General features: G+C 37.7%; 1 long non-coding RNA gene across 1 annotated transcript; it reads left to right on the forward strand.

The window, feature by feature from the left end:
* Positions 1 to 13,795: 13,795 nt before the first annotated feature.
* LOC130014324 (uncharacterized) lies at positions 13,796 to 49,553 on the forward strand. Its single transcript, XR_008789283.1, has 3 exons — positions 13,796 to 13,930; positions 47,881 to 48,124; positions 48,773 to 49,553. It is a non-coding gene; the product is annotated as an uncharacterized LOC130014324 (long non-coding RNA).
* The last annotated feature ends 5,096 nt before the right edge of the window (positions 49,554 to 54,649 follow it).

The following is a 54,649-nucleotide window of genomic DNA, read 5'->3' on the forward strand; positions in this document are numbered from 1 at the left end:
GGGTTCAATTTGACGATTGATACACTACCATGGCCAGAATGATATTGAATATATTTGAGATATTTGTCTCAGCGTTCAACCAGTTCCTAATTTTGATCGGTCATTACACCAGGAAAGGAACAGACTTACGTGGGCTCATATACAACGTCTCATTCAGTCGATGAGAGGCGTGGGGGTGTCAACGGGGGATCAAAGGATTAAAACTCGCGGAGGTTTCACCGGATATCTTTCGCTAATTCGAACCTGGATAAAATGAGCTGAACTGTTGCATTTCAAAAGTTTCCTATTGACCCGTTCCCGCTATAGATTTTTGGACCTGGTTTCACCAATTTTTCGTCCAGAAGATTGAACTTAACAGAATCGCATTCAAATCACTATATATAAAACCTCTGGGTTTTTTTCTTTGTTGTTTCACTCTTTGCGTTGGGCATTTAAATACTAGCACTAAATTCTAACAGGGATGAAGCAATACTTTTGTGTGTGTGTGGGTGTGTGTGTGCGTGGATGTATATATACTAAACAACAAAAAAAACCGTCAGTACGATTTCAAAATAATCAAATCGTTCTAGAAAACGACTTACTAAATGGATCAAAGCAATTTTTGGGGGAACAGTATGTTGACACATTAGTGATTAATTCATCACAATTCCAAGACATTACGAGAAGGTTTAGAGACTGTACACAGTCTATACATATCTGGTGTGTCCACCGCGAGTGTCAATAACAGCGGCGCAGCGTCTGTACATGGAGTGAACCAGACGATTGATGAACGCCAAGATGTTCAATCGGGTTTAAGTCCGGACTAAGAGCTGACCAGTGCATAACGTTGACACCGTTCTGCTGAAGGTGCGGGGTGGAGGTGCGGGCACGGGCGTTGTCATGCTGTAAAACGTTGTTTCGATGACCTGCGAAATGTGGCATGAAATGAGGTCTGAGAGCTTGAGCAGTGGAAGTAAACCGGAGAACCTAAATTGTGTTGAAGTCGTATCTGTCATCAACAGACATCAAGGCCAATTTGATTACATTTCCATATCTGGCTAATTCTTGCGTCATTGGGCGTAATTTTATTTCAATAATGCGCTTGCGCGTACGCATAATTAACTATGGAAGAAAATCGGGGGACCTGGAGAAACTTGGTATAGAAAACACGCCAACTTGATTCAATGACAGACCTAGTGATCTCAAGTGAACACGTTACACCATTCGGCCACTCACCCTCATTGATCATAAATATAAACACGTACAATTTATATGGGAAACAATTACTTGTTTGTAAACAAATAGCACGACGTTTCGACAAGTGTCCTTTTATCGTTATCAATCATATGCTGTTTCTGTTTATGATCAAGTAGAAGAAATCGATTATGTCGGTGAATATGAAATCGATTTCATGGAAAGGGGTATTAAAAATGGATCATCTTTAATTGTCGTCTTCTCGTAGATAGATTCTGGAAGGTGTCAGACCACATATACTCTTAAAAATAGTTGAACAGGACAATTCAAGAGTTTCCGCCATTCCGCCAACCGTTCTGGATGCTAGTTGTAATTTACGAGACAGGGGGAAAACCTAATAATATTTTGTTTCTTGATAGCTATTGCATAATAACATGTAGTGCAGCTTAAAATACTCAAATCAAATATTTTTGTACATTAACATTTTCATTCCATTTTTTAAAAACATTTTAAATCTCAAGATGTTAAAATTGCTATCAGTTTTAACAGTTCAAACACTTTTTTGGTCTTACTAATATGATATAAATATGGATAATTCAACTGCTACATCGAGTGACACATGTGTAATATAGGAGCTATTAGCGTATAACTATATGTCTTGTTAATTTACGACACCAGTTTTATGATGTAAGGAGAGAAATTCTTATAGCAAAGTGTTTAATATATTTTAAAAGTTAACCCATTTCATTATGTTATATATGCACGCTAGTTAACGTCAGTATACTGTCAAAGGAAAATCTCCATTTTCAATTAGTTAATGTAACATTAGGACGTTAAGCCCCATTTCATTTCATTTCAATTAGTTAATTTTAAAAAATGCATATTTCTACAGCTAAGTGTAGTTTAATGGTCGAGTGCGAAACATTAAGCAATATACTGATAATGTACAAGTGCGATAGTACGAGGGGGACCACGTGGCTAAGTGGGTAAGGCGCTGGCTCGCTAGTCTGGAGGTCGGGTGTTCGATCCCTGCATTGGCCGAGAAAGTTCATCCCGATTTTCCGGCGTGGTTCCCCCTTGTCAGTGATGCAGGACGGAGGGCCTGACAAGGACAGCTGTCTAGTCCTTCGGATGAGACGAAAAACCGAGGTCCCGTGTATACATTGGAATGCACGTAAAAGATCCCTTGGCAGTTGGAATTCGATATAAGAGTAGGCGATAGTGCCGCTGCCCGGGCAAAATTTCCCTCATAGCACACTGTATGGCGTATGCCCGTCTTCATTAGCCCAGTATAGGAGCAGAACAGTAGGACGTTAAACCCCATTTCATTTCATTTGCGATAGTACGAGGGCAATATCTATATATTACGCAATGTCTTACACGAGACCATTACACAACTTAAAATACAGAGACTATCCAGCACGTGCATTGCAAAGGTTTGGAAAATTTCACGCGGGTCCAATATTGCAACAAGTATAAATAATGTACGCTTGGCAAATTATTAATAATGGTACACCAACATCAAAGGATGGCGTAACATCTGTATTTTAAATCTGTCTACAGCACACGCTTATTAGTTAGTCACATGGCAAGCCCGTAATCCACTCTCTAGACCATCGGGCTTTTGGGATATTGAATGGATTAGAACATCCGCGTCATTTAATTATTTAACGGTCAAATGGATAATCTAAACCTTGTTTATTAGCGTAGCAATGGTACTTGACAATCGATACCATTTAAGTTGTATCTTATCAAACATTCCAACACTCGTTTAAAATAAATTAATATCATTGCAATTTTCTCAGAAAATAACTCTCATTATTATTATGTCGCCAATATGAGTAATCTCGCCGAATTTTAAAAGATTCTGCATTGAGTTCACAATTAATTTCATAAGTCCGAATATATCATCAAATCTTATAGTTTGTACACGAGGAGCCATCTTTAAACTCCATGTCATTTTTATTGTAACTGTACATTGAACCTCATATATCAAAACAACCAAGAAGGCCTTTATATAATATATACTAATAATAGGTTCTTATGGGGACACACGCACACACCGGCCCACACACATTATCACTGAATATACAACACCATGTAATGGTTGCTAGCTCAACAATAACAGTGATAAGTCTACATGGACGTAATTGGTTAATTAGCGACATAATAATACGTAGTTCTATAGACGGGTTATATGACATTTGAGTACATAACAAGACAATAAATTGAAATGGGGTTTGAAGTCCCATGATTCCGCACCGAATGGGATAATGAAGACGGACATACATTTGAGTACATAACAAGACAATAAATTGAAATGGGGTTTGAAGTCCCATGTTTCCGCACCGAATGGGATAATGAAGACGGACATACGACATACAGGCGATACAGCCTACTCCTATATCGAATTTCAACTGCCAAGGGGTTTTTCACGTGCACGTCAATGTGTTTACGGTACCTCGATTTATCGTCCCGTCTTCGCCAGGCTCTCCACCCTGTATCAATCCCGGGGAATTTTATCGGTCAACACCGGGAGCGAACCAGAGACCTCAGCGATAGCTAGCCAGTGTCTTACTCGCTGATTCACCGCTACTAAATGAATAGGAAAATACAGTCAAACTACCATGAAAATGTATCTTTGGGAACACTATAATTAAACACCGTTTGACAATCTATAAATATATAAAACAATGACCAGGGATGATCTGAGAGAGGTTCTGTAAGTATGAATAAAATGGCGTGTGCCCGTCTTCATTAGCTAAGTTGTGACAGAACAGTAGAATGTTAAACCCCATTTCATTTCATTTCGGTTAGATTGTGACATGCTAAATTTGTTCATGGGCTAGAAGCCTCAGGATATCCCTTGCAGACATTGGGGGAGCGTAAAAGAACCCTTGACAGTTGGAATTCGAAATAAGAGTGTGACTTAACGGCGCTGTACAGGCACAATGTTAAATCCCATTTGATTTCGAATCAACTGATCATTTACAATCCATTTCCCGTAGCCTTGTGAGGTTTCTCTGAAATATGCTAATTAAAAGTCATCCTTTGTATCCACAGTGATATCGTTCCTTCCTACTCCACTATACCCTGGATTCATTCACGAGGTTTTCACAAACACAAATTATCTGCCCTTGATGCTAGGTTGATTCTACGAACCAATCAAAAACAATTTACATACCAGTCTTAGCGTCATTGTTCGCGTGCATCACAATAATCTTAGTTGCAATGAAATGCGAGTTAATGCACTTCGCCCACCCGATTGGTCGATAAGAATAGCGGTACCAAATAGTACCAAGTGCGGATAATTTGACTGTGTGTCTCCCCCGTGAATGAACCCAGTGTAGGGTACAGTTGGATAGAACGGAACGATACCCCTGAGGATACCGAGGATGATTAAAAGTATAAACAATAGTAGAAAGTAGAATTCTGACGATTAAAAGTGGAAAAGTTTGATGTTTATGCAAATTAAGTGCAGAAAGTTGTAGGTTTCCAACACATAAACCATATTACTGAAGCAATGTTCCGAGAAATCTCTCTCTGGTCATTCCTGGATTGGCTTCTGATACTTGAGCTTTTGAGGGAGTGTGTCTATTCGTCCCATTCAATCAAATCTATCCCAAGTACAGCAATATGGCAGCCCATCGTTTAATCTGGGGTCTCCCCTAAAACTTTGGACAGTGATTTAAGCTATTAAAAACGATGAAAGTATTGTCCGTCTCCAAACAGTATTGTTTACATTGTATCCCTGTTGATAGTCTCGTTTGTCAGGCATTTAGTTTTTCTCCAATATTCTGCTATGCACTGATTAATTGGGCGTAATAAAATCGTAAGCCATGACGTATCGTTATGTGAACATATTTGGTCCAATCTGGAGGTCTGTTTAAAGCGTATTAATATTGTTACGCAGTTAGCTATTGGTTGTTAATCTGACTATTGACCAGTCAGTGTTAAGTGGGATTGGCTGTTAACTCTAATCAAACGAAACACTGCGAGGAGTATGCACATAAATATACTCTTATTTAAGAATTTTACTTTTTACTTCTGATTTTCTACATTTTACTTTTGATTTTGTATTGTCATTTCTTGAGTTGAACTGTTCTCGACCAACGCGAGATCGGAAACTCAATTTAGGGGATGATAATCCACTTCTGGCCATTTTTGTTGGGGGCAGACCACCATTAAATTTCACCATTTCGGTACCCACAAACTCTAGTTCGTCTATTTATAGCAATTCTCTCTCTGTGTCTTTTATACCCTTTTGCATACCTATTTTTGTTGGGTTTTTTCTGCCAGGTTTTGGTAAATATTCATGTTTTTAGTATGCTTCTTCAAATTTGTGTATCTCAAAATTTTGCTGGTCAACCTTATACAAATTTTAGTGCAAAGACATGACCATTTGTTCCCCTGTCTGTAGTGAAAAGCATTCAGCTCAACGAAAGTTTGGGGAAAATTGGAGGTGGGCAAATAGGCCAGAATTAACATTGAAGTTATTGGGGAAATTAATGGTGGTCTGCATCCTGTTATTACAAAGAGTAAATTGAATGACTTTCCTTTAATGACGTGGTTTCTGCATGTCGGTGATACAGGATAGAGGATCTCCTGACAACCGCCCACTCACTGACCAAATATATTTTTTTCAATATCGTGTTTGAAGGGTGTTAATTTATTGTATAATAAGGCTTTTCTTTACAGGATAGAGGACCTCCTGACAACCGCCCACTCACTGACCAAATATATTTTTTTCAATATTGTGTTTGAAGGGTGTTAATTTATGGTATAATAAGGCTTTTCTTTACAGTTATCTTGTCACCAATTAGCGTTAAATTACGAATATCCCACAATCGTCATATGCCGTCACTTTCTTGTAATTTCTGACTTAAAGTTTAACAGTTTCTTCAAATATCGTTCTTTGTTCATTTCCCAAGGATGCAAACAGCTTTCACTTCCTCACAGTTTCAGCGTTTTCAAATAACAGAGAAGCAATTATGCATTTTTCTCAGAATCCATTATTGCTTCAGAATCAAATTTATCCCTTCTTCCCTAATGGGGTTGTTTCATGTCCATTCGACAAAAACTAGGTCCTTTCTCGACTACATATGGTTCAATTATATTTCAAATTTCAATAATTGGCTTGCACGTAGGGGTCTTTAACAGTGGGAGGAAGTCGGGGGACCCAGAGAAAACCCATGGGGTTGGACAGGCGACGCTACTCCTTGTCACGTACAACCTTGGAATCGAAACCACGCCAGTTGACTCAATGACATACCTTATGATACAGTGCGCTCACGCTAACCAATCGTCCCCTCCCCCCCACACGAATATACTATAGCGAACATAGGATATTACAGTCTTGGCAAGTTAAAAAGCGAGGGAGATAAACGGGCTTTAACGTCCCATCGACACAAACTAGGTCATTTCTAAAATATAGCGCTTAGGTGTCTTTAGCAATGGGGACAAACCGGAGACAAAAATCTTTTGAACATAATAAGTTCTATTTTTTTTTTTGGGGGGGGGGGGTGTTAATAAATTCTTTATTTAAGAATCAATAAAACGACATAGTACATAGATCACATTACATTCACAGTGTGTAACATCACATCTTAAAACGATAATCATACAAAACATTGATTTATTATTGAAAGCTATACTATATTTTATATAATTCATTTAGTAGAACAAAAAAAACACAAAGAAACTAAAACAAAACAAAAAAATAGCTAGAGGTATGAAAAAAAAATACATAATATGTTCTGGATGTGGGTAGTAGACATATAATCCAAAAAGTCGCATTATGTGAACTAGTGGCCCATACGGTTTACCATCCGACTCTTTATTTATTGATAAGCGGCATCAAATGATTGGATAGACTCTTTGTCAATAGAGAGCCGCGGTAGTTCGGCGAGCAAGACTCGGTAACTAGGAGGTCCCGTGTTCAAAGTCGGTGTTGGCCGAGAAAGTTCATCGGAGTTTTTTTTCGACGTCGATCCATCTTGAGAGTGGTGCAGGACGAAGGGCCTGACAAGGGCCATGGTTGAAACTAGCTATATTAGAGACTTTTGGCAAGCGGAATTTTTACCATCCGTATCACGTATCCGTATGTATACGTGATACGTTGCGCCAATGCAGTTTTTGAGTTTTGGCAGATTTTCGCGTCGCGTACGTTTGCATCGCTGATCCGAGCTTAGTTCTATTACAGCATGATGGCAGATATCTACCAAGGTCACCATCAGTGCTAGTCAAGTGCCTAGCCTACAATTTCTCGGTGGGAGTGAAGTCGCTCGATATTAAAAATAATTAATGTCGACTTTGGTTTCACTTATGTATCATTTCAGAAAGTTTAAATTTGTAAGGTCCCACCCCCCTAAATTGAGCACGTAGATCAACCAGCATGCAGAAAAGTATGAAAATCCCGAGAAAACCCCCCATCAAAAATAATGATTAAATTCCAGTCTTTATCATGGTTAAATCACATCAAATATACACCTTCGTGTTCTAGGATACACAGAGATTCATAAAAACGCTATGATACAACATTTCAGCGTATAAAAGTAGCAAAAAAAGACGACAATGTTATACGGACCTTTTCCGTATGAAAGCTGTTCGATACGTGCTGCCATATCCGTGTTCCGTATCACGTATGAGAAATACACACACATAGGTGACGTCACAGGCAAAATCCATACGGATACGCGATACGGACCAGGAATTTACGCTTGCCAAAAGTCTCTAATATTATACCGTCGACGTGGTCTCCGTTACAATCGGTAAATTCACTGATGCTTTTGAGCAAGTGCAAATAGCTATAAACCAATATTATCAACAAGGCTTGCTATGGAGGAGGACATCAGCGTAACTATTTATACGTAACTAATTGAGTGACCTTCAAAAGAAAATCAATGTCTTAGAAAAGTTTTGTGAGTACTCTGACCTGTCTGTAAATACTGATAAAACAAAAATTATTATTTTCCGAAATGGGGGTGGGGGGCATAATAAAGAGGAGTGAAATAAGTACCTTAAACATACATTATGCAAGAGCTAAATCTGTCTATTGCAGGTCTTTCTTTACGCCTGAAATTTTATCTAAATTATTAATTAGACATTAATTAACCTATTCAGACCATAATCAACTCTAGATGGCATCGCTAGCCTCCGATCTTGAGTGGATTATGAGCCGATTTACTGCATAACTTTCTTTCACGATTTAACGATTAAATGGATAATCGAGACTATGCTGTTGGTCGTACTGACTTTAGTAACGATGATCGAGGCTAGGCGGAAATTTCGATCGCTTAGTTCCCGGTTCATAGTGGATCAATTTGAATGAAATTTTCAGCAAATTGCCTTAACATTTTTTTAGTTTTTAACTATTATAGTGAGTACTGCCAACTCGTTATCGAATCCCCCATAATGTATCTTTAAAGGGATAAAGCTGATAATCCTTATAAGACGTATAGAAGTTGATTTCACAAATTAAAAACACTTATATGGATATACTACTTCTGATTATTTGCTTGATAACGATATCTGTATTTGCATCGAAACGTAGCATGTTAATACATTTTGAAGTTGTATATCCATATAAGTGTTTTTAATTTGCGATAAAGTTGATTGTGTCACATGTTACAGTTACTTAGGTCTCTTGTTTTCTCCCAGGTAGCACTAGGGTAAATGTCTTCTAAAGCCGATAAAGTTCTTATTCCTATTAAGTCTTTCCTTTTAAAAACAGGTCACCCATAAATCTTCCACCAGTGCAGGAGCTGTAAGAGAATACGGACGACATAGCCTAAGTGTTTATTACATATTGTCCTTTATTAAGTCTTTCCTTTTAAAAACAGGTCACCCATAAATCTTCCACCAGTGCAGGAGCTGTAGGAGAATACGGACGACATAGCCTAAGTGTTTATTACATATTGTCTTGTATAAAATATTGGTGCACTTCAATCAATATGAATATAATAAAGACCGTTATCAAAAACAGGTGTATTTAATGTTAAAAAATCTAGATTTTAATTTAGACCGGGAAACATGGGTTACTCATTTGAAAATGATGTTATTCTCACTTGGTTTTAGTTTTATATTCGGAGCAATTGTGGATAAGTGTGTAAGACGCTGGCTCGCTAGACTGGAGGTCGCGTGTTCGATCCCTGTGTTGGCCGCGGAGGTTCGTCGGGATTTTCCGACATGGTTTCACCCTTGTTAGTGGAACAGAACGGAGCACCTGACAAGAAAGCTGTCTAGTCTCTCGGATGGGACCATTACCTGAGGCCCCGTGTATACTATATGACGTGCATGTAAAATATCCCTTGGCAGTTGGAATTAGACATAAGAGTAGGCACAGTGCCGCTGCCCGGGCAAACTTTCCCTCGTAGCACACTGTATGGCGTATGCCCGTCTTCATTAGCCAAGTAGTTGCAGAACAGTAGGGCGCTAAACCCCATTTCTTTTCATTTCAGTTTTATATTCTACTCTGAAAGTATTGGTAATGTAACCAAATTTGTACAATCAGTGAAAATAAGGCTTAAGTATATAGACTGGTGAGCTAATTTAGTCTTCCTGAATACAGTAATTTTAAACTTGAGTTTAGACAAGAGTGCTATCTATCTTGTGATGTAGGAATAAAGTTGAGGCGTAATATTAAACGATTACGCTTACACTTGTTACCACTCTCAGCAAATTTATTTAAAGGGGGTATTCTTAAGAACCAAGTATCTCCTTTATCTAATGAAGGGCATGAAAACCTATACCATTTTATGTTTACTTGGTACGTGACAAGGAGTAGGATCGCCTGTCCATCCTCGTGGGTTTTCTCACACTGCTAAAGACCCTACGCGCAAGCGAATTATTGAAATATAATCGAACCATGTGCTAGTCCCGAAATGACCTTGTAGAGGGGGGGCCGAATAGTTAGCACGTGCGCGCTTTATCATAAGGCCCGTCATTGAGTCAACTGGCGTGGTTTCGAATCCTCGGTTGTACGTGGCAAGGAGTAGGGTCGCTTGTCCAACCTCGTGGTATTTTCTCCGGGTCCTCCGGTTTCCTCCCACTGCTAAAGACCCCTACGCGCAAGCGAATTATTGAAATAAAAAATGTTAGTCCCGAAATGACCTAGTTTGTGTCGAGTGGATGTTAAATCCCATTTCTCTCTCGCTCTACTTGTAGAGAGTTAAATATCTGCATTAGAGATTATTATGATGTAAATCTTCTATAGAAGTTATGCACTGTTAGAGATAGATCATTATTGATATCTATAGCACTGTATATAGAGGAAGCGTTGTGTTCTAGACAGGTATAGTTGTTATTCGTTATTAACTCCCATCGCAACCCATCTTGTTATTTAATAATATATACATGCGTATTACTCAATAACCTTTAATAATAATATTTATTATAGATATAATATGTATGTTATATTCGATGTATCTATAGGTATGTGACCGTGTATCTCGGAATAAGTCATGTTAACGAATGTTAAACATGTTAACGAATGAAGCGTGCTATAAATGACTTGTAACATTGACGCCTGCTCAACATGCTTCTTGTTATTGCACAGAAAACCCACCACACTTCTCTATATGATTTCTACTAAAACTAGTGTAAAACAGTAAAAGTGTGCAATAACATTGAACATGTCTAGTTATTGCACGGTTAAGCTCCACTCAATCTACTAGAGGGAAAACAATCTGCTTATTCAACGAAAAGAACAAACGAAGATTTCCCGTCCAAGTTACAAAGTATTGTTATGCAACTAATTGAAGAGACATACTGTCTCGGAGCTTCTGATTTTATAAAATTCTCAGGTAAATCTCACAAACCTCAAGCCGAACTTGGACCTTGTACCCCCCGCTGCTTAAAATCCCGAAAACGCCCGAGATTTGGGCTTTAAGTGTTTGGCCACATCTTGTTTTATTTGTATGTTTTCTTGATGATTATCTGGTTTGAGAGATTTTCATTGTATAAACGACACTATATGTATTTTGGCAAGATTGCTGTCCCGTCTGACAATCTGAGACCATCACACGAAGAGCCAATAGCACGTGTTAGCACAAATCCGATCGGGTTTATTCCCACGAAGGCGCAGTTATTAACCGTAACGGATTAAGGGAGGTCGTTTCTGACGACTTAGTGGGAATCCAGCTCCTAGGAATTAAAAACGTAACAATTGTGTTACAGATGGTATGATAAGAATTTACACTTTCATAATCCCAGTGTAACTAATTAACCAACATTTTAGCATCATTATTGGCATAAGAAATAAAAACATAACTACACTATAACATAAATTAATTTAATTTCGCCAAATAAGTCATCCTGTCTAAATACTCGACTAAAGTCAATTCCTCTTCCTCGTGTCTTCCTTTTAATTCCTGGAGCTGGCTTTGGATTTGAGCATATTTCTATATCTTCCTTGGTGGTTCCTGTCCCCCAGCATACTGAACGATTCTAATCTTATTAATATTTTGTTCTTGTTGTAAAAATGTGTTTATTTCAAAAACATTCGGATGGGCTTTTCCAACTAGCTACTTGATCCTTGAATGCCATCCTTCCAGAGTGTTGTTTGTTCTGTGCTCCTCTGTGTCGTAGTGGTTTCATTGATGAGTTGCAAATTCACGCTCGAACCCTGCAAATCTCCGTACCACCTTCTGTATTTCTTCATTCTCTCTATATTACACTTGTAGACCTATATTCTGTGTCCATCGCAAATACACTGGGTAAAATTAGTACATATAACCACCCTAGTAAAGACATCGTCCTCCGCGACTTGTAGGTACAAAGCTGAATTCAAGTTGTGCGTTTGCCATTGTAGAATATTATCTGATCATGAATGTCTGATGTTGTTGTTGTTTATATCAAATTTAACGTCCAATACATTATGCATGATATTATGGACAGGTTGATTTAATTAAGTTGTTTACATTTGAATGAGTAAAATATAGAAGATGGGTAAAAACACTAAATAATAATAAAAAAAAGTTCTTGTATATCTAAAAGTCACTTTAAAACAGATTTAAAATAATAAAAAGTTCTTGTATATCTAAAAATCACTTTAAAACACGGTTTTAAAAACGCTGTCGTGGGAAGAGAGGGTGTGTCATCTTCTCACTTCGTCATAATTAAAACAAGTTAAAATAGGAGATCCAGCTGTTTGATGCCATCGCTGCGGATTGAAAAAACCCTGTGGGAAAAACAATCCGCTGTTTAATGTAGAAAAGCGAAGTTCTCGCCGTAAAAACCAAATAGCTGTATCCGTGGAGTATTTACAAATAAAAATGTCCGTGTGGATCTTTCCATATAATAAAAGTTAGTTTAAAAAATTATTTAACACAGATGACATATGATAAAAGTTTGTTAAAAAAAAATCCTCTAAAACAGATCACAAAAAATGTCCTTTGATACAGATCACAACTTCGGTTTTTAAAATCCCTCTGGATTTTCCATGTCAGTGGTGCAGGACGGAAGGACTGGCAAGGAGTGTCTAGTAGTTCGGGTAGGTCGAAAAATCGAGATACTGTGTACAGATTGGCGTGCACGTAAAGAACTCTTGACAGTTGGAATTATAAATAAGAGTAGGTCGTAGTGTCGCTGTATGGGCAAAATGTTCCTCATAATAAACTGTATGACCTAAGACCGACTTCATTAGCCCTGTTACGGAGCCACGGTGGCTAAGTGGATAAGAGGCTGGCTCGCTGTCATTTCGGTCGCGTGTTCGATCCCTGCATTGGCCGAGAAAGTTCCGACGTGGTTTCCCATTATCAGTGATGCAGGACGGAGGGCCTGACAAGGACAGCTGTCTAGTCGTTAGGATGTTACGAAAAACTGAGATCCCGTTAGAATTCGGTTTAAGAGTAAGACGTATCGCCGCTCTGAGCCCAAAATTTCCCTCATTGTACACTGTATGGCGTATGCATATCATGAAAGACAAAACAGCTGTAATTAAAAATGATTGATTCAAAAACGACAAAACAATAAAAAAAAATTAAAAAAACGTGTAGAATGGACTAAGTAGGTGCAAACGACTATCGTTAAATTTGGGCTGGTCATGTATTTCACTGATTAGAAATTACAATAAGAATATTAAACTTTGAATATAAATCTCTTTGTATAGATTTATATTACATTAATATGTGCTTTTATACCCATTTTCGTCCATTTTAAAGTACTAAAGAATAGAGCTTTACGCCCTTTAACAAAGGGGTGGAGGTGCGAATGGCCGAATGATTAGCAAGTGCCCGCTGTATCATAAGGTCTGTCATTGAGTCAACTGTACGTGACAAGGAGTAGGGTCGTCTGACCGACCTCGTAGGCTTTCTCCGGGTCCTCCGGTTTCTTCCCACCGCTAAAGACTCCCACGCCCAAGCGAATCATTGAAATAAAATTGAATCATATGTTAGTCCCGAGATTACCTAGTTTGTGTCGAGTGGACGTTAAATCCCATCATTTCACCCCCCCCCCCCCCTTAACATAACTGACAGTCTAGAATATGCCCGCCACAGTCAGTGATAAAAACAGCGGTAATTAAATCAACAGATACGTCAGATTATTGTTATAGATGCCTCCACACTTTTGCTACCCAACCAATCACGACACAGCCAATTGAATTGATTTTACAAGCTGGAAGATAGAAAAACTGTAAAAATCTTGGAAGAGAGCGAGAGAAAGGAGGTGGGCGTAACGAGAAACATATCAAAGGCTTGGTTAGTTGTTAGCGACTAATAAACAGCTGACAAGGGGGCCATCAACATGTATGTGAAAGGTAAGCGCATCTTTATTATCATGACAATATTTATTTGTTGATAGTTTGGTTCGATGTTTTAATACAATATTATAATAAAACGGACCACAATAAATATGTAATCCCTTAAAGGGACACACTGCAAGTTGTTTTTCGGACGGCAAGTAATTTTTTGCAAAAGAATAAATGTAATTTTTCAATGTAGCTAGCCGAACGAATGTATGCCCAAATCTCGGCACCGTAATTTAAAATACTCTTGATACAGTCTCAATTTTTAAATCTGCCAGGTTTGAAGTATACATCGGCTTAAGCCTCTATATTTCGAAACAGCATTCCAAATTTCGGAATCAGTAACGCGTATGTTTCAGCTTCTGGAACAACGGATGCAAATTTTTGTTTAGATTTCGCAAAGCTAAAAGTTGATTTTAGTTGTATTTTAACCATTAGGAATTCTGTTGATTGTACTTTTTCAAAGTTTACTACATTGCAAGGAGACGCGGTGGCTTAGCGAGTAAGACGTTGGCTCGCTGAAGTGGAGGTTGCGTGTCCGACCCCGGTGTTGGCCGAGAAAGTTCAGTTGGAATTCGATATAAGAGTAGGCTGCAATGCCGCTGTCCGGTTATAATTTCCCTCATGACGCACGGTATGGTGGTGTATTCCCGTCTTAATTCGCCCTGACTATGTCTACTATTGCAAAAGTTTTGGCGTATCTGATCAGTACCCAATACCGTTCTTTTAACTACAGGCAGTGGCTGATGTAGTAAACCTAGTAGTGGTAAGGCATATAATTATCCTCTACCTGAGATCATTTCTCACGTAGCAAACACGTTTTGGTTGTACTTTCATTTTAATTAATAATATAAACGTAATAGTTGAGTTTCAAAGTGGCACGATTCTATACAATAGGTGACTAATAATCCACCAGTATGGTTTACGCCTATATAGAACGGTTATATTCTCTCGGTGTACTGTTTTACTTTCTGTACTGGGCATTTTTTTTAAAAAAAAAACCTCTCGAGCGGCAAACAATTAAAGTCGAGGAACAAGTATTACATAATGATACCTTTCAGTCAATGTTTATCATATGTTCATTTAAATTAAGGTGGGCATTTGTTACTGATTTCTGGTCGTTGGCTAACTTTGTTTAAAGTTGACACGATCGAATACTCCCGTAATTACATATAGCTAAATGTATCTCTTATGGAACTTCTGATGGCCAGATGCATTAAGCACACAGAGAACTATCTACTTTGAGAATGGATCTCTGCCCTGAAAGGCCACCATTATGTTTCATACACACAGAGACTAAATAAACTGTGTTTTGATTTTATTAAATGGAAGCAGAATAAACATATCTCGATATTCTCGAAGTATACTTTGTGTTCTCGACTTGATTAATGTCGGTCAATTATCTTCGTGTTTGTTCTCCGGCGGAGCTAATAGACAGCGTAACCTTCGTATGAATAAAATTATTTTCTTGCTAGTTTAAATATGCATGCTTTCGGCCTCACATTTGATATTTAATTTCGTTAGATCCTGTACGACTACCCTTGTTCAACAGATTGCCATTATGTTTACAACGTTGGTGGTCAGAAACTTGGCGTGATATAATTATTATTACACCATGAAACCATTGGAGTAGTTAGAACTACCGGTGATTAGTGACCATTGTACAAAAATCTTGTATGAAAATGGTTTATCATAATTGCTTACCCAAATAGAAGAAAGCTTACAGTGGTGCGAAGGGGTGTAGTGTGATACAATTGTGTCCTATGAATAGTGGCAGGAGTTGCGGCCCTTACTTAAAAATTCTTGTGACTTGTCCTATAGGAAGTAGTCCCGATCGATGTTTATTTCCATAATTTTACTCGTGTTTGCAAAACTTCTTTGAGTAGCTTCTGAAATTGAGATAAGATGATCACCACTAAGCGTGTATCCGTCAGTGGCCAAAAAAAAGGTCGTAAATATAATTTCCTATATATCGTTAAAGATACATTATGGAAGATTATATAAAAAGCTGACAGATCTCACTATAATAGTTACAAACTATATGATGTAAAGGGAATATGATGAAAACTTCAGTCTAATTGCTTCAATCTAACTCGAGAAAATCTTATTTTAAAATCTTTAAGGCCTCGATCGTCCATTTTTGCATTTAATCATCAAAAACTGATCGGATTCAAATTCATTGAAATTCGGACAGATAAGATGGCATCGAGAGTTGTTTATGGTCTTTTCAAGTTAATAAATGTCAATCGTGTTGATCGTATCGAAGCGTATACCAACGTATCTGCATGTAGCAGAGCGTAGACTCGGTAGAGGCACTCGTATCGTAACGCATCGTACGACAGTGGGTACCTAGCATAAACAACAAATACTTGTTATAAATGAAAATATACGACACTAATAGATCAAAGTCATCAGTTTATATACATAATGTTTATTTGTTCATTAAAATTGGTAGTAATCCAACGGTAGTCATTAAGTAGGTGTTTTGTCACTAAGGTGTTAAAATTGTGACTATTGAATGATATACACCTCTATTGTCCAGGTTTGTGTATTCAATAGTGATTGATGTTATAAATAGTAGTGTCATCTTTTAAAGTTTGCTTGTCTGCGATATCACCACGGTGGAAGCGGACGTAAAATACAACTAACTACTACTTTAAAGTTTGTGTTTTGTCTGCGATATCACCTCGGTGGAAGCGGGCGTAAAATACAACTAACTCACACATTTACAGTTTGTCTGCGATATCACCTCGGTGGAAGCGAACGTAAAATACAGCTATTTCACACACATTTACAGTTTGTCTGCGATATCACCTCGGTGGAAGCGGACGTAAAATACAACTAACTCACAGATTTACAGTTAGTTGCAAACCTGCTAAATTAATGAATTAATGACAACTGTATAATTTCTAACCACTTTCTATACATACTAAACATTAGTTTAGAATACTGACCACTTATATGATTTAATGACAAAAACTATGATTACTTAGAGGCCTAGATTCATTAGCCAACAGTATCAGTTTACCAGTGCATTAAGATATTGTTGCCTTATTATAGAAACAAGGGCCATCTCTTTACCCATATCTTACATAATGTACATGTATCTCTAAAGCATGTTCTCCCCCGAACTGGGCTAATGAAGGCGGGCATGTCATACAGTGTGCTATGAGGGAAATTTTGCCCGGATAGCGGCACTACTGTTAAATCGAACACATCTTTTACGTGCACGCCCATCTGTACACAGGGCCTCGGTTTTTCGTCCCACCCGAAGGACTAGACAGCTGTCCTTGTCATGCTCCCCGTCCTGCATCACTGACAAAGGGGAACCACGCCGGAACATCAGGATGAATTTTTTCTCGGCCAATGCAGGGATCGAACACTCGACCTCCAGGCTAGCGAGCCAGCGTTTTATCTTAACCACTTAGCCACCGTGACCCCCCCCCCCCACACACACACACACACACACACCCACACACACCCGCACACACGCACCCAAAAGCATGTTGCAAATGACAAGGACTCCTCGCTTTGGGTCAAAACAAAATTGATGGGTTTGATTTGATATTATACTAGTTTTAAAAAAATATGTATAGGATATTATACGACTAGTGGAAAGAAATGAAATGAAATGAAATGGGGTTTAACGTTCTACTGTTCTGCTCCTAACCTGGGCTAATGAAGACGGGCATACGCCATACAGTGTGCTATGAGGGAAATTTTGCCCGGACAGCGGCACTACGGCCTACTCTTATATCGAATTCCAACTGCCAAGGGATCTTTTACGTGCACGCCAATGTGTACACGGGACCTCGGTTTTTCGTCCCATCCGAACGACTAGACAGCTTTCCTTGTCAGCCCCTCCGTCCTGCATCACTGACAAGGGAGAACCACGCCGGAAAATCTGGATGAACTTTCTCGGCCAATGCAGGGATCGAACACCCGACCTCCAGGCTAGCGAGCTAGCGTCTTACCCACTTAGCCACGTGATCCCCTATAATGCAGGTTAATGAGATAGGTTACAGCAGTAATGGGAGTTAAACATGTCATCAATCTGAATAAATATACACATCTATATTTCGTTTCGTTTCTTTTATACTTTCGCTGGCCTCCACCGCATGAAAACTGGCGGCTTTGGGCCATTTGATGAACAAATCGGCCTCGATGTTTCAAGTGGGTATTTGGAAATAAAACTTTTGTTTTGCCTTCGCCGCGAATGTCTCTCACAGTTCCGTGCACAACAGACCGCTTCATTGGCAAATCATTTACATCAACCAGAATGTGGGTTATATATCAACTCTTCCAGATCCCAGTCTAGTAAAGAGAAGTAAAGCGAAATTTTGAACTATAAAAAACGAAACGAAATAGGATTGACTTGTCTTTGACAGGGAGGAATGAAGAAAACAAGTAATTAAATTGTCGGTTGATATCTGTTGTTGAAATACATCCTTTCATTTTGGCGTAGCATTATATCAAGTAATGGTAGGCTACCATTCGGTATAACTCGGTGACTTCGGTAGCGTACATCTAACCTCGGCTGTGTGACGAATTCCGCCATTGGAACAACTTTCAAGTTCCCGTATTAAAAATGGCGGTGCTTATGAAGACGCCTGTGAAGAGTGTTCTATCTCAAGAAACTGTATACATCATACAAAGCTTTCAATGTCTGAAGTTGTTTTTCTTTCAAGTTTATCCGATTTTATTTAAACAAAGGAGAACTTTGCAACGAAAACTCTAAACACTCTTCGAACGACGCCATTTTGAGAACTATTTTCTAAACGCGGCAAGTTTTCCTAATAAATAAACCGGTAGCCGCATCACAGTTTTATGGGTGTAGCTATATATCACTTACCGTCATACCGTTGGGGTTAGATGTAGGGTACCGGAGTCTGTTGAACTTTGCCGAATGATAATGGTACGTGCAATATGACAAACGTGCATTATATTGGACTAGCATGACGATTTTATGGAAATGCACAAGTGGGACAGTGTCTGTATTTTAAGATATTTAATGGTCCTCGTGCTGTATCAATCAACAGTTTACTTAATATCTCGCTCTTAATCATTAAACCATAAATAATTTTAGTTTCATTTTTGAAAGCGAAAGAGAAAAAAGGGTTTATCGTCAACTCGACACAAACTAGGTCATTTCGGGACTAACACATGGTTCAATTTTATTTTAATAATTCGCTATCACACACTTCATCTGTACGCATTACAAAAATAATCGGGGTGATTAACATTTTTTAGGGTGTATACATTAAAGATACATTATGACAGATTAGATCAAGAGCTGGCAGTTCTCAGTATAATAGTTAAAAACTAGATAATGTAAAGGAAATTCGCTGAAAATTTCAGTCAAATTGATCCACTCTGAACCGAGAATTTAGCGATTAAATTTTGGGCCTAGCCTCGATCATCATTACTAAAGTCGGTACGATAAAAAACATAGTCTCGATTATCCATTTCATGATTTAATCATGAATGAAATTAAAGTTGAGCACCAAATCGGATCCTAATCCAGTAAATATCGCAGGCTAGCCATTATGGCCTGGATAAGTTAATTAATGTCTAATTAATAATTTAGATAACATTTCAGGCCTAAATAAAGACCTGCAATAGGCAGATTTAGCTCCAGCATATTGTATGTTTAATTAAAACGTGGGTTGATGTCAAAAAACCTATAAACGTGTAAAAATATAATCGAAATAGTAATACCTTCTGAGCCAGGGGACATAATAATTGGAATTTCTACTTTTATAAAGATCGACTAAAATAAATGATAATGATAGACATTTTTTTTTCTTTAAAAAACCCAACATATCATGATCGTAAAGCGCTTACAAATATACATTGTCAAGTTTTTATTATCACGCTGGATTATATTAGAAACTTGTAAATCATCTTCAATGTAACCATATTCTTCGTCACAGATGACTTCGGTGATAATTTTAAAGATGCGTTATGTTAGATTTAGATAAGAAGTTGGTCGTTCCTGCCAAAACAGTTCAAAAGTAGATAATGAAAAATTAATATCAAATTTATATATTCTGTGGGTTTAAACTTTTGACATAATAATCTCGACTGCAAAGTACAATTGCTACGATAATAATCAATTTTAACGGTAAACTATTAAATGGCGACGGTGTTCTAATCGATTTTAAAACACGACCATCCGACTGTCTAGAGAGTTGATTATAGGCTTTCAAGCTAATAAATGTCTAAATAATAATTTATATAACATTTAAATATTGAGAGAGATGGAGAGAGAGAGTGTGTGAGAGAGAGAGAGAGAGAGTTTAACGTCCACTCGACACAAACTAGTTCATTTCGGGACTAACATATGATTCAATTTTATTTCAGTAATTTGTTTGCGCGTAGGGGTCTTTAGCAGTGGGAGGAAACCGGAGGACCCGGGGAAAACCCACGAGGTTTGCAATAGACAGATTTAGCTCTTACATAATAAAACTGTCGAAAGTATCAATCCATTAAAATGTTCAACATACAGAACTAATCGGATCATATAAACACCTTCATATCATCTGACCCGTAGACCTACATACTAACCCCAGATGATCAATAATGAACGAGGCGTCGAAATAATAAAAAATATATATAAAACAGATTTTACTATATGTTGTATCACCTCTGTCAATTAAAATGTCTATATCAATTAAAATATATATCACGGTGTAAGTGATAGACTATTGTGAAAGTGATAAAAAAACATTATCCCAAACCTAGAATCCATTAACAAATGGGTCAAAGACAAACGTGGGAAGAACTTGTAGTTAATCGAAATACCCAATTGCATCACATTTCGTTCAATAAAACATTTGTATTTTTTAGTCCTGTACAGTGTACAGCGCTAGCCCCCGGATCCTTTCCCTGGATCTGATATGTGCGTTGTAGCAATATTGCTAGAATATATTCTCTTGAAATTAATGATGGCATTATATTGTATTAAATCTTTGGAAAGTTGAGCTTAAATCAAGTTAGCGAATGAGTGGCATATTGTTACATAAAAAAGAGTCATAATGTGGTAAACATTCAATTCTAAGTTGATAACAGATATCTGGTGGGAAATTTCTCCAGTAAATTTCCACTAACCATATAAGAGTTGTTTGTTGTTTGTGATATCTGTACATCGTGTCTTGTCCGTAGATTTGTCTTGTGTAATTGGTGTAGTTCGTCTTGACAAATCGTAACCAGTTGTCTCCTGGTCCCCCGGTTTCCTCCCACTGCTAAAGTCCCCTAAGCAAATTATTGAAATAAAATTAAACCATATGTTAGTCCCGCATTGACATAGTTTGTGTTGAGTGAACGTTAAACCCCATTCTCTTTATATATAGGCTAGGTTATTATACAAACAGCGTGAAGAATCTTCATTATACGTGATATTATAATGTGTTTTGTGTGTTTTGTCAAGCCATATGTTTTACTATGATATTTTGTGAGGCGACAAGCTATCAAACCTTTTCCAGGAACATATAGGAATATACCTGATTCTATCTTAAACAGTCCACAATAGAGCATTTGTCTTGCCACACCTGATCTTCTGCTATTAAATGTATTCAATTTTCTTTTTTAACAGTTGGATAAAGAGTTGTTCGTTATTGCTATAAAGGTTCAGAATAGATAGCCTGAAATTTTCCTTTAAATTAATTTATTCTGAGCCAAGTTATCACTGTTTGTAGTTTTCACAAGATGTTTGTATTGATTATTTATTATTGTAAATACGGTACTGTTATATTCGAGACTTAGACTAGCTCCTCTATTTTGAAATTATATCATTAAATGGCCGAACCGTTCTAATCTGCTTAAAATCTCGATAATCCAATGGCATCGAGTCTTGCCATATTAATAATTTATACAACATTTAAGGCCTAAAGAAAGATATGCAATATGCAAATTTTGCTCTTGAATAATGTATCGTATTTTTAATTAAATATACATTATGCATGCAAGAGCTAAATCTGCCTATTATTAATATGCAGGTCTTTCTTTAGGCCTGAAATGCGTCAGAAATTCGCGTTATTGATATACATAAACATGTATTATGCAAGAGCAAATCTGCCAATTGCTGGTCTTTCTTTGGGTCTGAAATGTTATCTAAATTATTAATTATAGACATTAATTAATTTATTCAGACCATAATCAACTCTCGATGCCATCGCTAGTCTGCGATATTTATTGGATTTGAATACATTTTGTGATGGATGATTGAACGTCAAAAAGGATAATCGAGACTTTGTTTCTTATCGTTTTACCGACTTTAGTTACTATGATCGAGACTAGGCCTAAAATTCAATCGCTAATATCTCGGTTCAGAGTGGAGCAATAAAAACAATTTTACAGCACCCCCTGAGACCCCCCCCCCCCCTTGTTGCTCTGAACTAGTTATGGCCCATGTTCGCTGTGTAAGACTCGTTTCCTATGTATGCGTTTAAGTGGCGTTTCTGAGCGAGTTTTCACAAGCGAAAGAGTTGGTCTAATGGAATTGTTATCGGACCTTTTCCATCTAAGCGGCGGAAATGCGTACATGGAAAACGGACCTAATACAGGCATCGCCACTTGCGAACAGAGCCAAGCATCACGTCGATTTCTCTTTAAAATCTTTTTGACCACCTCTTCGAAATCGTGACAAAAAAAAAAACGTTTTGATAGGCTTACTTTAAATATTTGTGAAATGATAAAAAATAGCGTTTTGTTAGGTTTACTTTAAATATTTGTGAAATGATAAAAACTAGTGGAAACGTGCCATTTATCTGAAACAAATTATTATTCGTGTAGCATGTGGCGGGAGCATGGACAATTAATTTAGCATTGACACTACAGTACTCAACCCACAGAAAATAGTCGCTCCAGTTTGGATCTGATTATTTTAATGGTTTTAAGCTGGCTGTCCAACAGATTTATTCTTGGCAACATTCTCCCCCTACGAGTGAACTCTCATATGTGAAGATTCTTTCCTCTTTGGGTTCCTAAAAGCACTTTATCGATGAACTGGTTCAATATCGGGTGGAAATATGTCTAATATTAGCCGACTCAATCAATGTTCCTGAAAAGAAAAATTGTCGTACGGCTTCCAGATTATAGCTAAATAGGGTGGTTAAACGCAGTGTTTTAATATTATCTTATTGCTCACAACGCCATATTGACAATGAAAAAAACAACATCATCCGGTTTGGTCTAGAAAAAGTGTCGCCAGGGATGATAATCTAAAGAACATGGATTTAAAGATGTATTACTGAAAAACATAATTAGGTCATTATTTCAACGAACTCAAATCAGGAACCGTTTTCCAACCGCAACTCTTTTTGGTCTTTGGGGCGAAGCTCTTGGAGAAAAGCCTATAGGCTCCGTCAAGTCATGTTCCTTGGAAAATTGTGCATCGATGAATGGACTCACAATTCCAAGATGGCTGCAGTGACGTCATACTCAGTTCTTGGCCCATAGTGCAGTGGGACTTGTTGTCTGAAAGTTTATTTCTAATGACGTGTATTGTCGATTTTTACGAAACTTGAAATATAGGTTTATCTCTCTAAGATCTCAGTTCGGTTCCGTTTGATATTGGCATGTATCGGACCGTAACTTCACGGATTATTAACTCGATTGTACGAAAAATCGCATGTTTAGCTTGTAGACACTCTAGAGGTCATAAATCTTATCCGATTTTGATGAAACTTGAAATGTTTGTTTATAACCCAAAGACCTTGGCGCATATCGGACCGTCACTTCCTGTGTTATGGTCCCTAATTGTACAACCGTTTTGAGCTTGTGGTCCCTTTAGAGGTCACAATTTTTATACGCTTAGTATCAAACTCAGTAATTGTGTGTCCATAAAATTGTACCCTGTGTTAATGTTTATACGATTGAAAAAAACAACTGTCAAATATATCACCGTTATACACTAATGACGGTTGAGTTTGGAATTTCGTGAAATTCGATTTTGATGACACTTAAAATATATGTTTGTATCCCAAAGATCTTGGTTATTTTTGATATTGTCGCATGTCGGTCCGTAACATCCTGGATAATATCCCCTGATTGTTCTCTGTCCATCTCTTGCAAAATGTGGGCGTATCTTGCATTGTAACCGCTTGTTATAGAGCGTCACACGCGTGTATCAGCGTGTGTTGTGTTCCCGCTGCATAGCAACGTGTGCTTTTCCTAGCGTGCTCATCCACTCGTTGCTTTAAATTAGACTAATTTGATATTTATAATAGTTCTCTATTATATTATATAAAAGAACATGAGACTTACGCTGTCTATCTATAAATATATAAGACACGAAGCTGGTTGACCGACATTTTAATTCCTACATCGATGATTTTAGCCAAAAACACTAAGCATATTTTGAGAATTTTGAGATGCAGTTATTCCGCTTCCATTTAATGAAATTAAATATGTTATTTAGTCTAACTGTGTTTGAAAGACATAAAATGGATTAGAACTGCATAACAGAATAGTATACTAATTATTGTATATGGCGGCCATTATGAGCAGATCTCGATACTCAAAGTAGATAGTTCTCTGTTTGCATAGTGATGTAAAAGGTACACGTTTTGATGTATATTGCAATATTTTTTGCTTTTACTAACAAATATCGTTATCGCGGCATTTTCTAATTTATAGTTATGTATTTCTAGTTTCATAATGCTTTCGATAATTCTATAACGCGCTGGGGACTTTATCAGTGGGCGGGAATCCGAGGACCTGGAGAAAACCCACAAGGTTGGACAGGAGACCTTACTCCTTGTCACGTACAAGTGTGGGATCGAAACCCCATCGCTTGACTCAATGACAGACCTTATTAACTAAAGCGCACGCGTTAACCCACCCTCCCCCGCACATCGCCACCCATTTCAATTAATGCCAGTACGAGTTCCGTACACGGTTCAATTTTTCTTCCAAAAGATTTATTGGAAATTGATTTCTATACGATTTATAGTTTCACTTACAACTTTTGTCTGTTATTTATCGACTGTTGAAAAGTCTGTTATTCGTGCCCGATGTGCTAAAATATATATGTTGTTGGTCATTAAGGACGTATCACTCAGCTAATTATGTTGATGGTACATTATTCTCCTATATTCTCTGAATGTCAAGGGTGGGGAGGGGGGATCTATAGCAAACCAGATGCAGAACCGAAATTTTCTCCGAGTCCTTCATCCCTTCTGGTATACGAGAATGGAACAAACTTAACGTTTAAAAATTAGAAACTCTCTATCCCTTGCTATCTTTGGAAATTCACTAAATAAATTAGATACCATCGTGCCATCATATTACTATACAGGGATACGAAAATTACAAATAATCCACTGTAAACTAAGATTATGCTGCTCGAACCTACAAGGCCATAAATTCCTCAGACACGTCGATGATAGCCCTGCTTGCCTCTGTGGTCACAAATTCGAAGATACCGAACACTATTTACTCGTATGCCACTTATATTCAGATGCAAGAAAACGGACAATCCATAACCTTCAACATAATCATAAAACAATCAGTTGTCTGTTGTATGGGTCAACAAAACTTAGTCCAGAGATAAACACACTTATTTTCCAAGAAGTCCAACAATTTATTTTCTTATCAAAAAGATTTAAATCTCCATAAACAACTCTTAAGTCATTCCAAGCCCTGCAATCTGTATAATCATCTAAGTCTCTATATTGTCCATGGTGTATCAATATCATATATGCTCTATATTTATGTAATTATGTATGTAATTATGTAATTATGTATGTATGTATGTATGTATGTAAATATTTATAATGTGTACATGTATCTAATCCAGAGAGAGGGGTTACACATAGGCATAGCCTGTTCCCCAATCCAAATTCAGATTTAATGAATAAAAATATTGTTTAAAAAAAAACAAAAAAAAAACCTACTATATTGGGAAAGTTGAATCTCTATAAGGCACATTAGTGTAAATCTGGTTCAGCTTCCTTCCAATCAGATTAAAACACAGATCCTATTTCGTTTCGTTCTTCTTTTATAGTTCAAAATTTCGTTTTACTTGTCTTTACTACACTAGGGTCTGGAAGAAGTGTCTCATAACCCGCGTTAATTTAATTTAAACAATATTTTATTCAATAAACTGAAATATTGTTTAAATTAAATTAACGCGGGTTATATAACAACTCTTCCTGGTTGATGTGAGGGATTAGCCAATGAAACGGTCTGTTACGGTGAGTTTTTGGCGTGTGGTGCACGGAACTGTGGATATCCCAGTAGAAACATCAACGCTGATTAGTAAATCAAAAGTCTGACGTCATAGGATCAAAAGCAGCTCGTATGACCCCTGACACCCCCCCCCCCCCCCCACACACACACACACACACATTACAACTGGCCAGATTTTCATGTAGTGGAGGCTATCGAAAGTATAAAAAACGAAACGAAACATAGATGTGTTTTTTAATCGGATTGGATCCTTTCAGTGTTTACCAAGACATGATGAAGAGAAAATTTGTCAACATTCTGCAACATCCATTCCATTTTAATGAAACAGACACGCAAAAAGAAACAAAAAATATCCTGAACCTATAACACAAATATAAAGGTCGACAGAGGAGAAAAGAGATAAAACTAAAAGTGAATAATGTGATAATGGAATACTATAATTATTTAATAAACCGGGGTAGTGATAAGGAGATAAAAGTATGATAATTACTAAGTTACTACATATACCTCTCATATAATACATTAATAGTACGTGATAAAGTACATTTTGGTTAATAATAATCAGAATATTACTGTTCTGTTATAAACAAAATGAAATGAATAGGGTTTAACGTGCTATACCGTCATACTCCGACTGGGCTAATGAAGATGGGGATACGCTATACAGTGTGCTATGGGGGAAATAGTATGTCATAGTTCCAGAGCATAATATTGAAAATCATTAATCTAGTCCCGAGTTCACAAAACATTCTCTGACTTAAGTTAGGAATTTACTCAAAATTGTTCACCTTATTTTAACTAAAATATAGGCCTCTATAAAACTTTTGTTGTTTTAATGTATAAATACAGCAATAAGAAACTATGTACAAAGTTTTGTGTTTCTGGCTCAGAGATATTTCTCATAAACAGTGATTGAAAGTTGAGTAAATTCGTAACTTAAGTCTGAGAATTCTTTGTGAACTCGGGGCCTAGATTCATTTTTAACGTAAATATCTATCATTTGAAACTGGCACGATGGAGTAGGTGGCAATACCCGAACAAATTTCTCCACCCGCATTGGCTCGATCAATCTGATGAAAACAAAGATCCTATTTCGTTTCGTTTTTTATAGTTTAAAATTTCGTTTTACTTAACTTCACAACAGAAGAATCAAGGAGAATTGTTATATAACAATGAAATTGTCTGTTGTGGCGAGGTCTTGGCGTGCGGTGCACGGCATAGTGGGTAAACATTCGCAGCGAAGGCAAAGAAAAAGAGATATATATTTCCAAATAGATCTGTATTGTGGCTAGGGTGGTGTAGAACAGTAGGACGTTAAGCCCCTTTTGAAATACGACGGGTTATAAATAATATTACCATAATTGGGGGGGGGGGCAAATAGTTAACGCGTGTGCGATGCATCATATGGTCTATCATTGATTCCCCGGTTGTACGTGACCAGGAGTAGGGTCGCCTGTAAAATCTCGTGGGTTTTCCCCGGATCCTCCGGTTTCCTGCCACTGCTAAAGACCCCTACGCGCATGCGAATTAATTAAATAAAATTAAACCATTATGTTAGTCTCGAAATGACCTATAGTTTGTGTCAAGTGGACGTTTGTAACATAATACATAAACTCATTTTATTAGAAATATACTTTAATGCTGGATAACATATTTACAGGTACATATGATGCTGGATAACATATTTACAGGTACATATGGTGAAATCTATCTGGCTCTTGTCCCTAGGTCTGCGAAGACCTTATTTCCGGGGTCCAAGGGCAGACCCCTTGCCTCATGGTCTGAGGGCAAGTTCTCTACGTCTCTCTCTGCCCTCGTCTTGTCTTGTTTTCCAAACTAGGCTTTTTTATATCGGCTATGGTTTGCCATAGTTAATACCATTAGTAATCAGAACAATGAGACTTAATTATTAAGATTCACACATCCTATCTCTAGACAATATGTGTTAATTCTTATTACCTAAATCTTATATCATAATATACTTGTCGGCTAAACATTGTTTGAACAACCCATCACATCTTACATAATACTATGTCATCAATCCCCACACATACAAATTAAATCTAACATGTACATGTACAACAAATAGTGCAAGTGCTTACATTGAATATGTAAAATAAACTATTATCAAAATACCCAACAGTATTTTGTAACACGTTACCCCCACCCCCTCTCTCTCTCTCTCTTTCACCATAATTAAACCAGGGGGGTGCCTATGGATGTTTCACTATACTTCAAACTGACCATACGTGCAACCAATTCACTATCTGAAGTTTTATTTCGTCTCGGGTATTCGATAGTCGATCGTTCACCTAATATTAAGTCTTGAGTAGCAGTGCCAACGATCGCGTTACACGATGCTTTGATTTTATCAATGATAATGGACACGTATTTTTACAGACAACTTGTACATTAACGTGCCGTATAATACAAGGGAATTGAGGAAGGGATGCGTTTAGTGACCGCCAAGGGGCATAATGACCTTGATATTTCATATGGGCACTAAAGCGCAGTATTTATATGGTTAGGGGGCTATGGGCGGTTAATTCTTAAACCTAAACCTGGAAGTAGCCCCAACGCTTACCCAAACTCTAACTTACAATCTCGCCAACAAAAACGTGCCCTAACCTTATTTACATCTCAACGACCTTGACATAAATTGAGTTGGCCTTAACAAATAGATTTAGCCGCTATGAGCAGTTGATTTGCACTATGGTATATATTTATCACTAACACTATTTATTCAATAAATATTTACATATTATAAAATACAATATATAATTATAGGATTTGCAAACAAGCCGGAGCTTATAAATTCATCTCCCGTAAGAAATGATGTACAGAAATATAAATACATTGTTTAAAATTATAATCTTAAATTATATAGGCTGCTGGTATAGAATTACATAGTAAAAAGGTTTACTTTCAATTAAACAAACATTACGCAAGAACTAAATCTGCCTATTGCAGGTCTTTCTTTAGGCCTGAATTGTTATATAAACTATTAATTAGACATTTATTAACATGAAAAGACCTTAATCAACTCTCGATGCCACCTTATGTGTTCGATTTTCACTGGATTTGAATCAGATCTGCTGCTCAACACTCATTTGTGTTTAAATGAAAAACTGGATAATCGAGACTATGTTTTTTTTTATATCATACCGACTTTAGTAAAGATGGTCGAGGCTAGGCCTAAAATTCAATTGCTAATATCTCGGTTCATGTAGATCAATTTGACTGCAATTTTTAACTAGTATAGTGAAAACTGCCAGCCCTTTATCTAATCTTCCATTATGCCCCTTTAATTAGTCAAAAAGTTGTATATATATAGTAGAAATTGGTTAATATATAAAATGTTGTAGAATGTAGTTTGGTTAGCGAAACGATCGTCTAATGTTTGTCACTGTTTGGGAATTATAATTAACTACAGCATTGAAACCCGCAATAGAACCATTTGAGACGGAGCGCCAAAGGAAGACACGAGTTATCCCTCTATATAACTGACTGAAATGACGAGTCATAACAGATACACGGCCGAATTTCTGCTCACTAATACTTCCGATTCATGACACCTGTATTACTCATCTATCGTAGCAATGATCTCTGTGTTAAAATTATATTTGGAATGTGTCTAACCAGTTCTATCACCTTTGTGATAATGACTGATACCAATATTGTCCTTTAAAAAAACTATACCAATAATTAAGAATTTTGTACTGCTTCAAGGTATCTCTAGTTGATCTAGACGAACCACCTCTGCTGTGATACGAACCATTAATTACGGGTACATGCCGTTTTGGGAACAGCGATTAATTAACTGATTTTATATGTTATTGTGAAGTGCCAGGAACATACACAAATGATGATTTATGCTATCCTTTGTGAACAATCCTTATTTGTCATGTGTCTATATTTTGGGGCTGTTATATCGTAGCGTGAAGTCTGGAGTGAACTTTCTGGTATTTTGCTAATTTGATTTTCAAAGGTCAGTCCGCGACGTGTATCTGTTCTTGATCTTCATATGTTAAATGTCATAATACCGTTGCGTAATATTCGAAGTCCATTTTTTTCTCGTTTTTATTAATTCGTCTAACAGCGATTGTGAAATGTTTTCACGAATTAAGTACTCAAGTGCAGTAACCCATTCATTTTATTATGTTCACTTCACTGGCATCTTTACTCATTTTATAATTTAGCTAAATGTTAAAGAGACATTTAGGCGATTCACAACCTATAATTTGCTTGCGCGTAGAGGTCTTTAGCGGTGGTTTCGTTTCCTTGGTTGTACATGACGAGGAGTAAGGTTGCTGTCCAACCTCGTGGGTTTTCTCCGGGTCCTCCGGTATCCTCCCGCGGCTAAAAACCCCAACTCCCTACATAACGAAATATTTATTGTATATAAAAAAAAATTCATGAGACCTTTTGCCTTTTCTAGAGAAGGATTTATGCGTTTGGGAAACTATGTACTACAAAAATTATGTCAATGTATACAAACTATATACGGACCATCAAGGACCAAACGAATCGTACAAATGTTTATTCATACTGCTGGTTCAGGTGATTATGACAGTGATCTTGAATCCAGTCAAATTACGTAACATGATCTCACCTTAGAATGGGGATCATTTTCTTTGAATGTGTAGAGTCCAGGATCCCCATTAAAATCACTGTGTATAAATAGACTGGATAACCTGCTCTAATACGTCAGACTCGCTCCTGCGTCACTCCTTTTCTGACTTGCATATAGAGACAGGTAGTGGGCAGCCATGTTTTGACGTAGTGTTACTAAAAATAGACGGGTATCCCTAATGATGCCGTTCGGCGTTAAAATGAATAAGCTAGAAGATTTGTTAAGCTTTTCTTTAATGTCTAAGATTGCTAGCCAAATTAAACGTTGATCGTGCGACATCTTATTGTTATCTTAAACCCAAACAAAGCGACAGTTTAAAATCAGCTCTTATAATAATCAGATATAATCGTAGGCCTACCGGCTATGGCAAATCGCTCATCATAGTCAATAAGTCATATTTCATTTGATTTATAGCCGTATTTCTCAAATTCCAAAATATTAACTATTGTTCCGTTAAATTCCATCATTGAGAAAAAAATTGCATAGTTTCGGCTCTAATCAACAAGCTAAACCCAAACTACCGCTCCATTTAATTGGTGTTGACATCTTTATTGCATACTTCAGCGTCCGATCATGTTTTTGTTTACATTGGTAATGTGCGCAGAAAGAGGTGCGCACTGCCGGGAGGAATTCCTCCTGGCAAGATGGCTGCCCGCAACCTGTCTCTATACTGAAGTCAGACTAGCGCAGTGTAGGAACCAGTCTGACGTCATTTAGAGCAGGTTGTCCAGTCTATGTGTATAAATAACAGTTCAAAGAATCGTCAAAAGTCGATTCAAAAGCAGATTAAACTTCACTGTCATCTGTTGTAGCACCATGGGTCTTTTGTCAGACGTGTAAAGCGGGTCGAGCAAATCCGGTCGCCACATCCTACGTATAACCCATGCACTCCTTTCGTACTACATATCTTAATAGCCTTGTCTTCTTTGGTTTCCTTTCCACGTTGTGTATTTTCTTCTTACTTTATCTCAGTAGTTAAGACATTTAATTTTTGTCTTACCAGTAGTTAAGACGTTTGTCTTACCAGTAGTTAAGACGTTGGTCTTACCAGTAGTTAAGACGTTGGTCTTACCAGTAGTTCGCTTTTACATTTTATATCAAGCCCTGGTTGCATAAGATAAAAGTATAGATTACAATAAAGTCATTCTCTCAATCCCAATCCGGCCAGGCTCTCTGGGAGTCTGCTGATAGAAATTGCTACATTTTCTCACACTGAAATCTAGTGGCTGTCTAGGAACTCAGATGGTAATCTCTCCAGAACCCAATGATATCTGAATCTTAAATGGCTGATTTGGGCTTTTTAACAGATTTTAACAGACTTAAGATTCTGCAAATAACGAATTTGCTTGATGCAATTAGTAAATTTCCAATCACGTGTTAAACATGGTATTCTGATTCCGACGAAACCAGCTATGTTTACCAAAGTATAACTATTTTTATGTTTAAATCCGTCACTCATTATTTGAGTACATTTGATATGATTTCTATACAATGTGTGTATGTAAACCCAATAATAAGTTAAAGATACAATATGATCGCAAGTCCATAGTACTACACTGCGACTGACGACGTTCTCATTTGTACATTCTCGAAGGTGGCGGGTCAGAACCCGAAACTTTTGAAACAGGAAGCCGGCATAAAACGAAAACGTGAGATTGGATATTTCCCTTTATTATGCAACCGACAAAAATTTACTAAACACCTGGGAAAATAAAAGACCTTGTCAACTGGTTACGATTTGTCAAGACGAACTACACCAATTACACAAGACAAATCTACGGACAAGACACGATATACAGATATCACAAACAACAAACAACTCTTATATGGTTAGTGGAAATTTACTGGAGAAATTTCCCACCAGATATCTGTTATCAACTTAGAATTGAATGTTTACCACATTATGACTCTTTTTTATGTAACAATATGCCACTCATTCGTTAACTTGATTTAAGCTCAACTTGCCAAAGATTTAATACAATATAATGCCATCATTAATTTCAAGAGAATATATTCTAGCAATATTGCTACAACGTACATATCAGATCCAGTGAAAGGATCCGGGGGCTAGCGCTGTACACTGTACAGGACTAAAAAATACAAATGTTTTATTGAACGAAATGTGATGCAATTGGGTATTTCGATTAACTACAAGTTCTTCCCACGTTTGTCTTTGACCCGTTTGTTAATGGATTCTAGGTTTGGGATAATGTTTTTTTATCACTTTCACAATAGTCTATCACTTACACCGTGACATATATTTTAATTGATATAGACATTTTAATTGACAGAGGTGATACAACATATAGTAAAATCTGTTTTATATATTTTTTTTATTTCGACGCCTCGTTCATTATTGATCATCTGGGGTTAGTATGTAGGTCTACGGGTCAGATGATATGAAGGCGTTTATTTGATCCGATTAGTTCTGTATGTTGAACATTTTAATGGATTTATACTTTCGACAGTTTTATTATGTAAGAGCTAAATCTGTCTATTGCAAACCTCGTGGGTTTTCCCCGGGTCCTCCGGTTTCCTCCCAGTGCTAAAGACCCCTACGCGCAAACAAATTACTGAAATAAAATTGAATCATATGTTAGTCCCGAAATGAACTAGTTTGTGTCGAGTGGACGTTAAACTCTCTCTCTCTCTCTCACTCTCTCTCTCTCTCTCTCTCTCTCTCTCACACTCTCTCTCTCTCAATATTGAAATGTTATATAAATTATCATTTAGACATTTATTAGCTTTAAAGCCTATAACCAACTCTCTAGACAGTCGGATGGTCGTGTTTTAAAATGGATTAGAACACCGTCGCCATTTAATAGTTTACCGTTAAAATTGATTATTATCGTAGCAATTGTACTTTGCAGTCGAGATTATTATGTCAAAAGTTTAAACCCACAGAATATATAAATTTGATATTCATTTTTCATTATCTACTTTTGAACTGTTTTGGCAGGAACGACCAACTTCTTATCTAAATCTAACATAACGCATCTTTAAAATTCTCACCGAAGTCATCTGTGACGAGGACTATGGTTACACTGAAGATGATTTACAAGTTTCTAATATAATCCAGCGTGATAATAAAAACTTGACAATGTATATTTGTAAGCGCTTTACGATCATGATATGTTGGGTTTTTTAAAGAAAAAAAAAATGTCTATCATTATCATTTATTTTAGTCGATCTTTATAAAAGTAGAAATTCCAATTATTATGTCCCCTGGCTCAGAAGGTATTACTATTTCGATTATATTTTTACACGTTTATAGGTTTTTCGACATCAACCCACGTTTTAATTAAACATACAATATGCTGGAGCTAAATCTGCCTATTGCAGGTCTTTATTTAGGCCTGAAATGTTATCTAAATTATTAATTAGACATTAATTAACTTATCCAGGCCATAATCGCTAGCCTGCGATATTTACTGGATTAGGATCCTATTTGGTGCTCAACTTTAATTTCATTCATGATTAAATCATGAAATGGATAATCGAGACTATGTTTTTTATCGTACCGACTTTAGTAATGATGATCGAGGCTAGGCCCAAAATTTAATCGCTAAATTCTCGGTTCAGAGTGGATTAATTTGACTGAAATTTTCAGCAAATTCCCTTTACATTATCTAGTTTTTAACTATTATAGTGAGAACTGTCAGCTCTTTATCTAATCTGCCATAATGTATCTGTAATGTATACACCCTAAAAAATGTTAATCACCCCAATTATTTTTGTAATGCGTACAGATGAAGTGTGTGATAGCGAATTATTAAAATAAAATTGAACCATGTGTTAGTCCCGAAATGACCTAGTTTGTGTCGAGTTGACGATAAACCCTTTTTTTCTCTTTCGCTTTCAAAAATGAAACTAAAATTATTTATGGTTTAATGATTGAGAGCGAGATATTACAGCACGAGGACCATTAAATATCTTAAAATACAGACACTGTCCCACTTGTGCATTTCCATAAAATCGTCATGCTAGTCCAATATAATGCACGTTTGTCATATTGCACGTACTATTATCATTCGGCAAAGTTCGGCAGACTCCGGTACCCTACATCTAACCCCAACGGTATGACGGTAAGTGATATATAGCTACACCCATAATACTGTGATGCGGCTACCGGTTTATTTATTAGGAAAACTTGCCGCGTTTAGAAAATAGTTCTCAAAATGGCGTCGTTCGAAGAGTGTTTAGAGTTTTCGTTGCAAAGTTCTCCTTTGTTTAAATAAAATCGGATAAACTTGAAAGAAAAACAACTTCAGACATTGAAAGCTTTGTATGATGTATACAGTTTCTTGAGATAGAACACTCTTCACAGGCGTCTTCATAAGCACCGCCATTTTTAATACGGGAACTTGAAAGTTGTTCCAATGGCGGAATTCGTCACACAGCCGAGGTTAGATGTACGCTACCGCAGTCACCGAGGTATGTCGAATGGTAGCCTACCATTACTTGATATAATGCTACGCCAAAATGAAAGGATGTATTTCAACAACAGATATCAACCGACAATTTAATTACTTGTTTTCTTCATTCCTCCCTGTCAAAGACAAGTCAATCCTATTTCGTTTCGTTTTTTATAGTTCAAAATTTCGCTTTACTTCTCTTTACTAGACTGGGATCTGGAAGAGTTGATATATAACCCACATTCTGGTTGATGTAAATGATTTGCCAATGAAGCGGTCTGTTGTGCACGGAACTGTGAGAGACATTCGCGGCGAAGGCAAAGCAAAAGTTTTATTTCCAAATACCCACTTGTAACATCGAGGCCGATTGGTTCATCAAATGGCCAAAAGCCGCCAGTTTCCATGTAGTGGAGGCCAGCGAAAGTATAAAAAAAAGCGAAACGAAATATAGATCTGTGTTTTAATCAGATTGATGACATGTTTAACTCCCATTACTGCTGTGACCTATCTTATTAACCTACATTATAGGGGATCACGTGGCTAAGTGGGTAAGACGCTAGCTCGCTAGCCTGGAGGTCGGGTGTTCGATCCCTGCATTGGCCGAGAAAGTTCATCCAGATTTTCCGGCGTGGTTCTCCCTTGTCAGTGATGCAGGACGGAGGGGCTGACAAGGAAAGCTGTCTAGTCGTTCGGATGGGACGAAAAACCGAGGTCCCGTGTACACATTGGCGTGCACGTAAAAGATCCCTTGGCAGTTGGAATTCGATATAAGAGTAGGCCGTAGTGCCGCTGTCCGGGCAAAATTTCCCTCATAGCACACTGTATGGCGTATGCCCGTCTTCATTAGCCCAGGTTAGGAGCAGAACAGTAGGACGTTAAACCCCATTTCATTTCATTTCATTTCACCTACATTATAATTTATTCATTTTCATAATTAGATAATGAGAGTTAAACTTGTCTTTAATCAATTTATTAATTTTCATAATGACGAAGTGTTCTCACATATTTAAATTCAGTTAATTAAATTCACAATTCAGTTAATTAATTAAAAATAATTGGAATGTATTTCAGTCTCATTAGAAATGCAATTTTTCCAATCTGTTTCACGGCAGTAATGTGAAAGCCGTCTTTAACCACTGTACAAAATGAGTATATGATGTTTAAGACCACACCCAGCAAAGTTCTATATGACGTCACATCATTACACCTCTGCGTAGGAAATAGGTTTTTTTTAATCCAGATATACTCCAAACAACTTTAATTTTTTTTTTTTTTTTTTTTTTAGTAATTACATTCAGAATTGAATTTTCAGAAGAAAATATGTTATTATCCCGGGATAATTAACTCGCCCATGTGGCAATGTCTATCAGTGATATTGACTGACGGTCATAGAGAATATTTACCAGTGATCAGTTGCGTTATTCTGAAACATTACTAAATCATATTCACACACCTATTAAAGCACATTAATTATACATTTATTAACCTGACAAGACCATAAACAACTCTCGATTCCATCTGATGGGTCCGATTTAAACAGATTTCAATCCGATCTGCGGCTCAACGGCTGTTGATGATTAACCGTAATAATGGATAATCGAGACTTTATGTTTATTATTTTAACAACTGTAACAATGACAATCGAGGCTACAGAGTTATTGAAATGTGGTTTTCTCGGCTTAGATTGAAGTTATTTGACTGGAATTTTCAAAATATTCGATTTACATTATCTATTTTTTAACTATTAAAGTGAGAACTGTCACCTCTTTATCTAATCTCCCATAATGTATCTTTAAATAAAACCTGAGAAAACGGTGGGGCTGATACAATTTTGAAATGAGTGCCCTGGTATGCTTGGATGAGCTAACAAACGTGTATTTGCATGATTAATTTGCCATGGAGTGGTTAAAACATCACATCAATTTATACTTTTCAGTTTTAAAAAGTAATTGATTCTTCCTTCGATGCAGTGTTAATAGTATTTATTTGCAATTTTAAACTAATAGAATAAGACCAAATCCAATATTGGGCAATACATGATGCTGGGAATAAAGCCTGGTATTTGCAGCAAGTAATTCCATAAGATGTACTCAATGACTCCTTACAAGTGAGCATCGCGAACATGAATTGTTTAGCATTTACAAACACTGGCGGAAATTTGCCTGTCTTCTCCGTTCTGTCGTGGGCGGCAGGAATGTAATTAGAAACACGGTCCATGCTCTCAGCGAATACTTCTGGTTAGAAGTACACTAGCAATAGTTCAACCGCAAATCCTTTTGAAGAAAACATTGAAGTTGATAGGCCGTATAAAAAGCGCGTTAATTTGGTCTCCGAGTGCGAACAGAGGTTGTATGTTGGTCCCGCTTAATCGATCCGCGGCGTTTTTCTCCCAGCTATGTCAATACGAACAAATTTACGCAGACGGCAAATTCAATCCGGATATGGCGAGTTAATTAATCCGAGAGATACGAGGTTAAAGAGTAGCGAATGCCCACACCACCGATGTGAAGAAAACATCTTTATTTAAACAAGGGACATAATTGACCAATTTGCTTCCTTATTTAGTTCTTAATGCCATAAATAATTCATGAAACAGCCGAAAATACACGACAACAATGAATAACAATCACTGGTTTGTCGTCCATTCAGAATTTGAATAAATTAAATTTGGAGCAATGACAGAATGAATGGAATTTTGGAACTACATTTAATACAATTGACGTAAAGAATACAGGTGACGCGCGTTGTTGACCTTAGTTTAGCTGTAAATAAATAAATAAAGGAATGACAATTACTTAGAAGACAGCTGTATGGAATAACAATTACTTAGCTTTTGTTATAGTGGCATTTCAACTAGACTACTCAGACAATGGTGCAGACAGATCTTCTAAAATGGGAGATTTTACGACCGACCGCTTTCACCTAGGTGATATCCCAGACAAATTCAGACAGTAGAGAACACAGAGAGATAGATAGATAGAGGGAGAGAGAGAGAGAGAGAGAGAGAGAGGGAGGGGGTTAACGTCCACTCAACATAAACTAGATCACTTCGGGACTAACACATGGCTCAATTTTATTCCAATAATTCGTTTGTGCGTAGGGGTCTCTAGCAGTGGGAGGTCCCGGACAAAACCCGTGAGGTTGGACATGCGACCCCACTTGACCCAGTGACAGACCTCCTGATCAAACGCACACGCGGTAACCATTCGGCCACCCAACCTCCTTAGTAGAGAACAGGGGTTGGTTGCTCAAAACTAAGTTATTTTAACGATCTGTTAAACTCTAACGGATCGTTATCTTACTAACGTGTCGTTTGTTAAAGGTCCGTTAAATTTCTCTTGCTAGAAAGTCAATTTCATTATCCGTTACCTAACGGGCTAATTAAACATGCATTATGCAAGAGCAAAATCTGCTTATTACAAGTCTTTCTTTAAGCCTGAAATGTTATCTAAATTATCAATTCGACATTAATTAACTTATCCAGACCATAATAAACTCTCGATATCAAGACTAGCCTTCGATGTTGGCTAGATTAGATTCCTATATGCCTCTTAACGGCCATTGATAATTAAATCAAAACAGTGGATAATCGAGACTATGCTGTTTATATTAATGATTTTAGTAACGATGACCGAGACTAAGTGAAAATTTCACCCGCTTCGTTCTCGGCTCATAGTTTATCAATTTGACTGAAATTTTCAGCAAATTACCTTTACACTATCTAGTTTTTAACTATCATAGCGAGAACTGCCATCTATTTATCTTATCTCCCATAATGTATCTTTAAAGCTAATTCAAGAAAAGACTGTTTGTGCATACAACATCTTCATGGAAGTTAGTATTAACAAGAAACTGAAGACATCTGTAGGAAATCATTATGGCATTTGCAGTACAGAAACTGTGGAATATTGGGGCCATTATTTCCTACAGGCCCCCCAAATTCTGCAGAATACTATAGAATTTCATCATGTATAAAATACCTATAGAAAATTACACTGGTTATCTATGACTTTTTGCTAAGGGTATACCTCGACTGACATCGTTAAACAGATAACGGAGTCCAATATCTCCGTTAAATATACTCTTCAAAAAAAGTAGGCGATGTTCAGAATCAATACAAAACTGCGGAAATACACTGCTGATTTTATTAGAGGTAACCAGTGTATGTTAATAACAGGCCAAATGCCTACACATGAACATAAACAGTTCATATGGGCGGCTTATCTGACGGCCCCATTTCACTCGCAAAGAGATGCACCGTCAAATGTGAAAATGGACGTTTTTGATTTTTGTCTTAATAATGAGTAATTGCTTCACCAATCCCCAGACATTCAACAATTCGTCGTGGCATGCTCCTAATCAACCGTCCAATCACGATTTGGGGCAATCTGACCCACTATTCTTGCAGTGTTGTCGGTTGACGTCGACGAACACGTCTCCCGATTAAATTAAACGTAACACACTAAAGCAAAGATACGCTAAACAGTAAATCTTATGCAAGAACCGATAGGAAAGCAAACATGGATAGATAAACCAGCACGCGGCAGTTTTCATCAATCCTTCTTTAAGTGTCAAATTTGACAATGAACCCCTCCCACGCGTATGACGCTAATGTGTGTCGCATGTGGAGCTCAGTGGTTCTGTTGGGGCGATAAGTTCTTCATCTGTGAACATACTCTCAAAGCATGTCAAGTGTCCATGACTATTTATCATATCACAACCTGCATAGGTATTTGCATTTCAATATCCCCTATTTTTTTTTTTTTTTTTTTTTTTTTTGAAGAGTATATAACGGGGCTTCCAGCAAAAGACTACCGTTTAAGATAAAGAACCATTAAATCCATGTTAAACGAGTCGTTAAAAGTTAACGGATCTTTAAGCAACCGTTCCAAATCATTTACATGTATATACAGGCGGGGGGGGGAGGGGGGTGCGCGTTGTATCATAAGGTCTGTCATTGGGTCAACGGTTGTGGTTTCGTTCCCCCAGCTGTACGTGGTTTCCTCCCACTGTTATAGACTCCTACGCACAAGTTAATTATTGTAATAAAATTGAACCATATGTTAGTCCCGAAATGACCTGGTTTGTTTCGAGTGGACGTTAAACCCCCCTCCTCTCTCTCTCTCTCTCTCTCTCTCCTATGCACTAAAATCTCAGAAAGAGACTTTAAGTGTATATCAAAATAAACGTACGACGTTTTAGTGGTTTGGTCGACGGTTTGGTGGGTATGTTCGGGCAAAATGTCTCTCATACAACACTGCATGACGTATGTTAGTATTGGCCATTCCGATCAGTGTCGCCCACCAATACATCGGTTACTGGTTTCAATAGTCGCCCAAGATTTTGAAGTAATGAATTTAAACTACGCAGTCGAGTATCGACCCTTTCTTGTTGTGATGTTAGTTAACAATTGATTATATTCTTTCTGTAATTTAACACTCCAATATACATGTATGTTTATATCATTTAAAGGCTCAATACCACTCTTGTTGTAACTGAATAATATGTCCCAATCTTTATTCTGGTCAACAAATTGTACTATTTTACAGTATTCCAATTAATTGATAATACAAATTTCATCTTAACACACCTAATTTAAAAAATTGGAAAAATTCAACTAAATGATTTGAAAAGCCTAACGTAAACCTTTTCAAATGTGACTTGGATTTAAAAATATTTTCGAACCCTCTGGACAAGTAAAATAGGATGTAATGGATAATTTACACAACAGGTAGGACACATAAACATCTAATACTTAGAATAAGGCTATTATTTATTTTTTGGAGCTGTCAAGCCAGCAAGAGTGTTATTGTCTCTTTAAGTATCTTGCTTTTGGGAAGTCGATTTATAATAACCATTGGTTTCATTCGATATCCCATGAATAATATATTGTTTAAATAAAAAAAAGTCAACGCCGGATAACCATATTTAGACTGCACACCGTCTGCTCAATGTCCTTTAATTACGATTAATTTGTTATTTAATTTCGTCACATTTTCTTTATTTTGTTCTCCAAAATCAATACCACATCCTATCTAGATTTTTATTGTCGTTTAATGGCAAAAATAGACGAAAGGTGAAAATTACATTTCTAACGATAATGAAATTAATTCCAATTATTTTCAAATAGTTAACTGAATTGTGAGTTGAAATCGATACGATTCGGAATCTTCCGTCATTATTTTACTAATATATTACAATCTAGGTTATAGATATAGGTTATAGATATAGGTTATAGATTATAATCAAAGATCTGTAAGATTTAGATAAAGAGCTAGTTATGATTGCTATAATAGTTCACAAATAGGTAATGTAAAATGAATAATTTGAAAATTTCATATAAATTACTCTATTGCGAGCGCAGATATTAGCCTCCAACCACCGTACTGGTTGTTCGAAGTTAAGTCTCGCTCCTCCATTTTTAGCTTAAATCAAAATATGGCTGAACTGTTCTAATCGAGAGTTGATTATGGCCTGAATAAGTTAATTAATGTCTAATTAATAATTTAGAAAACATTTCAGGCCTAAAGAAAGACCTGCTGCAATAGGCAGATTTAGCTCTTGCATAATGTATGTTTAAGAGGAATAATTTATTAGAATTTCGTAAAAATGTCTTTATCTTAGAATAACCCCACAACTACTCAAACTGATCAACCAATTTCATGAAAATCCAGTCATCATTGTAAATGAAACGAAGATGAAATGAAATGGGGTTAAACATCCTACCAAATTTGCTAATGAAGACGGGCTGTAATTATCTGATATATCATAACACAGTATTGCTTACTCCCCTTCTTGGCAGGAGAATATACCTTTTTGCATCTATAACTGTAATTATAGAGTCAAAGTCCTCAATCGTTAAAGTAACATTTCTAAAAGGGGCATTAGGTAAGATTAGATAAAGAGCTGACAGTTCTCGCTATAATAGTTAAAAGAAATAGATAATGAAAACAGAATATGCTGAAAATTTCAGTCAAATTGCTTCACTTTGAACCGTGATATTAGATATTCAATTTTAGGCTAGCCTTGAACGTCATTACTAACGTTGGGTACGATAATAATCCAAGTCTAGATTATCCATTTTTACGTTAAGTTATCCATCACAAAATGTATGGTTTGATTATGGTCTGGATAAGTTAGTTAACGTTTAATTTATAATTTAGATAACATTTCAGACCTAAAGAACGACCTACAATAGCTCTTGCATAATGCATGTTTAAATGTATCATTAATTGGTTATAGTATTCTGCCATCACTTTGCAAGGCGTTATATTGAAGGACTGAAAAATCGTCCGAAGCCTTTTACATTAAGTAGAGATAGCGATCAGATCAACCCAATTCAACACTAACTTATTAGGGTGCCACGGTGGCTCAGTGAGTAAGACGTTGGCTCGCTAACCTGGAGGGGGGTTGGATGGCTGAATGGTTAGCGTGCGCGCGCTGTATCATAAAGTCTGTCATTGAGTCGACTGGCGTGGTTTCGAATCCCCGGTTGTACGTGGCAAGGAGTAGGGTCGCCTGTCCAACCTCGTGGGTTTTCTCCGGGTCCTCCGGTTTCCTCCCACTGCTAAAGACCCCTACGCGCAAGCGAATTATGTAAATAAAATTAAACCATATGTTAGTCCCGAAATGACCTAGTTTTTGTCGTTAAACCCCATTTCTAAAAAAAAAAAAAAAAAAAAGCTAACCTGGAGGTCCCGTGTCCAATCCCTGCATTGGACAAAAATGTTCAGGCGTCTTTCCTCCTTGTCATTGGTTCCGGGCAACGTAAAGTCGTTCGGAATTGACGAAAAACCGAGGTCCCGTGTACACATTGGCATGACGGTAAAAGATCCCTTAGCAGTTAGAATTCGATATAAGAGTAGGCCGTAGCGCCGCTGTCCGCACAAAATCGCCCTCATAGCCCGTGTTCATTTTCCCAGTCGTAGCAGAACAGCAGGACGTTAATTCAGTTAGGCGATGAGGATCCAAGACCGATGTTTAGATATCTATACCTAAGCGAAACGTATTGCGGCCATATTTCATTCTCGTTCTTAGGATGCGCTCTTTGAAAAAGCCTAAGTCTCCGTCATTTCAAATCCGATCGACATTAGATTTTTGACTTTTATCCAACATGGTCAATTCCTAGTCCATAGATTTTTATTCGCCGGAAAGGAAGTGATTAAAAAGAATATTCGTGTATCTAGAGTATTTACGATAAAGAAGTACAATCACGTGATATTTCGTGTCGCAGAAGTTGTCATTACTCGTTCGTTAAGTTTCGCTACAAGGAACAAGGTCCTTGTTGTGCCCCCACTTAGTTTTACGTTCAGATTATCTAATCAGATATTTGGAGTCGGGGTGGACTGAGGTTCGGTCCGAGTGTCGGCCGAAAATGTTCCTGGGGGTTGTCTGTGTGGTTTCCTCCGTCAGCAAGGAACAATGTCTAGGCTTTCAGATCGGACAAAAACGGATGTGCTGTAAAGTAGGATATTGAACCTATTTCATTTTCTAATCAGATATTTCCGCTCAGTTTTCCAAAATGACCTCGTCATAACAATGCTGTCAGCAATCCTGGGTTCTTTTCAGATATCAATTGAAACCAACTCCATAAAAATGAATTTGCTAAACCTCTTTTAAATCTAATTTAATTTGCTTGTTTTTGTACTGTTGACTGGGTTAGAGCATACAAGTTATACTAACTCCTTCAAGTCCATTCACCCTTTTTACACTATTCTGACATTTAAATTATTTCTTCGGGGAAAAGGTTAATTATCTTTCGCTTAATACATTTCAACTAAATTATTTGTAGTTTCTTCAAGTGTCCCGCGATTAGAATCTCTCCGTTTAGAATCTCGGCGTAAACCGCGACGGGACTGGCAAGGGAAGTGTCTAGTAGTCGTATTCAGCACGATTTGAGAGTTTATCATTTCTTAATTAAATCCACAGCCACCCCAAGAAGTGAAGGGATCTAAGTCTTATATGCACACTGGGTGAGTCTACGATCTCTCCTCCTTTATACCCCCGTCAGCCCGGGGTGGCGTCCTTACTTCGCTGCTACGGCGACGGAAAATGGTTTTAGAGCGCGCTAAGATCGCCATAGGCGTGGTGGAAACGCCAGCTATCGGGATGAGGTCACCATGGTCGCCAATGATCGCCGAGTCACGGCGTTTGTTTTGAGCATCTTCAAAACAAGCGCCAAGGCTCTGCGATCTGAACTGGAAAGCTATGAGAATACGACTTTTTTGCAAGTTTGTAATTTTTTGGAACAATTTCGCGCGTTGTGTTCACGTTTGCCGGCGACCATGTGCAGTAAGGACGCTACCCCGGCCTGACGGGGGCATGAGTGATTGGTCTAAACTCGCGACGTAGGCGATCGCGATCGCTTGTATACTAATTATGAGCAGCTACGAAAGGACATAAATTAATCTGTTGGTAGCGGTAGGAACCCAGCGATTCTAGTCTGGCCCATTCCCCCACTTCGTTTTACGCTGGGCTTTGTATAATCTGTTTATAGCTGAATGGCACGTGGAATTATCTAACTGAAATATTGTATTACGAAAATGTTTTTGCACGCGCCTGGCTGGATTGCATTAGTTATTGTAAATCAATTAGATATGTATGCTTTGTCATCCAAATCAACCAAAACCTACGCTAAGATTACATAAAGTAAACAGAGCTAGAATGGTGGGTGGTCGAATGGTCTAAAGTGTATCATTCATTCAAGTGGCTTGTACTTGACAAGGAGTAGGATCACCTGCCCAACCACTTGGGTTTTCGCCTGGTCCTCCACCCCCTTGCTAACCCTTGTGCGGACACGTCGCACGAAAAACATTGTCGGTAACAAGGGGTAATCTAAGGCCCCAGACATAAATTGGTTTTTGGATGCATAATTTTATTCAAATACGATCAAACTACAGCTTCATATAAAGACTGAATAATAATCAATCAGAGTAAAAAAAATATTTGAGGTATTAACAGTGAAGATATTTTTGAAACCAAATTAATCTTCAAATAATTTAATTGTCATTTCCAAGTAAAAATCGTCTTTTGATGGGGTTGCTAGAGTACATAGATGTGCTTTCTGATCTAGATTACTAGAATGACCAACAAAATATCATGAGTAAGAAAGATTCCAAATATAAATCTAGCACCGAGTATAGAACAGATTAGACACATGTAACCAGCCAAATGTTTAAAGGAAAGGGGAGGGGGGGGTCCACAACACTTCTTGTTTCCGATAATGTAATACTCGTAGTTTCTAGTCAAATGATGAATGTTGCCACTGCCTCACTTCCATTCTATTTGCAGCATTATACTCGACATTAAGTAGCTGACAATGTATAAAATTGGGAATGGAAATGCGCTCTTCCCAGTCGCATGCCCCCCCCCCACACACACACACACCCTTCCCAAAATCTATTCTGTTATACCAGTATATTATGTCGTTACTTGTTTTGATCATGTAATATGAGGTCGATAAACTTTGTGAGTTGTTAGGATATGCTATAGTCTGTCGAGCTATAAACAGACTATTTTCCGGAAGCAGGATTCGTATTTCGTGGGTTTCAATAAGGTCGGTCAATGGTCTCTTTACTGAACGTCTAGTACCTAGTCAATTGCTTCCCGAACTAATTCAAAAATCCGTATTCGAACAATATAAATATAAGGTAATATCACTTAAGTGCCGCAAGGGAGATGAATGATCTTATTTTTCAGAACTTAAGTGCATTTACCCTTTATGTCCACTGTCGTCCGATCGAACACACGGCTGTTGTCTTAAATCGGTTAACAGCGTATAAATGAAATGAAATGAGATCTGACTTCCTACTGTTCTGCACCGCATGGGCTAATGAAGACGAACATACAGTGTGCTGTGTGTGTGTAGGGGGGGGGGGATTTTGCTCTGATAGTGGATCTTTTACGTGAACGCTAATGTGTACACGGGACCTCTGTTTTTCCTTACCCACCCACACGATTATATCTTGTCCCTTGCCAGGCCCTTTGTCCTGCACTAGTGACAATGCGGAAATCCCGATGAATTTTCTCGGTCAACACAACGATCGAACACGGGACCTCTAGGGTAGTGAGTCAACATCTTACAGGTCACTGAACCATCATGGCTCCCCATTAACAAAGGATAATTAATTATTAACACATTAACAAAAAAACATTTACAGGATGTGCGAGTTTTTCTCAATTAACAACTTCTACCCATAGAGAGGAAGGGGTCATTGTCTTGTAGTAATATTTAGTGTTAATTGGTAAAACTGGGGGGGATGACCGAATGGTTAGCCCTTGCGCGTTGTATCATAAGGTCTGTCATTGAGTCAACTGGCGTGGTTTCGATTCCCCGGTTGTACGTGGCAAGGAGTATGGTCGTCTGTCCAACATCGTGGGTTTTCTCCGGGTCCTCTGGTTTCCTCCAACTGCTAAAGACTCCTACGCGGAAGCGAATTATTGAAATAAATTGAACCAGATGGTAGTTTCGAAATGACCCAGTTTGTGTCGAGTGGATATTAAACCCCATTTCTCTCTCTTTCACAAATACACATCAGGGGCCTTATTCGCCCAATTTTGTTCTTGGACTTTAATTTTCAGTCTATGAAATGATTGAATCCTGAAAATAATTAGCTCCCAGTACAGATCATTTTTATAATTGTCCCCCGCCTTACGAAGACAGAAGGGGACTATTTAAATGGGTATGCCTGTCTGTCTGTCTGTCTGTCTGCTTTCAAAACCTTGACTAAGTTGGATTGTGAACATTTTCTGCTTAGGTTAGGTATAAATAATCAGTTTGATTGCTCGATATTTTTAAACAGATAAATGTGTAATTAATTAAATGTACATTAATGAAGTTTAGACAAAGAAAGACATACACTAGGCAGATTTACCTCTTGCATAATGCATGTTTGATATGTGTCATCTATTTATCCTGGGGTTGCGGTGGGGGACGTCGCTGTTGGCTTGTTTGACTTAAAGATACATTATGGGAGATTAGATAAGCGTTGGCAGTTTTCACTATAATATTTAATAACTAGATAATGTAAAGGCAATTTGCTGAACATTTCAGTCAAATTGATCCACTATGAATCGAGAATTAGACGATTGATAATTCACCCTAGCCTCGATCATAATTATTAAAGTCGGTAAGTTAAAAAGCATAGTCTCGATTATCCATTTCATGATTTAATCGTGAAGGAAAGTTATGCAGTAAATCGGATCATAATCCACTAAAGATCGCAGGCTAGCCATGCCATCGAGAGTTGATTATGGTCTGGATAAGAATAGGCAGATTTAGCTTGTGCATAATGTATGTTTAATCAAAAGAGTTTTTAAAGTTGCAATTGCAAATTTTCAAGTTATATTTTTAAAATGTATTAAAATAAAGCCTTAAAATAGATGGTATCCATAAACAGTCCTACCTTGTTAAAGAATAATCCTATTAATCCTATAATTTGCTATTGCCAGCTGAGAAATTGGCAAAAATATCATTTTTAACTTCAAATTCCAACGTTAGAAAATGGCTGCCCCATGTTGTCAATAGCAAAACAGGGGAGGTAATTGTGTTGTTATTTCCTGTGTCATAGATTTTTAAGGGTGGGAAATAATGCCCATGATCGTATAATAGTGATTTGATAACCTATTGAGCAAAAGACATAGAAATAATTATGTTTTGACTTTCTTAGAAAATTTGAAATTCTCGCTTTAAATAACCTTTTTTTGTATATGTTTATTTTCAGATGGTTTGATAGTACTGGGCTTCCTCACTATATCAGTATCATGCTTTGTGTTTGATCTACGATCTGGTTTAACAAAGCGAGAACGATGTCAGGTGCAGGTAGTTCGATTGACCATCCATCCGCCGCGGATGTTCCAGGATAAATGTTCCCCTTCTCGAATAGTTACCTACGGATGTAGAGGAACCTGTCACTCCTACAGCAAATTAGACAGAAACAACACAACAAAACTCATGCGATCTTGCAAGTAAGTTGGACATTTTGAAATGGTGAAATTGCGCTTATATTTAGTGGAGAGAGAGAGAGAGAGAGAGGGGGGGGGAGAGGGAGATAACGTCCACTCGACACAAACCAGGTCATTTCGGGACTAATATATGGTTCAATTTTATTTCATTAATTCGCTGGCGCATTGGTTTCGTTAACAGTGGGAGAACACCGGAGGTCCCGGAGAAAACTCATCGGGTTTGACAGGCGAGGGAGAGAGAGAGAGAGAGAGAGAGAGAGAGAGAGATGAGGTTTAACGTCCACTCGACACAAACCAAGTCATTTCGGGACAAAAATATGGTTCAATTATTTTCAATAATTCTCTTGCGCATAGGTTTCGTTAACAGCGGGGGAGGGAGGGGGGCGGAGGTCCCGGAGAAAAACCATAGGGTTGGACAGGCGAGGGATAGAGAGAGAAATGAGGTTTAACGTCTACTCGACATAACCCAATAATTCTCTTGCGTATAGGTTTTGTTAACAGTGGGTGAACACAGGCGGTCCCAGAGAAAACCCACCGGGTTGGACAAGCGACCCTACTCCTTGTCACCCAACTGTGACCCGAGGCCGATTTTATTAAAGTCTTCTAATAAATACTGACGTCATAATAATAGAATTGTATTATTTATTTCAGTTGTTGTGAACCAATAAGAGTGGGATTACGGTTAGCTGTTCTTGAATGTGTTAATGGCATCCAGATCCGAACACCAGTGAAATTTGCTCGTCAGTGCCAGTGTCGACCCTGCTTTTCATCCGTCCACAACATGGATATTAACCGTTTACAACAATTATTGCGCAAAACGTCGTTTAAGAATTCTCTGATAAGAGGATGAACTCTAAAGAACTAGAATCGTGCCCTGTTATTAATTATATTTTACTGTATCTGTCTTCGATATTAGTGGCTTTGTAAATATATATATATATATATATGCTCGGTGTGTCTCACAGTGTACGTCGTAAGATCTCTTCTTCACTTGCGCCAAGACTCAAGCTGCCAAGCACTACAGTAGACCTTTTCAAAGTTACAATTTCATATTTTTATGTTATATTTTTAAAATGTATTAAAATAAAGTCCGAAAATAGATGGTATCTATAAACAGTCCTTCCTTGTTAAAGAATAATCCTATTAATCCTATAATTCACTATTGCCAGTTGAGAAATTGGCAAAAATATCATTCTCAACTTCCAATTCAAACGTTTGAAGATAGCTACTCCATGGTGGAGAATAGCAAACAAGGGAGGTAAATGAGTTTTAAGTGTGAGAATGATACCTACGATCTTATAATAGTGAGTTGACAACCTATTGAGCAAAAGACATAGAAATAATTATATTTTGACTTTCTTAGAAAATATGAAATTGTAACTTTAAAGTTCTAGCATGTCTACGGTACAAACAGAATCCACACCCCTTTGTACCAAAAAAACACTGAATATTTATGACATTTATAATCTGACTGTAAATATTTGCAATAAAAAATATTTAAAGTAGCTATTAGTCTCTGACTCAATATCATCCAAAGTCTTCGACATTGAAAACACTAATTATTTGTCAGTTTAAATCAACATTGTTTTTGTGATCTTACCGGGAAAAGATGCCCTTCTGATATCCAATATTTAAGACAAAATAAATAGTTTACCATTGGTACACGAATCGTCTACCTTAATGAGTTCCAGTGCCATTTATAACAAAGGACTCGAAGGACATGATTAAACATATTCCACAAGTCATATCAAACGGTGGCGCCATATTTTATTTGGAGACATGCGCAATTACCAGACACTAGAGATCGCCATTCGACTGAGACTTTTGACGTATTTCGCCGAACATAATTAATTAGAATTTACAGTAAAAACAGAAACGATTGAATGTAAATCAGTTTATATACATTCATATTACATTATTATATGCGGTGGGACCCATTTGTGTCAATTTCTAGTTCCCAAATATTAGCAATTTAGCTCCTTTAATTCACAATATAAGATAATATTTAGATTTAATCTGGTGTAGCACGATTTGATCTTTTCCATGGATTTCTACAATCTGGTTAAAACACGGATACTACTTTGTTTCTATTTTTATAGTTCAAAATTTGGTTTACTTGTCTTCACAACTCTAGGATCTGGAAGAGTTGTTATAAAACAGGCGTTCTGCTTGATGTGGGGAATTAACCAATGAAACGGTCTGTTACGGCGAGTTATTGGCGTGCTATGTGCACGGAACAGTGGGTAAACCACTAGAAACGCCATAACTGATTGATTATAGTCAATGCCTGACGTCATAGGGTTAAAAGCCGTTCGCATGACCCCTGACGCGACCTTCCACTACAACTAGTCAGATCTTCGTGTAGTAGAGGCCATCGAAAGTATTAAAAAAAACGAAACGAAATATAGATCTGTATTTTAATCAGACTGGGATGTATAGTGAAATATTTCATCAAATGTATCCGTGACGAATATTTAGAAACAGCTTATTCGAATTTAATGAGAGACAGAAATGGGGTTTAACGTCCACTCGACACAAACAAGGCCATTTCGGGACTAACATATGGTTCAATTTTATTTCAGTAATTCACTACCGGAGTTTTCACATTACGCAATGTCCTAAAAGTTAGTGTGATATGAAGAAATTGCTTATGGGTTCTTTTACGTGAACACCAACGTGTACACTTGACCTCGATTTTTTAGTCCCATCCGAACGCCCAGACAGGGCCTCACCCCTGCACCGACTGCAAAATTTCGGAGAACTTTCTCGATGATAAACATCGGGATTGAACCCCGGATTTTTTAGTTAGTGAACAAGCGTCTCACTCACTGAGCCACCGCAGCTCTCACTGAGCCAGAGATAAAATCAAGGTTAGCGTGAAGTGTGAGAGAGAGAAGAGAGAGAGAAGAGAGAGAGAGAGGGGGGTTAACGTCCACTCGACACAAACTAGGTCATTTCGGGACTAACATATGGTTCAATTTTATTTTAAGAATTCGCTTGCGCGTAGAGGTCTTTAGCAGTGGGAGTAAACCGTAGGACGCGGAGAAAACCCACGAGGCTGGACAGGCGACCCTAATCTTTGTTATGTACAACCGGGGATTCGAAACCCCGCCAGTTGACTCAATGACAGACCTTATGATACAGCGCGCACGTGCTAACCATTTGGCCATCCAACCCGCCGTGAGGTGTTGGGAACTACCCGAGAATTTGATCAGATCCGAAGCTCGAGCTGGTGGATAAAGTGTGGACAATCCCTATGCCCCCTTCCCTCTCCGGACCCGTGCCTGGTATCTCGTATATCTAACTTCTAAGTCCCATAAACCGTACAATGTTTCCTTTATACAAACAAGCGGGGTTGGGTGATTAGGTGGTTAACGCGTGCGCGTTGGATCAGAATATCTGTCATTGGGTCAAGTGGTGTGGGTTCGATTCTCCGCTTGTCCGCTCCGAACGACTAGACATTGGCCTTGTGAAGTCTCCCCGGAAAATCCAGAGCAACATTCTCGGCCAATACCGAGACCTCGTGGTTAGCGAGCCAGTGTCTTACTCACTGAGTCACCGCGGCTCTCGGAATAAGAGTAGGCCGTCGTGCCTCATATCATACTGTATGGCGTATGCCCGTCTTCCTTAGCCCAGTTCGGAGCAGAACAGTAGGACGTTAAACCCCATTTCATGTCAGATGAACAGTTTCCTGGAAATAATTGAACAGTCTAAAAAAGTATGGTGTACTACAATGTTTCCATAACAACGCAATAGTCGTGATTTGTTAATTAATTTGTATAATATGCGCCAAATAATACCAGTAATTAGCACCATTAATGTCCTTGTAATAACTAGTTATTACAAAGTTATTTTAAAATTAATGAGTTCACCCGCTGATATACCTATAGCAAACCCGCAAACAAAACAAACCTCTCCTTTTTATATTTAAAAATATTTCAAAGATAAAAAAAATCGTGGACCAAATTTACAGTTGGAATTCGAAATAAGATTAAGTCGTAGCGTCGTTGTCAGGGTAAAATGTCTTTCATAGCACACGTGACTTAGTGGGTAAGACGCTGGCTCGCTAGCCTGGAGGTCGGGTGTTCGATCCGTGCATTGGCCGAGAGAGTTCATCCAGATTTTCCGGCGTGGTTTCCCCTTGTCAGTGATGCAGGACGGGGGGCCTGACAAAGACAGCTGTCTAGTCGTTCGGGTGGTCCGAAAAACCGAGGTCCCGTGTACATATTGGCGTGCACGTAAAAAAATCCCTTGGAAGTTGGAATTCGATATATGAGTAGGCCGTAGCGCGACTGCCCGGGCAAAATTTCCCCCTCATAGCACACTATATGGCGTATGCCCGTCTTCATTAGCCCAGTTTAGGAGCAGAACAGTAGGACGTTAAACCCCATTTCATTTCATTTAATTTCACCCCATATCTGCACCATAAATAAAATCGTGATGTTTAAAATTCCCATTTTGTCGATTTCAATTTTTTGTGTTTGGCAGAATTGATCAGTGTTATTCTCGCGTGTTATTGTCGTGATTTGATGTTTCTTGTTTCAATTCAGAATTGTAAGATTAAAGATACATTATACAAGAATTAAATCTGCCTATTGCAGGTCCTTCTTTAGGCCTTAAATGTAATCTAAATTATTAATTAGACATTAATTAACTTATCCAGACCATAATCAACGTTAGCCTGCGATATTTACTGGATTACGATCAGATTTGCTGCTCAACTTTCATTTATGATTTAATCAGAAAAGGGATAACCGAGACTATGTTTTTTATCGTACCGACTTTAGTAATGGAGCCTAGGCCGAAAATTCAATCGCTAAAATCTCGGTTCAGAGTGGATCAATTTGACTAAAATGTTCAGCAAATTCCCATTACATTATCTAGTCTTTAACTATTATAGTGAGAACTGCCAGCTCTTTATCTTATTCGCCAAAATGTATCTTTAAAGCGAATCTATCAAACGAGATTTACTATCACCCAACACCAAGTATTAAATATAAACTTTATAATTAACCTTGTCTTCGGTGCAAAACAGTAGGACGTTAAACCCATTTCATTTCATTTTATAATTATCTAGTTCACACGAATTATAAAACGATCGCATTGTTCACGATTACTATGTTGTTTTTATTTAAAGGGAGATAATACGGTATTTTGTTGTGAAAGCAGGTCCGACCACAGATTTTTTATTTTTGGGATGTGGTTGTAGTTTGTCAACTATAATTGCAACATACGGCAATGACTATGAAAATGAAATGAGATGCGGTTTAACGTCCGACTGGGCTAATGAAGATGGGCATACGCCATACAATGTGCTATGGGGGGGATTTTACCTGGGCAGCGGCACTGTCGCGTACTCTTATATCGAATTCCAACTGCCAAAGGATCTTTTACGTGCAGGCCAATGTGTAGACGGGAACACAGTTTTTCGTCCCGGGGATCATGGTGGCTAAGTGGGTAAGACGCTGGCTCGGTAAGACGCTGGCTCTCTAGCCTGGATGTCGGGCGTTCGACTAGACAGCTGTCCTTGTCATGTCCTCCGTCCCAACGAACTTTCTCGGCCAATGCAGGGATTGAACACGCGACCTCCAGGCTAGCGAGCCAGCGTCTTACCCACTTAGCCACCGTGACTGCCCCAATGATAATGAGCTCCGTCAGAGAACAGACATAAAGCTAATACACCGACATTTTAATTCCTAAATTTTTCGAGAATTTTGAGATGTATTTTGTCTGCTTCCATTTAATAAAATTGAAAATGTTGTTTTTTTCAGTTTTCTAGAATTTTGAGAAGTATTTTGTCTACTTCCATTTAATAAAATGGAAAATGTTTTTTTGTTTTTTTTTTTCTGTTTATTTTTGTGTTTGAAAGATGTACAACAGATTAGAACGACATTACAAAATAGTGTACTATTGATGTCTGTAATATATCGAATGTCTGCCTTGGATCATGTTTTCTAGCTATATTAATACTGAGCTTTAATGTCAGATATTCAATATGGAGGTGGATCTATTATTAAATAGCTACCGATAATTGTAACGGTAACCGAACGATGGCCATAGTTTCCCGATGGTTAATTCAGTACATTGTCCGTTTGGTCTATTAATAAATGGCTGTCGATAATGATTTTGAACTGAAACTACAGTTTAATTATGGTTATTACGGTTCGGCAATTTCGTGATTACCAATAGTAGAATAACAAAAAATGTAGCCTACCGGGGGTGTATTATTCGCACAAGAACAGGCGCGCCGGGCCCAATTCGCCCGGAGACCTAAATTTGATGGCCATAAACATTCAAAGGGTCATGTTGGTTAATTTGATACCAGATATGTGGGAGTGGGGCGTGGCGACCAAGCGTGAAGGGCGAACACACGTGCACAGACACACAGACATCTTGATTGTATTTATATAGAAGATAGAGTACGTAGGAGCAGAAATGTTGTCTTACGAGCTTCTGATGTTGTCAGATTCTCGGGTAAGCCCTCAGACCTCGCGCCAAACTCGGCGCTGTCTCCGCCTTGGACCCCCA

This window comes from Patella vulgata, chromosome 9 (assembly GCF_932274485.2).
Source record: "Patella vulgata chromosome 9, xgPatVulg1.2, whole genome shotgun sequence".
Taxonomy (NCBI): Eukaryota; Metazoa; Mollusca; class Gastropoda; family Patellidae; genus Patella; species Patella vulgata.